We start from the raw sequence: 60,948 nt of genomic DNA on the forward strand, positions 1-60,948 counted from the left end.
TATGTGTTCGATAAAACCGACTTTACCGTCATTGAAATTTACTGCAAATCTACAATATATTGAACAAACACGCTGTGGACCACAAATTCAATATAATGCGAATGTAAACTTTGAATATCTGACCTGAAAATTTCTTCGACTGGAGGCGACTTCAGGCGTGGCTTGTAGGAATATCAATTTCTTGGATTCGTTTCAATTTTTATTTATTTAAGTTGGCTACAAACGTGACATGTTACTTAAAATTAAATAAACTACAAGAATGCAAAAATGAGATTCTAAAGAAACATAATTTTGCATCAAAAAAGAAATGTTTCGTGTAGTGATCTCTTCGTCGATTCAACAAATAAAAAGTGATAAGTCGTGTTTGGATAAAGCCTAGTAGTATCGCTAACGAGCTCCTAATGTCTCGGAAGTGGCGGCTCCATTGTACCCGATCGTTTTGCCTGTCGCGATGATACTGCGATCTCGGATCTAATGACTTCGGATATTCAGAAGGATACTTCATTGTTGACGCACAATTGACTTTGAATTCCGTTTAAGAACTGAAATATCATTTCTTTCAATGTATAAATGATAGGATAAAGAAATACATTAGCAGAGAAAAAGTACAACCCGCACAAATCAGCTACCTTCCGTTAAAATCGGTCCAGCCGTTACGAAGATTAACCAGAACAAACGCGGCTTGCGGACAGACGGACAAAAAAAGTATTGTTAAAAAAAGGTTTTTGCTATTGATAAAGAAAAAACACATCACTTTGCCAAGTTAACGGCGCCAATGGCAAAATCCAGACTAGACTTGAGGTCTAGACGTTTAAATATTATAGCAAGTTCTTAAGATGCCAAGTTATAAATCAAATGAGAGGTCTTAGCCAGCATGCCAAAAATAAGGAATCTCTGTTAGGTCAATATGAACACCGTTAAGATTTATGTGTTACGTCTAAGTCAAAATTTATAATGAGAAATCTAAACCAAAGGTCATTCTCAATGACTCCCTAGTTCGTATCTCAAAGATGAGTCGCTTAATTGTATAACAAACAATTTCTCTTGGCAAAGATGTTCGTCGGCAAAACTTACTCAATTAAGTTTTCCTTTGAACTCTGATTAGACGTTGTTTATTAACCAGATTAAAGACATACTGTGGCAACAGTTAAAGTATTGCTTGTGTTTTTGACTCACGAAAACTGTCATTCAGTTTTACAATACGTCTTAAACGATGTTCTACAACTTCGTATCGTCAATTATGGCAAAATTAGTATACTTTCCGCCAGAAAGGGGGCGCTGCACAAATTTTAATATTGTAGATGACGATACGATAGCGATTGTCACAAACATTCACGATAGGTCCACAGACTATATAAAAATATTTGTGGAACAAGAAGCCACAAGTACATAGTAAAACAATGTAATAATAAAATGTTCCAACTCAATTTAAAACTCTGCGCTTCATTAGTTGTCTAATGCAAATATTTTACAGTGCAGTTAAAATATTCAACTCGAATGCATTGAATGTAGAGTTTGCTTTGCAAGAGATCCAAAGACCGGACTCGGGTAAAATTTAATTTAAAAATAGCAACCTTTCTCTTAAAAAAAAAAAATTCTTTTAAGAGGCAACTATGCAATAAACGCTTAGTGAGCGATTTTATCAGATTTAGTTTACTATTTTTTTTAAACAGTGAGAAATCTGTTCTAACTTTGTGTAATAAAGAGATGGTTCTTGCTAACGACCAAACTCAAAATTCGATCTCAAGTCCTTTATCATTATCTTTGATTTTTAACTCACATTTTTAATCCATTTGATACAAATTTAACAGATCTAAATAATACAATACAAATCGAAAAACATCTTTATTAAAGGGCGACCGCAAAATTTTTCTTTTCCGTTTCATACTACGTAAGTAATCAACACAATTATAAGATCGATCTCAAGATTTAAATATTGATTATGGCCACTGGAGATAAAACTATGTGATATTGAACATACTACATAATGAGGAACTCTAATGAAGAAGATATTGGACAATTTATATAAGGTTAAGTATATAAAAGCAGTCTTCATGACAGCTGTAAAACGAATTAGAAATATGACTGATTATAATGCAAAAAGATTCAACTCGAAAGTAAAGTTTAAAACAAACTTCTTATAATTTCCATCAGACATCGAACCTGAACATAAATTTTCATCCGAGCTTAATAATAATGCAGACATTGAAAGTTTTATAAGAGATAGTACATTAAATAGAGATTTTAAGAAATTCTAATTCCTAATTACCAATTTCACATTAAAGTATTGCGTGGGATTTCATCTCATTTGGAGAATTGAATCTTGTTTAAATAAGGCAAAGAATCTTATTAGGATCATTTCGAATCTGAATATACCCTAAAGCTTGTAGTTCTAATAAAGTAAAAAAAAAACATTATAGCAATAATTATAATTAAAATACAAGTAATGTTTATATAAAAATATCATTATTTTTTCTATCTGTTTTTATAAGAGAAGGAGGCACACGAGTGGCGGGAACACCGAGGTGATCATCGTCGTCCATGGACATCTGCAATACCAGAGGAATCGCAGATGCGTTGCCGGCCTTTGAGATGGTGATACTCTCGCTTTTTGAAGGTCCATAGCTACCAAAATTATATATCCTTGCTTAGCTTTAACGTAAAATAAGACGTGAAATTTTATATAATGTACACATGTGTTAAGAGCTCTTATACATAGTTTCAGTATGTAGACACGTTTAGTGTGTAATAAGTTATGTGCCACTTACTAACTCTACCTAAAGGTAATACGACGCTTGAAGGTGTCTTTGACAAAAAAACCACATTTGAGTTTTCAATATGTTATCAGAGAAGATTTTAAGTTATCAGAGTATGTACTTAAGTACGACTTGAGATAACTTATCTACTTAAATAAACGAAATAACAATGAACAGAAGAATAACAAACTGAAAGAGTAGTGAAATAAATTAAGTTAATATACTTAACAATCGTATTTTATAAGTTTGAAGTACAAGTTTCGTAGATTCATTTTAGTAGCACTCTTCAGAGTTTTCCAAAATCGCAACAGCCACAGTTTGAAAAACTATTTTGTTCGTTAGTAGTTTGTTGATGCTGTGTTGGATGAAGATATTAAAATAGATATGGTATTTAGAAAAAGTCAGATCGTACATGACACATAATAAAATTAAAGTAGATGGAGACTTGTCAGTGATAGAGTCTGCAGAAGCAAGACAACATTGCACTGATGTGTCGAACTAACGCCCAAAACTACTACCACACAGAAGACACGAGTTCATTGTGAAGTTTTTACGCATTTTAAATCCTTCTTTATAAAATAACTAGCTTTTACCCGCGACTCCGTCCACGCGGAATTAAAATAAAAATAGAAAACGGGGTAAAAATTATCCTATGTCCGTTTCCTGGTTCTAAGCTACTTGCCCATCAACTTTCAGTCAAATCGATTCAGCCGTTCTTGAGTTATAAATGGTGTAACTAACACAACTTTCTTTTATATATATATAGACTAGCTTTTACCCGCGACTCTGTCCGCGCGGAAAAAAAAATAGAAAACGGGATAAAAATTATCCTATGTCCGTTTCCTGGTTCTAAGCTACCTGCCCACCAATTTTCAGTCAAATTGATTCAGCCGTTCTTGAGTTATAAATAGTGTAACTAACACGACTTTCTTTTATATATATAGATATGTCTATTTAAGATGATTACAGTTCAACATTTAAAAGATGTAATTGTAGTTTCATAATTAATTAATATTCATAATATGTACAGTACACACATTTGTCTTGCGAGCAGGTGTATGTACAGTACAATAAGCACAGCAGCAGGTGTGCCGGATGTTACTGTCATATTATATTGAATTAAGATCTCGCTAGAAATTCGTCACAAGACAAACTAGTAAATTTATAGCACAACTTTAGTTTTGATAAAGTAACATTAATTCGTCATAAGGGAATGGAGTGTCAATTTATATTTGAATTAAAATAATCTAACAGTAATATGTTGTTGGGTGCACGGATGGGCCGACCAGTTCAATACGACGCCCAAGACAGCCGTGAAGTGGAGGTAATTTTGCTTTTTGTCTGAAAGGAGTTTGTAACGGAAGCCTTATTTTATTTCACGTTCCCTTCCCACCCTTATCTTATAAGGAAATGATGAGGAGGGGAAGTAGATTTGGTGTATGGCGGACACATAGGAAGGGGAAATCCTTCAATACAATAATAAACATTCTAAAGAAGTGTACAAAATATATGCACTTCGGAATAGTTTTCTATTAAAAGTTAACCGCGAAATTTCACCGCCGTTATACTTATCTTAATATGTCATTGTCTCTGTGGTTTCAAAGTAAATGACAGTGATGACGATATGTTTGTGTTAAAGTGTTCAGGCGGTGTACACTGACTCTTACATAACCTTATTAATGTATTTATTCAGCAATGTATAATTCAATATTTGACTATGACAGACATAAATCACGAGGAGTTTTTATGAGGCAGAGAATAAGTGAGTATGTTTATTCTGAAATATGAAGAGCACTCTCGCTTTTTGTGTTAAAATTTCATGTCTAAGAGTCTGCGAACACTTTGGCTGCAAAAAAGTAAACGGGGATTACGTAATGCTAGTGCTACACGAGAGCAGAACAGAGAGGCAGTGCAGTAGGACAGTAGACTATTTAAACGCATACTACTGACATAGTATATTGTTTTGTCTCAGAGAATGCTCACAAACAATAGCAGTACTGCAATGGGCTACTGAATTGCTTCACTGTTCGACTCTCGTGTGAAGCTAACAAACGTTCTCTGAAGACACATTTACTTGATTAATGTAACTTAAGTTACGTTACGTGAAATGTCGTTATTTTTTCTTAAAAATATTTTGCATTATTTCGAACATTGGGAGCGATTTAATTCAAATTTTATTTTTATCTTACAATAACTTTCGCACTCGGAACCTTTTGATGACTTACTAAATCAGTTACTTAGTGTTTACTTCTCATAGTAAATCTACACTAAGGAATTCGCTTAGTAGTCATTAAAGTACTCTGGAGGTTATCAAAGTCTGTAGTTAGTCAACAAGCTACTATGTAAAATTTATGGTATTTGTAATTTTTAAACGAACATTGGTACTGAAATAAAAGTGTTTAAAATATATTCTTAAGTGTGTCTGTGTCCTTAATAAAAAGGTTTTTATATTAAAGTTTTAGGAATAGATCGTTCGTGGGCCGATTGCGAACCCTTTTGAGAACAAATCGGTTTAGTTCTGGTCCCGACACATTTCGTATTGTCTCTTATGTCCAGAGGATAATCTTACGTGAAACGGAATCACTTGTGCGTTGTTTTATTGTTTACCTCAATTTTTTTATTTATGAATCCTTCAGAAGAAAAACAAATTATAATTAACAGGGTAAAGTAGACGATAACCAAAAATAATTTAATTAGTACCTTCTCTATTTTATAAATTTAAATAAGATGTTTTTTGTTGTAATAAGTGAATTAGGTAAACCGAATGTCACATACATACTTTATCTTTTATGATAAAAAAATCTGTAATTTTTTTTAAATTCAAAAATGATATTTCTATACGCCTTTTATTCTATGTCAAAACATCTCCATAACAAGTGGAGTGCCGGATGTTTTTCTCCCTTTAGCTGTGTTTGCTTTATGGAAAAACTTTCGCCGCGTAATTTCTTTTCGCCGTGCCTAAGGCAAACCGGGAACTGCCGGGACTTGTCGAAAAAGGAATTGGCGAATCCAAAAATTTTCCTGTTAATTTGAAACTTTGATTTATTAAATTATTGTTAGAATTTTCCAGGCTCAATATTTCTTTTGCATTCCATAGTAATTATTAAAAAACCAAGACAAAGATTTAGATGTGTGTAAATCAGCTCTGAAACAGTTCAAAAGTTCTGGTTACATAGACATGAACCACGATTCATTGTTGTGTTGTACTATAACTAATTGAGCCGGAAAGCTGTCTCGAGACTCGCAGTTCGCAGATCAAAAAGTCATAACTCTATATAGGTGCAAATTAAGCTGAGCTGCGAGAAAGTTCACCGATCTGCTTTATACCATGTGACCTGATCTGCAGGTTATTAACTTTAGTTTAGTTATGAGTACTATTAATTCACTGTCTCGAATAAAATAAATTAAGATTAGTTTGTTACGTGAGCCGATAGATGGCACTGTAATTAACATTGTGATGTAACAGTTCCCGGTCTGTTTAACTTCGAGGATTAAAAAAAAAACAAACATCAAGATCAACTGCGACTAACTCAATGTGGAATAGACCTAAGAATAAGATTTCGTAACGAGATTAAACTTTTACAAATAGATCAGTCCTTCACAATCCGTACCCTTTTGAAACAAATCCGATTATCTGACGATATTGAACGACTGTGTTTTTATTTTTTAATGCTCGCTCTTCAAACTAGATTTATAACAAAGACTGCATTAAAATAATTTACTTAAAATAATGTATACCAGTCTTAACCGCATTATAAGGAAGAATTCTAAAAAAATCGTTTAATTTTATTTAATAAAATCGGCGTATTTGCGAATTACTAGATTTTTATTTTTTAATCAATCTTATTGAGTAATAAAATAATTACGAGGTTTGTTTACGCCTACGATACCTCAGTAATAGAAATCATTTAGTCTTATAATAGGAAGGCAGTTCGTCTTTACTTAATACTTGAAGGCTTTGAGAGCTTTAGAATCGATTGGACCTTCAAAACCTTTAGAGCTTCCACATGATATATTGCTCTCGCTTTAATTACATCGATATTACAGGGCGTCTTAGTAATTAATAAAATTTTATTAATTTAATTACTGTTACTTTATAAATAAATTTTATTAAAATAAACAAATTACCGTGCACATATCTGAGAAGAAATTCAAGGATATGTGTGAAGTTAACCCGAACGGGGCCAACGTGCTTGACTAATGTAGTCATTCCCGACTTTGACCAAGCTCGTTTACCAATATGAGCTGATGACGACATGTGTTTTCATTAAGAAACTAATAAACATACATACTGATAATAACTGATGCCAGCATTATTTGGTAAATTTTTAATAAATATGTAGAAATAATTGATGTATGTTCCCATGTTACTCTCACATCTAAACTCTTCGGAAAACTGAATACAAAATATATAAAAGTAACGAGTAAGTACTAAAGTTCTACGACTACTAAATATTCTAGTTGCAAAACACTTGTCAAAGCGGCTTAGTTTTATAAAAGTGTAACATAAAATAACCGTTCATTTCTTGGAACAGATGAAACTTTTGTCTGTTTTTACAATTTCATGTTGTTTTATAGAGAGCGTTGGTGGCTCAGGGGTTAAGCACTTGACTTGCAATCTGCAGGTCCTGGGTTCGAATTCCGCCATGTACCAATGTGTTTTCGATTTAAATATGTACATTTATCCGACGTACTTACGGTGAAGGAAAACATCGTGATGCAACCTGCACATATCTGAGAAGAAATTCAAAGATGTGTGAAGTCAACCCGCACTGGGCCAGCGTGGTTGACCTAGTCACCCCTAGCTTGGGGTAGGCTCCGAGTCCCTCAGTGGAGATTTTTTGAATATAGCCTGATTTGAATGTAGGTATGTTTTTTGATTATTAAAAAAAAATCTACTTTTATCGTACTACAAAAAAACTGATTTTATTTTAATTAAAGAGAATGAGAGAGAGACGACAATTATATACAAGTATACATATATGTATATATGTAACACACAATATCTAACAAGAAAATAATACTAAGCAGCTTCATCATCAGCTCACTGTACGTCCCCACCGAGGGGCTCGGAGCCTACCCTAAGTTAGGTGTGACTAAGTACCTTATTTAATAATAAATAACTTATCAACTTATGTACGGAACATTTCACATATAATATTCCGGGAAAAGTAAAACAACTTTTATTTGCTCACACACAATATGTTTGATTCTTATCAATTCTAATGTAAGAGAAACATGATATTGTTTCGTTTGTTCTAACGAATGTTCCCTTAGTATAGTGAAGCCAATAAACTCGTATATCAGTAGTGTAGGCGACATGTTATATCCAAAGACATTGTATTTATGTTTTTCAGTAGCAATTATTTTATAAATTGATTTAAAATGAATGTGATACTCGTAATTTCTAAATAATATCTAAAAAAATAATCTATATATATAAAAGAAAGTCGTGTTAGTTACACTATTTATAACTCAAGAACGGCTGAATCGATTTGACTGAAAATTGGTGGGCAGGTAGCTTAGAACCAGGAAACGGACATAGGATAATTTTTACCCCTTTTTCTATTTTTTATTCCGCGCGGACGGAGTCGCGGGTAAAAGCTAGTTTACAATATTTGAAATGTTTTTTATTAATATTTTATGCCTTAAAACCGATCGTTATAATTTTACACACACTTTGTGTGTGCAAGAAAAAGTTAACGTTCATGCCGAAAAAAAAAAACAATTTGTGCAAACCAACAAATTGATCAAATGCAAAAAAAGTAATCCAATACTAAAGGTACACTCACCGGCATCAATTAAAAATAGTGGGTACTGGATATAGATACGACTGAAATCTGAATATAGCCTGAAAGTATTTTGCAGCCGGGCGGGCTGTGGTACAGTCGGGACAGTGCGACACAAAAGTGTTTTTAAAAGGTTATCAAATTAAAATAACACACAACTTCATGTGATCTAATCTGTTTTCACTATGTTAGCAATCTCTAGAACCTAGAGATTACTACAAAACATAATAATTAAAGATCTAGACAAATCAAACAAATCTCAAGAAATAGTAAACACAAATAAAAACAAAAGGCATAGTTATGTTATGATTAACAGAAGTAAACGTACTTTTTTTAATTTAAATTGTTACACTTTGTAACATACCACTTTTGTTGTCGACTGTACACTAAACGTGAAACCCGCTATTCATGTCGTCCATTGTTCTATTCGAGTCTGTCCTCACTGCATACAACTTTTGAAGTGAGTGCAGATAATACACTATTTTATATGTTTTAATTCGTCTTTTTAACTAATGAATTAAATTGATTCATTCATGTTTCCGAGTTATGTCCGATGGGTTTGGCGCCAGAGACCTATCTTAACCTTCCCAACATTATGGATATTTTATCAGGGGATATATAGAAAGGGGAATAAACTTTTTCTGTTCTTTAAAGTTGAGCACCGCATCTGAAACTTTCTAATTTGTGTTTCTTTATGGGCTGCGGTCACTTCGCTGTTTTAGTTATTTCATGTCGCAGTTAGCTCATTTTGCCATCGTGTAATTAAAACAAAATTTACTTACGATGTTGACAACATAGAGGTCGCATTGTAAATAACCAATTAACCCGTCTGTTTGTTTGTCCATTAGTGTTATGTCTAACGATGCTGTACGACCTTGATCTGGCGCAACTTTATCTGTTGTCTAATTGCTCTTCGATCATTCACTATTATTTATAATATTACAAGTATCAAACAGGTTGGATCTGTGATTACGTAATTAATAATGCATCCTAACACTAGGGCCTTTTTCACAATGTACATAAGTAAAGTGCTGCATAACTAACAAATAAATTAACTAACAAATAATACTTCCTATCAAAATAGTTTGCGCTTCACAGCTTATTTGGAGATTGTAAACAAACGTCCACGACGACTTCATTTGACAAATATGTTCGAAGAAGCTTATTCAGGACGTACTTGGATTTTATGAAATAGGCTCTCAATTAAATATATGCAATTTTCATTGGTTTATCTTACATTTACTAATATTGGATTGATGTGCGTGTTTAAAAGGTATCTGTATAACGGCTCAACGTATATAATGAGGTTTAATTTTATCGCGTTCAAAATTATATTTATAAAATTATGTTTTGGTTATTCAACAATGTTTATATCATTTTAGTTAAACTATAAATATTTAAATTATATCATTTATCTTATTAGTTCGAAAAAAAAATGTTACAAAAAATGTTTATTATTTTTTTTGTATTAAGAGCACTGAAAACCAACGTGCATGTATGCGTAGAAATATGAGTGTAGAAGCGACAGAAGTGTGTCAGGACCGCGTCAAATGTAAGCCCGCTGTCTCTGCCGACCCCTCTAGAACACGGGCGTGAGTTATGTTGTTGTTATTATTTTGTGTGTATCTTTCCGTTATTCATCGTAGTATTTACATTAATTATATATTAGAAGAAAACAACTTGATAGTTATGTACATATATAAAAGAAAGTCGTGTTAGTTACACTATTTATAACTCAAGAACGGCTGAATGGATTTGACTGAAAATTGGTCGGCAGGTAGCTTAGAACCAGGAAACGGACATAGAATAATTTTTACCCCGCTTTCTATTTTTCATTCCGCGCGGACGGAGTCGCGGGTAAAAGCTAGTTCTGAATAAAATAAACATGATTTAATGTTTCAATGAAGTGATATAAAATCATTCAATGATAAGTTAGATGCATGAATTATATAAATGATGTGAACTGATCAAAGTCTACTTTGATACTTAATATTTTCATTTCAACAAAAAGAAAAATAATAGTGGTAGGATAATTTAAGCTTTTTATAGTTAGGTTAAGTAATACACATAATGTAAATTTTCTATTTGAGTCCGAAACTGACATTAAAAAATATGAAAACTATTGAAACATTTATCCTTATGTGTTTAAAGAGAGCTGACATTTGTCACGTACGAGAGTACGACTGAGGTTACAATTGATTGGAAACTGCGCCGACATCGCTTTTTGTAACGACGACACAAAGAATAAAGCTATTATAAACCAAGAGATTGTTTCGTTATGAAATGTTACTGTCTAAATATTACTTATTTAATATTTTCAATTCGTAAGTTTGGATGAATGGATGTATGTTAGAATTTTAATGAAATTTGGTATAGATGTAGAACACAATCTGGAAGAACACATACACTAACTATGATCACGGAAATGAGTACGAACACAGTTGCATATACGTGATTCACATGTTTACTAGATATGTAATTCTACAACAATTCAATATATCAAAGTTTGGCACAGATATAGAACATAGTCTAGAGTAACACGTGTGATATTTTTCCCCCTCTTTTTAGTTCTGCGCAGAAATCGCAGGTAAAAGCTAATACATGTAATAATTGTTGTCTCTTTTTTTCTTCAAAATAATGTGTGTGATGACATGTATATTAGATAGACATTTATATTACATGAATTGCAATAAAAAAAAATTACAGTAAAAAAGTATGTCATACATTATAGGAAAATGTGTAATCCTTGTTTTAACTTAACAATTTGAAGGTGTATTTTTACTTCAAACTACGTAAAGTCACGTATATATCGATTACAATTATCACAGCTAATTAGTCGTATATTTATAACTTAGCGTTGGGTAATTTGCGGCTCTTATCGCCGTCAATAAAGCAACGGAAATGAGGCAGATAGGCGCAAGATATGCGCCCAGACGTGGCCACAGGGTCAGATGTATGACCTAACCCAAATATACTAGACGCCTTCTAGACTTTGTCATAGTATATTTATTTATGATAAACTAGCTTTTACCCGCGACTCCGTCCGCGCGGATTAAAAAAAAAAAAAAGAAAAGAAAACGGGGTAAAAATTATCCTATGTCCTATTCCTGGTTCTAAGCTACCTGCCCACCAATTTTCAGTCAAATCGATTCAGCCGTTCTTGAGTTATAAATGGCGTAACTAACACAACTTTCTTTTATATATATAGATATACGACTTATTACCCAGTCTGTTGTCTTGTTAATGAGCTCGCTTTTCTTAAAGTTGCAAACGACAAGTTATGGCAATTGCTTATATAATGTTAGAGGTAGATTTTATCGATGGAACAAATGGATTAAAATTTTAAAAACCAATCAAGCAGTAAAATCAAGCAGTTTTCATCATGTGTAGTATGAAACCGTAACAAAAAGATCAGTCAGTTCAAGGCCAGCTTAAAGTAGTCGGCGTGCTGCTGACAGTATTTTACTGCTACTACTGACTTAAGCCGACCGTTTATGAACACCCTTAGCGGTAAAATGTGCGTTATCGTGTCGCATGGCGTCCCGCGTCAGGGCGCACTTTGGAGCTTTTATCGCTCGGACAAACCGAATATCGTTTATCTGTGACGCACTACTCGTGTCGCCTTCGATGAGCTTCTGAGGGCCTAGTACAAATATTCGTCGGAATGTTTATGTAACGTCATCAATAAAATTTGTGCAGCGTAAAAGAAACTAACAGATGTTTTACAAATTTTTGATTATGATATTACGAAAGCGCATGTCGCATATATTCGTGCTAGGCCCTCTGGTTTTATAACAATAAGGAAGGGATGTGTTTATTCTTTTTAGTAAAGCTTATTTTCGTAGAGATTTAATTATTAGCTTCTTTAAGAGTAATACTGTATTCATTTTATATTTATATTAGGTGTCTCTATCGTACGTAGTCAAATAAGCCTTATAAAATGGACTGCGAATCTTGGTCATGATTGCCGGAGTGCTAGAAAATGTCTCGAACTTTCTGGCGATTTAAAAGTCAATGTTATTATTTACATTTACTTATCATTTGCAATATTAATTAAACTTTGTATTTAAAATATTTCATAATGATAAAAATAAAATCATGATAACCTATTGATTTGTTTGAAAATAAACATTAAGAAATTTCACGTAAACTTACTTTATTGTTTAAATGTTTTAATTAAATAATTTTTCCTTTATTAATGACTTTAGACTGTTAAATATTTAAACATAATCCATCATACAAATTAATGCAATGCTTTATATTTTTAAACAAATTATATAAATTGCAAGTTAATATATTAAGAATGTTATATCAGACTAGACAAACAAACTTATCTGTCAGACATTGATTGTAAAAATATAGTGGTTACTGCATCGCAGCATGTTATCTAGTGTCAGAGAGATCGGGAGAGGGTGGCATGATTGAGAGGTTATCGCTCCAGGGGTGCACAACATGACTCCGCTTTTAATTATTTCATTATTTATTTATAGTAAAAATTAGAAGATGCGATAATATAAACTTGAAGTAAATGATAACTTTTTAAAATGTCAAAAAAATTATCTCTTAACATATATTAACACTTCTTTGTCATTATTACGCAGTTAATAGTGTGAGGTTCTCTTAAAATTATTTGATTGCCTGAATCAAGGCTCGCGTTACGAGCAAACCGCGTGTTATGTAAATCACAATATGTACAAGAAATTCGCAACAATTTAAAGCCCTTAAGCTGACAATGTATTGATCAGAATGTTGGCGCTACTCGCTTCCTAGACATAGGATGTACATAGTTAATTATTTCCGAACAGAACCAGTTTCACACTAATTTGAATATTCACTCGAATGTACCTTCATTTGAATATCAATAATGTTATTGGTATTTGCTTTGATTACGGTTCAATTATGATAAACATAAATCGGCTTAATTTATCTTATAATTTTACATTCTGAATATAACAAATAAATAGATGAATATTTATTTTTAACTAGCGTCTACCCGAGACTCCGTCCACGCGGAATAAAAAATAGAAAACGGGGTAAAAATTATCCTATGTCCGTTTCCTGGTTCTAAGCTACCTGCCTACCAATTTTCAGTCAAATCGATTCAGTCGTTCTTGAGTTATAAATAGTGTAACTAACACGACTTTCTTTTATATATATAGATATAGATAGATGAAGGTATAATCCGACGTACGATTGGTTATTTTTTTGTATTGCTCGTAACTAGAACTACGTGCAGTATTTTTTTATTAAATCTGTATAAATCTTGAAAACATCGAAAACAAGTTATTAATCATACTATCTTACTAACATTATAAATGCGAATGTTTAGATGGATGGATGGATGTTTGTTACATGGTATCTCCAGATCAGCTGCATGGATCTTGATGGATTTTGGCACATAGTCTGGAAGAACTCATAGGTTACTTATGAAGTTTTTTTTTAAATTCTCGCGGGCGACAGCTGGTGCTAATTTAAATATAAAAGAAAAAGTGTAATTCAAAAGCGACGATGTGGATTTAATAATTTTGAAAAGTTCAAACAAATATGTAAAATAACAATAAAAATTTAAATAATCTGCGACCTCTTATTTATCTCCCCTGAAACTTTATTTTTCTGCGTCCCGGGTGCTATCGAGATGACGGCCGCAGTCACACAGTCACAGATTCAACGGCAGAGTTCTTGTGACATACATTAATATGTTTCATTCATAACAACTTATAGAAATTATCTCTCATCTCACCTGACAGAAATAAAAGTAACAACATGGAAAAAGGTATGTTTGATCATGAATTTATTTAATTATAAATTTATTTATTTAACGTGATTTAGTGATGTTCGTGACTTCATATTTTTGCGCTTAATTCAATAAAAATTTGAATGTTTTTAATTAAAATTAACTGATAAATTTGTCTTGTTTTAAAAATCATCATTCATCATCATCATCAGCTCACTATACGTCCCCACCGAGGGGCTCGGAGCCTACCGTAATTTAGGGGTGACTAGGCCATAGTCAACCACGCTGGCCCAATGCGGATTGGTCGACTTCACACATATCATTGAATTTCTTCTCAGATATGTGCAGGTTGCATCACGATGTTTTCCTTCACCTTAAAAATAACTTAAAAATAAACTTAAATAACTGAAACCAAAATACAACCAAAGCAAAAAACTTTATTCAAATATTAATGGTGTTGTTATATAGAATACTAGCGACCCGCCCCGGCTTCGCACGGGTGCAATGCAAAATATACCTACTACAGAATGTCCTTATACACAACGTTCACAGCGTTCACATAAGAAACCTTTAAATTTATCAGTGTTTCTCTACTATATTATGCATTTATTATACATACAAACCTTCCTTAAAAATCACTCTATCTATTAAAAAAAACCGCGTCAAAATCCGTTGAGTAGTTTTAAAGATCTAAGCATACATACGGACATACAGCGAAAGCGACTTTGTTTTATACTATGTATTGATTTAAAAAGAAATACGTAATAGTTATTTCAAAGTTCAAAGTATTGGGTAAGTACCTATAGTTCCTGTAAACTGACAAATATTGCCATTCCTTTCATCGTCTTTGAGAAAAATGAGATAACGTTATTAAGGTGTTTTGACAGGGGAAACCCATAGTTGGATTCATATTTTAACACCGATCAATTAATATTATGTAACTTTAAAATATCCAATATATTTATTACCAGTGGCTAGTCTCGCCGTGTTTACATAAATGAGAGAAAATTAAAGTGATTGCAGTTTATCGTTAATTAATAACAAATGGCAATGTTTTCACAACGAGCCAGCAATCGATAGGTGATGTTTACACACGAGATAGCCACACGTCACCTTTAAGTCGGGGAAAGGAGAGACAAGGCCAAATAATTGACACTAATTGAAAAACTTAAGAATTAACGTGAATTAAAATAATTAGTAATGGTCATAAAAATGCATAGCTGTAGATACGAAGCTTGAGTATTCTTTTCAACATGTAGAGTTATTTTAAGATATACTTAATGTCAACAAAAATGTAAACAAGCTTGCGCTGCATCTCATGAGACAGATCTTTGCCCATATAATATCTAAAATACAAATCTAAGATGCACAGTCACGAACAGTAATATCAAATGCTCTAAGTAAATTTACAAATGAGTCCTATAGTATAAAACATTTAAACGAATTATAAAAAGTAGAGTTACACAAATCTTTTATTCGTATTTTTACAGCAGAAGATAACACTCTCAGTGAAGTCGACCTAGAAGCAGGTGCATCCACAGAACAATTAGAGAATAGAAATGGCAGCAACAATAACAATACTAATTCAGACGTACCAGACAACGCGAATGGCAACTCTAAAGTACTCAAGAGATTGGAAACAGTACCTGATATCAAGAGAGATACATCTGGCATCACTACACAGTACATCACAGCCGGTATAGGTATGTTCTAGGTATTCAAATATGAAATTGTTGAATAGTGTTAATGACAAGCATTGCCTAAGCACCAGATAAAGTGTGCCATACAAATTCGATGAACAAAGTAAAGTCGTTTTTAGAAGTGTATGTGCGTTTTGACGATTTCATCTGTATTTCAGTAAACCTCGGTGCATTCGCTGCCGGAGTTTGCATAGCTTGGTCATCGTCTGCTTTATTGACTACCACAACAGAGGTGAGAAATGTTTTTTTAACAATCAAAAGTAATCTTTACAAGGACAGATAAACAAAAGAACAATGGCAGCCGCCTATACATCAAAATAGTTGAGGTTAAATGATAGCGTCTAAGTATGAAAAATATCTTAAAACGATAAGAATTAGTTGCAGAGCAAATATCTGAAAGAATTTCGGCCCGAGGAAGCCGCAAAAAATAGATATTTTGATTTTAATTTTTCGTTTTTTTGGTTACGTCAAAATGACAGCTGTAGAAAATTCGCAATGAAGGTTGTTTTTTAAGTAAATATCTAGTACATGATTTTATTTTGTATATTAAATCAGAACTGTATCGTTATAAATCAGGCAGATGGTGGTTACGAGTAGTTATGTGGCTGATTTCGAAAAATATAAGAGTACCACTAGCTGTCACGCGGCATGTTGGTACTCTTTGCTACGAGCGCCACACGAACTCAACCGACACAAGGCGGAGTATTTGTGACGTGCGTGACATTTTAAATGTTGCCATAACTATAAAAGCGAATAGTTACAACATAGTGCGGTTTGCATTCATTTAAAAATGCCTGAAGCCCAAAGAACTATCTTTTTTCACTAATTATACACCTAATATAAATAATAAGTATTTATTTGAAAGTAAGTATTGGAATATCATACGTAATAATAATTTCTAATTCGTACACTTTGCTAAATATAATTCCGAAAATACAGCATCCTTTAAATGGTGGGAACACTTTAATGGGTGATAATCCGATTAGTCAATATACATTCTTTAAATTATTATAATGTTTCTGTGGCTTCAACAAAAATAGAATTATTTACGTAAATTATTAAAAAAATATGTAAATTAATTGTATCTATATGACATTTCTAGACGCTAATTTTTTGCTATTTTTCTGCCATTGTTCTTTAAAAAGAAAAATAATTTTTCTTTCACCATTTTTTATATTTAACTTAATTTGATGTTTTATGTTCCTGGTTTCTTTTTTTAGTTCTTCGTGATGTAAGTACGCTTATTCCGTTTGACTCCTACATCACTTAAAGTAATAATGTCTTGCAATACTTAGAGATAATGTTTTATATGTCTTTTCTTAAAGTTATACTATAGCTTTGAAAGCTTTAGCTTTTAAGCACCCACGCTCAAAATAACAGTGCTACTGTTGTTTGGTATTAGTAGCGTTGATTCCTTAGAAACCCTACTTAAGCTTTGGAAATTGACTTAAATAGTTTATTTTGTATTCTTTTTCAATTGTTAAAGAATACAGCGTGTGGTTATTTCTTAACACCATAAACTAGTGGAAGAACAATATAGTGTTATTTTATAAAAGTTTGAAATACTAAAACGCCTAGAGTTCCTTTGAGGCATGTTGCTTGATAAGTTTATGAATCTTAACTAGGCCTATATGTTGGTGCGAACTTCATTTGATTTAATAAAGCTCCCTAACAATAGATGCGGTTTCCTTTCGTTAATTAAAGACCTTCATTTGCCTTATGAATATCCCGAAGACATTCAAAAGTTATATAACTCAGTGAATTATTTTCAAAGTATAACTTGATATATTTTTCAAAATACAATAGCAAATTAAATAATAATTATGTGTGCAATTATTATTTAAAATTACAAAACTATCACATATCACAATGTACATTAAGGACGGTCCTTAGAAGCCATAAACCATACCTTAGTCCGGCAGTTAAATTGTTTAAATAGTGGAATAAAACATACACATTGCTTACCGTCAGAACTTTTACGTGTTTAATATAATTTAGTACAGATCTGCAAACATAATATCTTGCATTGTGTACGGAGAGTGTTGGTACAAAAGCCTTTGTGTGGTCGAACAAAACAATGCACATGCATACAATCTTGTGAATAGTTTGTAAACGCAGGCATCGAAAACCCAGTTTAGTAATACATTAACTGTTAAAGCTTTATGAACTAAAATTCAATTTGTATTAACTGTGTGCGGCCTAATTATAAATACGCTAATAGTAGGCACAAACAAACATCTACGAACAAGAACGTAACAACGAAAACTTAGAAATTAAATTATATCGTTATATCGGTAATTATATGTTATAGTTCAGTTTTTTTTTTGTTCCAGATGTACCCAGACCAGGAATCCGATGTGATAAGAAATCAAACAGAAACTCATCCAAAGCTTATGGTAAGCAAGTAACAGTTCAAATAGTGTTAAATTAAAAGTACTGAAAATAACTAAAAATATACTAAAGTACACCAAATAGCTATGTCGTAAATAATCTAACGTTATTATATCAAAAACTCGTTATTTTTAAATGCAATCTGATAATAACGCTGTTTTGTTTTATTTCTGTGGTGTGATTATTTTGTTTGTAATTTCCGACATTGATCCGATACTTCATAGATAATAACATATCGTGACAAAGGGACAGATAAAAAAGGTCAGACAGATAATAAGACGGTTAATTTTTAGAGCTCCAAATGTAACGTCTTTATGTCTTTAGAATATTTCATTAAAAACAAATGAATTAAACTAAACAAAAGACACACAAGTTAACCTTTTTTCAAAAGTGAATTAATCGGCACAGTTCAAATATTTAAAAAATATGATGCATGAAGAAGCGAATGAGATGCAAATCGTGGTGCTAAAAAAAAACTGGCGGTTTATTTATATTGACTCCTACCGAACATGTTTTGTATATTTCTTATGTACTCCTACAGATGAGCCCTATAGAAGCATCATGGGTGTCTTCACTACTCTGTCTGGGCGCGGTGTGGGGCGCCGTACCCACCGGACTGATCTCTGAGAACTTTGGCAGGAAGAAGACTCTTTTATACCTCGCATTACCACTTCTTGTCTCATGGATATTGGTAGCATCCAGGTATGCATTGAAATTGTTTATAACTCTCGATAAGAATTCTACTTAATCATATTGATTATTGCAAAGTGATACAATTGCATGCAAGCTGACAGGAATTCTGAGGATTACCAACTTACATTATACCAGATCAATATTTCAAATGAAACAAAACCTATAAGTTTGCATTTGTACTTGTTGCTTATAATTACAATTTGTTTCTGATATCTCCAACAGTCCCAACGTGTACGGTCTGTACGTTGGTCGTTTCGTGGGCGGCGTGGCGGTGGGCGCGTTCAGCGTGGGCATCCCGCCCTACATCGAGGATATAGCAGAGCGCCATCTGTTGCCGACTCTTGCTAACTTCTACCACGTACATTTCTCCTGTGGCGTGCTCTTCGGTTACATCTGTGGTAAATGCTATAACTATGACTATGATGATTTAAAGCTTTTGAATTTTTATTTTTTAAGGAACGTCAACCGAATACACACCGAACCTCTCATCGTGAGTTTCTGACCAAAATTTCAGTTTAAATTATTATCTCTGTTTTGTCAAATATTACGACAGGGATGACAATATATTTTATATATGTATTTGATCTCAGAAACCCGCGGTTAATGCATTAAAATTAGTTAAAGGTGTGTTATTGATCAGTCAGCAAAATGGCGCTATTTCTAAATTGTTATGTGTTTGAGTTTTTATCCATTAAGCCACTTTCCGCTATGTTCAATGTTCATGACATAATATATTCTTTGTAAAAGCTTCTGTAAATTCTAAACACTTGCTTCTGAAATAGCATATTATCTAGGTAAAGAGATTTACTTTAATCTCTAAGAAAGTTCCTACGCATACTTTCTAAGTTTACTTTTAACGTTAAGTTTCTAAGACGACTTCTATTTTCTTACAGTAATTATCTTTTTTTGAATGTTGACTTTCTTTATACTTTTTTAATAACTTTTTATTTTTGTTTTAGGTTTGGTCAACAGTACATCATGGCTTTATTTCTTATCGGCCAGTGTTCCTGTCGCTTTCTTTGTTGCTTTCATCTTTATCCCCGAGTCGCCAGCCTATTTGTTATCACAAGGCAAGAACAGCGAAGCTAAAGCCGCTTTACAATATTTCAGAGGCATTGACAATGACGTGAAAGCAGAAATAAAAGCTCTAAAAGAACACACACTTAACTATGCAAAGAACAGAGTAACATTTAAAGAACTGTTCACTACCAGAACAAATGTTAAAGCTCTGATAGTATCATTCGGACTGATGATCTTCCAGCAATTGAGTGGAATTTACCCAGTGTTGTTTTACGCGGAGAAACTATTCAAGACATTTTCCATATCATTGACACCTCCGGGAGCATCTATTATCCTCGGATTCTGCCTCGTATCTTCTACTTACTTCTCGACGATGTTACTGAAGAAAGTGAGGAGACGTGTTCTACTTCTCTTTTCTTTTCTTATGATGTCTGTTAGTTTGGGTAGTCTCGGATTGTATTACCATTTTAAGGCGTCTAATGGCTCTATCAATAGTACTTGGATACCACTATTCACCTTGTGCACTTTTGTTAGTGTTTATGCGGCGGGAGTTGGTCCCATCCCCTGGCTGATGCTGCGAGAGATATTTCCCCCTCATGTAACTAGACGAGCCACTGCGATCACCGTCGGCTTCCATTGGTTCCTCGCTTTCGGTGTGACAAAACTTTACCAGAATTTGGTCAATATGGTCCACCCTGGATGGGCGTTGTGGCATTTCGCAGTTAGTAGTATAGTCGGTGCTATTTTTGTATACTTCTTTGTGCCAGAAACAAAAGGAAAAACTTTGGAAGATATACAGAATGAATTCGACGGAATACATAAAGGAAAGAAACACAGACATGTTATAGAATTAGAAAGTATATCAGAGGGTTAAAACTACATAATACATAGTTTATATAATGTAAATAGAATAGGCATAGAATCAGTATTTTATACAGGACTAATAAATTTTTTTTGGCTGTTGAATTTGAACTCGAATAGTAAATCAGTTTTAGGATTATTTGAAAAAAAATTGTAAACAGACTGTGGTTTTTAGTTTAGTGTTATTTCGCTTTCACTATTTTTATAATTAATAATTTATTTAAGTTAAATAAATCTAGAGATATACGTTATAAATTTATTTATTTACCAAACTTATTTAAATTACCAAATATTTGTATAAGTATTTAACAGGAAGCATAAAAGTACGGAATATAAAAGAATTAAAATTAGCCAGGTTTCACATAACTTATAGTGATTTCAATTTCTTTATGTACACACAACCTTAGAAGGAAAATTAACCAAATATTTGAAACGTTCTTTCTGATATTTACGTTTAGAAATGCTATTCCAGCATTTTATGAAGGCTTATTCTGAAACAATTTTCTTCAACACTTGACCGAGCTGGAATCTGCAGAGATAATAGAATAGGGTCGGCAGCGATAATATAGTTGCGATAGTTTTACGATGGCGCTGGCGTCGCTGCGGACGTCGGTTGTAAACGAAGCAATAGAGATAAAACCTTTACGAGGCTGCGCAGGGACGTTAATAACCATAGAGGGCTGAGTCGGCGCTCATACTATGTATATAACACATTTTATTTTATCAATCGCAAATTCTTGATGACAGTATATTTAACAAGCCAAACGTTTGTATATTTTGTAGTATTTTTAGTAATATTTTGAATACAAGATGCTGAAAATGTTGCTGTGCTGGAAGTTTTTTTTTTTATTACAAGGTGTCAAAGGAGACAGAACAAAGGAGACAAAGGGACTTTTCGGCGATCTACTATTGCAGATGAGTTTGATTATACGACGGAGGAGGAGACGCAAATAAAGATAATATTTCCCCTTCCTATGCGTCCTCTCCTCCATCAAATCCACTTCCCCTTCCCATCTTTTCCTTATACCAAAAAGGTGGAAAGGGACTGAAAACTACAATTGGGCATCCGGCACCACACTCGAAATTACTTCCATTTCACGCCTGTCTTCTGTGTGGTGGTATTGCACCGGGCGAGGCCCATTCGTGCAACAGATATTGTTGCTGGCGTCTACCACTGTTAATTAGTTAAAGCATACCAAGGCTGAAATTGTGATCCAAATAATTTGACCTTTATCTTACCTACCTTATCCATAGCGGAATGTCGGAGAAAAATATCTATTAAATAAGATTCATTTTAAAATATGATCGCAATTTAAATAAAAAAATATGTTTGTGGAGTAAATGAGAATGTATTTGAGTGCAATGTATTCATCATACTCTGACAGATACCGATCGTAACAGCTATCTCACTGCCCCTCACTTAGCAAATTAACCTCGAATGTGTTCAATGTTTTACGTTAAATAAATATCTTTATTTTTATAAAATTAACCTGACTTAATCGTAGCTAGTTCATAAATTAATATATTTTTGGATTATAAATAACTTTAGGCAAACAACGTCTTTTCGCATGCCTAAGGCGGTCCCAATAAACCTTTTTATTACATTCCTAGTATTTCTACAGCTTTAATTTTAACAAAAAACATTTTTCCATTTCACGTATAAAAGTATCTTCGTGTATAATTTGATCCTAATGGACGGGAAATATAATATTTTTGGGTTCGCAAATAATTTCCTTTCATGACAAGGTAATGTCGAAATGCTTTTCAGCTCGCCCGTTTGCCAATTTCCGGATATTTAACAACATACATGATGTTTCTTAACTTGAGTTTACACTGCTGAAACATGTCTACAATGTTACATCTTTCATTCTTATTTATATATAAATTGAAAAAACGATACGTTTGCTGACTGGTGTTAATACAGTGGAAACTGACGATTAAAAACAGAAATCGATACACCAATTTTTGATAGAATACGTAAACCTTTAAAAATATACTCTTGATAACTAGCGTGATACATATGTTTGTTTCATATTAATAATACTAGCTGTCGCCCGCGACTCCATCCGCGCGCAGTTAAAAAATGGGTATGCAAAATAGATACCCCCCCCCCCCCCCCCCGGTATGAAAAATAGATGTTGGCCGATTCTCAGACCTACTGAATATGCTCACCAAATTTCATGAGAATCGGTCAAGCCGTTTCGGAGGAGTATGGCAACGAAAACTGTGACACGAGAATTTTATATATTAGATATAAGTAACAAAGACTCATTTATTTACTCAGAACTCGCACTCTTGTATATTGCGAGATATTAATTGGCACAATTAATAGGTATACAAGTACAGTCGAGGGAAAAACTTACTTTCCGTGGAGTGAACGCACGAGATAGCAACAAATTGGTCATCATTAATTATTACTGTTACTAACTTTGACAATTTGTATCGTACGAGGTTGTTTTATTAGTAAAGGGTAAGGTACTTAAGTTTGTTTATGTCAAAATACAGAACATTTATCAATTTTATCTTATGAGATAGTAATATATACATCATAGCTGTCGCCCGCGATTCCGTCCGCGCGGAATTAATAAAATATGTAATAAGTAGCCTATGCGTTTTTTTTTATATTACAAGGTGGCAAACGAGCAAGCGGCCATATAATTTCGCCGAAATGGCGAAGCGACCGCTGCCCGTAGACATTCGCAATTGCAGATGCGTTGCCTACCCTCAATCGACGAAGGAGAGACGCACAAAAAGAGAATATTTAACCTTCCTATGAGATGCTCCGCCATTAAATCCTCCTCCCCTTCCCATCATTTCCTTATAACAAAAGGGTGGGAAGGGAAAGAGGACTAAAATTAGGCCAGTGTTCTTCCAGACTATGTTCTACATCTGTGCCAAATATCATCAAGATCCGTTTACCCGTTTCGGAGATACCTTCAAACACCATCCATCCATCCATCTAAATAAACATTCGCATTTATAATATTAATCAGATTAATAAAATTGGAGTGTCTGTATGTTAAATCGAGAAAAAATCATATTCCATACAGGTATTTGCGTTGCTGAGATAACGAAAAATATATATTTTTTATTTTTGTCTGTTCCCAAGTTCGGGTTTGTTCCGGGTAATCTCCCGAACAGCAAGACCGGTAGCAAACACACGCGGGTATATAAATTCTGCGCTAACGAAGTCGCGGCCGGCCGAGAGTTCATAGAATAGAAAAAAAAGGAAACATCTTTTTCCTTCATCAAAACGAATCAACGCCATCTATTAACCCGTAGATGAAAACAACTTCAACATTTTGAACAAATAACACATATACTCGTAGTAGATATAGGATCTGTTCGTGGTATAAATGTGTGTTCTTGAGTGTTTAGATATAATATAAAATATTGTTCGTAAGTATCCCGAAAATAACGCACTTCTTTTATAGCGGTAACTTTCCTTTACTGTATTTTTATGATAATGCTCGCGTTTCTTTGTTTTTTCCCATTATTATGCTTGGGAAGCCGTTGTGGCAACTTCATGAACGTTCAGAAAGCGATACTTGTGTGATATTAGGCATGGTTTACATTATGCCAATACAGTAGGACAGTAGCGCTGGCGTGGCATGAACTGTTTTGACTCACTGACGCCAGTTAGTGTTTACATTATGCCAGTGCTGATTTTGAGCGCTACTGTACTACTGTACTGGCGTAATTTAAATCAGGCATTATGCATAGTTCTCGCTCTTATAGTTTTATAATTAACTGCCTTTTTACAAAAGAATTTTACAAAATCATGTAAACTCATGTAAATGATCGGATTTAAAATCGGCTCAAATTCAAACAATCTCGAGATTCCCTTTTTGAGATTCCACAGGTTTCATTATGAGTCAAATCACGTATTATCTTCGAACATTGACAGCTTTATTTGACTGGCCGCCATATTTATCAGCCGATTGTGATGTCGTCCACGTATATAGATGTAAAATGAGCGGCGCTCTGTAGCTATTTTAAATTTAATTGCCACGACATTCTGAACGAAATCCTTCACACAAAATTTAATATAATTTTCCAAGCTTTTGTTGTCGTTGTGCGCTGGAATTGGAACGTAATTTTGCAAATCATGAGTTAATTCATCGAATTATTAAATTTTGTTTGTATTTTTCAGTTATTGTGCCGACGAAAATTACTTCTTATCTTCTATTTGTATAAATAAAATTTAAGATTAAATTTCGGAACAAAAGACCTCATATGAATACGGATCGTACTGGAGTTCGTAGTGGAGTTTCCGTGTATAGTAAGATAAGTTTTAACATACAACAAGAACAGTTTATCAAGAACAATTAAAGTTAAACCTCCAACAACAACCCTCTGATGTCAGCAGTCTTCAGCAACCTCCTTATACAAGTAACTACCACTCACTTGTTGCCGCTCAACTTTATTGAATAATTATTTCATAAAATTTTGATAAAGAAATAAATCGCTTAAAGTGGACACTGTTAAATTATTTTTTTTGCAAAAAAAAAGATTAAGATTGATCCAAGGTATTAATTTTTAAAAAAAATACAACTAGCGCCATCTAGCGGTATTTTAAAACTTTTGTTAAATAAAATAAAAATTAAATTTAGTCGTTTACCTATTGCCTATTTATAAAAAAGTGAATTTAGTTCTCTACATAAATAAATTATGTTCAGGTAAGAAAACATCGAAAAATAGAATAAACTGGAACCAAAATTGTAATTTTTTATGTTTGTTAAGAAAACATCACTCAGTATTTTGACTCCTGGGAATCGAACTAAACTTTCATTTATAACCTCTATTGTACACTATTGCTATTCATTTCTGCTTTTGTATTCGAATTGCGACTGTCCCCAAACGTTCAGCTAGTAATGTACGCATATACATTCGAATAAAACATTCTGTTCCCACGGGAGCATGATTTACCACAAGTTTTAGAATTAAGTTTAAGAATTAAGCCTTCAAATATAAATTTTGAGGATATTATTTATTTTCATGATTAATATTAATTTAATTAAATGTTTAATTAATATTCTAAATTGGCAACATTAAAACTTTTCTATCTGTAATTTGTAACTGAAATATAATCTTCGAAGCGTACATAGCTTACAAATACGATATGATTGTAGTTGTTAAAGCAATTAATTTGATGAGCGCTTACTTAGCGAGAGTTGACCCGTGAGTGAGAAATTCCGAGAAATGTGAGAGCAACGCGCCGCTCCGCCGCCGCCCGTCGCGTCTAGACACTAGTTCATTTATTATAACTTTTATATTCCACAAATAAACATTCGTTATAAATTTATCATTTTAATACAACTATTTTTTTAGATTTCACTTGAAGAACATGTACTCAACAAATAAAGTTTGTGATGACAAGCAAAAGTATTTTTTTTAAATTACACTTTATCAAATGAAATATTTTATATTTAGTATTTTATAATTATTATATAAATATAAATATATTTTAAAATTGTTATACGAGTATAATCAACTTGTGCTAATAATCGCAAACTTTTTTTGTCGTGCTTACGTCATTTTCTAATCGTGAAAGTCACCATTTTACATTTCAGTACATTATAAACTCGGCAGTTGCATATCGAATAAATTTATTCACAAAGAGGCGCACATGTCCTAACTTTGTGAAACAATATGTGTTCCAGGCTAATTACAAACGGCCAGCATTCAAAACCGGTCGGTGACATCTACCCCACCTAACAATAATCTACGCATATACCTGTGCCATTTTTATCCAAAAAACTAATAACCTTTTGCAAAATATCTAGTCGAAGTCATCATATTAACTCCGAATCAAATAACAAAAGATGATTCTTCAATTCAAATCCAAGCAAAAACAACAACAGTTGCTTTTTCAGGAAAAGAAAGTTAAAAAGAAAAAATAAAAGTCGTATTGAATTGAGTCTTAACCGAGTGCAGCGGGAAGCACTTTGTCGTTGACCGGCCGTTACAGTCGTCCACACAAGTGTTACTGATTTATTTAATATTAAAATGTTTAAAATAATAATTTCTCGTTTTATTAGTTACCAACAACAGCAATGCTTGATACAAAACAAATTTAATGTTCAATCTTCACCCACTTAACACAAATAAATACCCTACACAACTTATAAAATAAACGTACATATCTTAATAGTTATTTACTTAAATATAAAATCAATTTCAGTCATACAAATTTTGCGCCAACCTATTATTAATTATTTTAACGAAGTACATAAAAAATAGAAATAAATAACCATAAAGATTTTAATAAATTATTTTATTTCTCGACTGTACAAAACTTGAATCGCAAAAGGCATTGTGTCCCTACTGACTATGTGACAGTCCCGCATCGCATCACGGCGCCCAACACGCCAAGGAACAAATCGTTATGTGGGTTTCGACTGCAATGTACTCTTGTATCGGCTCGTTGTCTCCTTTTTATTAAAGGGAAACTGAGCGATGACAATATTTGTCAAAACGTGTACCATTGCAATCGAAACTCACTGTAAGGGTGAGAACGCTTTTCATAGCACGCACGAAAATTAATTGCTCACTCAAAGTCATCTATTTTTTAACGGTCAATAACGAAGTATCTTAGTGTAGACTGAGACTAACAAAAACATAGATAGTGTGTACTTTGCAGAAGACAAATTAAACAAATCTAATTTGCGTTTTTTGCCACTGAAAGATAATTTGAACATTTTATAGAATAAGTTTTCAGCTAGCAAAGCAGTTTTAAAAATGTTCATTTAAATGACGTACAAAAAACTGTGCTTCTTTAGGATTATGCTTATTTCAGTTAACTACATTTCTTTGGCAATACAATTTGCTTGCATTTAAAAGAATGTTTCAGTTTAAACTTTCTTTTAATAAATGATTCTAGCAAATGCTGAAATGTCATAGCGTCCATTAAAAACTTCCGTTATCCCTGTCTTGTTAAGAGAATGAGTGCAATGGCTATTTTGTTGTTATACAGGTGTTACAACAGTGGAGACGCAACAGTAAAATTGAAATAAAGATAAACAATGGAAACATTCAAAAGCTTTTTGAAAAGCCCTAGCTACTTATCTTCTACATCACTAGAATCAATAATACATTCAAGTCTTATGTGACCTTAAAAGTGACCTTAAAATAACTTATTCTGCAGAAATAATGTTCCACTTAACTTTTTATTCAATCTGAATTGCGTAGTTTTCTAAGCACTAAATGTTGTTAGGCTCTGGAATCCGATCACGTTCGGGCGAAAGGTCTCCGGCAGGAACACGCGTCACACCCCCCCTCCACCTCCACACCGATACCTGCGTACAGGGGTAGGAGAGGGGCGGGGATAGGATCGATTGGTCGCTTAAAAGCTTCGGAATAAAGAATCAAATTGTTAAGTAGTTATTGTGTCGTGTCTTTAGATTTTTTTAAAGACTTCTTTGTTTTTTTCTAAAGACTATTTGTTGTTATATTATTTAATACCTATTTTTTTAAACGGAGTGTAAAATTTTTTGTGTAAAAAAGTTGAAAATTCATAATATATCAGCAAGGATTAAAAAGAAATAAAATACATTGCATTTTAATTTATCCTTGCTGCCTTTACGAATACTTAATGACACTCGACAATTTGTGAAAAATTGCTACGGCGGTTAGACTACGAAATTATAACGTTCACAATTCAATTGTCGAAAATTTAGTAAAAATAGAGCATCGCCTCTTCTGCTCACGTATCACACGAAACAAAGAGGTGAGTAAAAAATAACGTTTCCCCGTCACCTGTAACGATACTCAACTACAGGCTTTGATCGAACCGAGATCAAATTGTAAAAAACAGAATAACGTTTGTACGACCCATATTCAAGCTATCCATCGTTTTATTTCAACGACCATTTTGCGTAACGTATTTTGCACAAGACTACATTTTTTTAAAGAGCTTTCGCGTTCTAACAAATAAGTACCAAGTACTTCCTAAATAACCTTAAATGTGACATCCTTTAGGTTGATTCTATATCGACTTTACTCTCCTTCTTTTACATGCTTATACGTGTCAGTTACTTCTTATCTTTTCCACTGCATAAGAACAATATTGCAAACTGGAACAGCGAAATTCCGTTCATCACATCATATAACTTATTGACTATTTTTTAAATGAAACATAACATGTTTTTACACAAGTATTTAGACAATGGAAATTATAGCGACACTAGCCACTTATCTGGTTAGTTATTTTAAATATTTGTGACTGTTCAACATAACATTATCATAGGCAAGACACATAAAGTATCGACTTCAGGACGCGGGAGTCCTGAAGACCGGGACAATTCGCGGGCGACCTTTCCCGCACTACGTGAGTCGATTGCGAACGATAAACAACATTTCCTACTTAATAATCTACGCAATACAGATTTTATAAAATGCCTTTACTTAAATTATATACAGGTGAGATTTATTTTTACAAAAGGAGACGGCAATCGAGTATGTACATATGTATTTAGCTAGATGTTATGTTACTTAGGCGCGTATACATTCGAAATAATTTATAAATATTGTATTAACAACCTTTGACATGAAACGGGATAATTTGTACTAATAGTATCCATTTAAATATAGACGACTAATCGTTGGTTTCCGAGACCGAAATCTCTGTATAAAACATACAGTTATCCCTCTCATTATCTTTGACAAACAGAGATGAAAATTTGTTTTATAAACAGATTTTCGTTTCAGAAACCAACGATAATAATCTCTATTTCAATGAGCATATTAAATAAATACATTTTATAATTAATTAAGGAGTTTATCCGTTGTTTAAATAACTTGTGTGGGAAGCGGCGCTCATTAGGGATAATACCTCGTAAACAATCCGCCAACAACGCTCCAGTGAAATTGTTGTCGTTTCTACAACATTGTTAAATCTACCGTGTGAACAACAAAACAACTATCTTGCTTTACATTTATAAATCGGAAAGAATAAGATTTACAAATTAATGGTCCGGGGGCCAGCGACAGATTTTCATGGCCAATCCCAGTGACGTATAATCCACCGTGTTATGGTCAGCTGACTATGTTTTTCTTTCAAAATACAACATATACTATACTCTGATAAATTTTCAAATGAGAGGAAATGACTGAAAAATTTTTTTCTTTCTCCATGTTTGGGAGGCTGCCACTGACCACCCCACCCACCTAGTCGCAGCTGACGGTCGCGAGTATTCATAGTATAAGTCCCTTATGCATTTTACGAAGTTTCGCTCGAGAGGAAATAATTGACAAAAAAATGCACCTGGCTCCCGGACCATACCACGACCACACAGAAGACAGGCGTGAAGTGGAAGCAATTCCGCGTTTCGTCTGATGAGTTGGTCCCGGAGGCCTTATTTTAGTCCTCTTTCCCTACCCACCCTTTTCCTATTAGGAAAGGATGGGAAAGGGAAGTAGATTTGGTGGAAGATGGGGACGCATAGGAAGGAGAAATATCCCCTTTCTGAGCGTCCCCTTCTCCGTTGATTAAAGGTAGGCAACGCATCTGCATTTGCGGATGTCTATGGGCAACGGTCACCTCGCTATTTCGGCGAATCCAAATGGCCGTTTGCTCGTTTGGCACCTTTTGATATAAAAAAAAAATTGCAAAAAATAAATATTTAAAATAAAATATCAACAAAAATAACCTTTACAATCCACAAATTTATCAGGTAATCTTTATAATAAACTGCGCAGACCCTTATAAGGATCTCAAATTTTTAATATTAATATAACTATCTAATAAGAAACACAGTACGCTACTAAGCATGGTTAACCGGTCCACCCAAATGGTCCTACGAAACAGAGATGCAGCGATCGTGGAGGGATTTGTGACGATTGATAAAGCCCCATAACACGCCTGCCTCCATGACCACAGATTGTTGTTAAGCCAATAAATAAAAAATGTATTTATTTAGTGTCTAACAAAAAAAAAACAGTATAGAGCAAATTCAAAAAAATAAAAAAATAAAAAGGAACTCACTACTGTATTTTAGCATAAGGTATATGTAAAACGGAGTTTTAAGATGTCGTATGTTCTAATAAAAAAAACATGTTTAACCTAGTAATAGTACTATTATGATAACTCTAGCTATTAAACAAAATAACTAAATCTTCAGCAGCTGTAGACTATCTTGTCCTTCTCGAATACGAAGCGAGAATGTCTACGGGCACAAAAAACATCTTAATTTACCTCTACCCGAGATGTAATGTGAAAGGTTTGCCACAAACAAATAAATCGTCACGCAGGCGGTGTGTACGTGACCTTATTGCGAAGCCAAATTCACGCGGCCCGGGAGTACATATTTCAAATAACTTTCTAACAACCATATAATCTCCTCTCAGTTTACTTTGAAGAAATTATGTGAAGTAATATCATATATATCCATTCTCGAATATCTGACAAAGCTATCTTTATTATTGTATATAATGAAGATATTTTATCATTCTACATAGTAAATCCTATTGCAAAAAACTCTTTAACTTTATCAAGACCAGACTTTTAAACATAAACACTACTTACCGTGGGTTACCGAAACCAAATTCTCCGTTGAAAAGATTTGCCTCTGTTCTCAAAGATGACAGGGATAACGCTATGTTTTATCCAGATATCTTGATCTTAGAAACCTACGGTTAGTCTTGAAATTAAATCTGTTACTATGAGATGGTAAGACTCCACTTCAGAAACACTATGTGCAAAAACATATTGTATTACCACACACATTCTGACCAAAAAAATAGTAGAACTCACTGTAAGAAAGTACATGGACAAACTCCTCGAGAAATATATAAAAAAACATGAGAGTATTTTGGTTTATATAGCCAGAGATATTTTCGCGTGACGTTCAGTCTATTTGACGTTTACATAAATTGCATTCAGTCAACTTTTTTTTTGTTATTATTCATGAATTATTATCATACAAACAGGTTTCGCGCGTTCGCGATGCAAATCTGAGTCATAACCAGACAGCAAAAGTGCCAATGTGAAACTAGCATATCTTTTGCAGCGCTATGAATAACTAATTAACTTAATAAAATTGAAATTAAATATAAAAGAAGCTTCTTAATTGAATTTATATGATTATTTTGAGCTAATAAGAGCTAAGAACATTTATATTTTTTGGAAATGTTTTATTTATACCGCTTACAAACCTCCATCTGTTGCAAAGCGGTATATCGAAACCTATCAATTGTGTCTTACTACTTTCTTTCTATCTATCTATCTATTCAGCTTCGTAACGCCCACTGCTGGGCATAGGCCTCCCCCAAAGATCGCCACGATGATAGGACCTATGCAACCCGCATCCAGGATACTATTTCATTGAAGTAAAATTAAACTATGTTCTTAAAGTAAACATTGTTCGTAATATAAAAACTACATTAGCTACGAGTATAGCCGTGTTCATTACGACACTGACTATTTTAAGTGTCGGTGTTTGGTGTCGATAACAGTCATCATATACACATTACTACACTTTTACTAATCGAAAAATAAACTCCGATCGAGCCGCGTTATGTTAGGAAGTCAGCTATTAACCTCACGGCAACATGCAATCAATCTAACACGTATGTGTAAACTATATTCATAAGTATTATGTGTATTATATATAAAGGATGAAAAGGAAAATTGCTTTATGGTGTTAGAGACGGATAGAAAAAGGTAAAGGTTTTTTTTTATAAGAGAAAGGGTCAAACGAACGGCGAGAACACCGAGGTGATCAACGACGTTCATGCATCTGCAATACCAGAGGATCTATAAAGACGTTGCCGGCCTTTGTTTCATGGTAAGCTCCCTTCTTAAAGTACACTAAGCCATATTGGTTTAGAAATGGCCTATTATCTGTTCTCTACTTCCTCTTGTCTGTCTCTTGTTTGCGAACTTCATATAATATGTAAAAACTCCTTAGTTACAAGTTGATTCGAATTGTTTTTCAAAAATAACGTGAAAAACAAATCGAAAATTACAAGCTGTCTTTATAGAAAATGCTAACTTTTCCTTACATTAAAAGTTTGAAACGGGTAGGATGGCTGCGTCACGTAGTATAGCGATTCCGGTTTTATGTTCAATTGCGTCAGATTTGCCGAGGGATTTGATATACGACGATCAATTTCAAAGAATCGTTATGATGTTTGGCTTTATTGTAACAAAATCTATAACTAAAACAAACGTAGGTACAATTTATTAATAATCGTTTTAGAAACAAGGTGAGGAAAATATTACGTACATATTTATTTTGTAGTGAATGTATAAAGTTATGTAACGATCTAAAGTAATTGTTTTTCTTTTTTTTACAAAGAACATAAACAAAGCGATGTAAAAAAATTAAGTATTCCTTACACAATGACTTGAATAACAAATGGTCCGTGCTTACTTTTTAATAAACTTAAGAGCTCCTAACTTATTTGCAATCTTGTACAGATTTATAACTTAATGGTATTACATTTTGCACGCAACAAGTCGTTTTCTTTCCTTCTTAAATACAACGTTTGCTGAGCCCAGTATTTAAATAATAAAAGGCTTACTTTTGATCGTAGAAAATTGTTCTAACTACCAAAGACATTTTGATTTCAAAGGTCAATAAATTATGTTCAAAATGCATCAATATTCTTAGACAATAATCTTGTTTTTCATTAAGGGAAGCATTTGAGTCGATGAATAAACTTCGTTATTTTTGCAAAATCAATATGTATAAAACATACTAATTCTTGAGAAAAAATCCTATTTCAAAGTTGTATAAAAACACCTTGATTTATTCCTCATCGATGGCAAGTTAACTTCGCGATCGGAATTCATAACGAAATCAGTTCGAGTGTTGAACTTGTGAGTTCAGATTTACTTTGGCTTTGACAGTTATTGCTCGAATGACAGTTACGTGGGTCCGACGCTCTCAATGAATAAGTACCAAGAAAAAAGTAAAAAGAACAGCTGGCCAGTTGTCAACGCGTTGAATATCCCGTGAGTTTCCATCGCTCATGTACTTGTATTTATAAAACAACAATAAAAACAAATTGTTTCTTTTTTTTACAACTTTTATATAAAATCAGTTCTTAAGTCTAAACCATTCTTTAAGGTAAACTAAAACACTTATTTCAAACATATTAATTATGAAATACATATTTCAACGTTAAATAACGTAGTTTGGTTAACGATGAACATAAATAGTCGTTACCTAAATTTATAAGACAACAATTTTAAACATTTTACAATGTAATAATCCTTCGTAATAATCCCCGCAGCGGCGTAAAATATTTCAACTTAGACTCGTAATACATTTTAATATAATATTCCCAAAAGCTCGTGCTCTCCTTCGACAATTTATCGCACAAAAAATACTGTTCCAAAAATATTTTCTAAATTAAAAAGGTCATGACATTTGCGTAGAGCGTCTACGATCTCGTATACGTGCCTCGTCGGGTGCCTCTACGGGACTGCGAATGCAAGTTATAATATGAAATCCGACAATTCACAATAAACTTTTATTGTATGCAGATTTCAAATGTTATTGCATAATACAAATTGCATTAAGCTATATTGTAATGGTAGATAATAGACAGTGTTAAAACTAGATTTAATTCAATTACAAACTATTACATGAATTTCTTGAATAACTTACTAAAGTTTGGAAAACGATCATCTCCGTATAACTTTAATATTGTGACGTGACGTGTTCGTCACGGATGTGACGTTCGTAGAATTACGAAGCATATGACGTCACACGTGCAACACGGGTAGACTGCTGGGCGTCTGATAGTAGTGCGGAGTATCAGCGAGCGTCGTTGCGCCGATGACGTCACCCGCGGCCACCAGCAGCAGCCGCCGACGCCGGTGGTGACGCAGCAATGACGTCACGGTGGGGAAGCTGCGCTCGCCGCGCCTCGCGAAACCCAGAGCCAGCCGCCCGTCCGCACGCCGCCGCACGCCCACGTTGTGCACCGCGCCGCCGCACGACACACTCAAAGTGTACGCGTGATTAGGCTGCGAAAAGAAATGGAACAAATTAAATTTTCCTCAGACCTTGTATATCTCTACTAAATCTCAAGGCCATCGTAACTTGATAAGGATTTAGTTAAGCCCGCTGATCTCGTGCGGGTTAATTGAGTTTATAAAGTACCATCTTTCGACCACATCGCCACTTAAGATTAGGTGGGATGGTGGTTAAGAGCTGGGTTACTATAACAAAACACATCATTAAAATTCAGGTTGCAAGACATACATTTTGAATACCATTTAATTTATCAATACACGTTCATGATGTATTCGCTCCCTTATTACATTAAATATTACTCAATCTGAAAATTATTTCATCTCAAACTTTCGAAGAAATTATTATAGCTGTGTTCTGTACTTGTCTACTTTTTCACTTCCCTTTAGTTCAATACGATGGAAAGGCTTGGGATTGTAAAAAAAAAGTAAATAAAACAAGCAAAGGGTTGACAAGGGTAATAAAAATAAAATCACTCTAGACCTTCCGATAGGGATCCGGTCGAGCGTAAAATAGGACAACACTTTCAATGATGTAGGAATTTCTTGATTCCGAAGCGAAAGGAATTGGCATCCGCGAGACATATTTGTTTTACGAGTTTGACATCGTTTGTGGACACTTTATGTTAACCGGGTTGCGTGACGCAGTGTGGGTATATCAATAAACCTACAAGTACAGAACCTTTTTCATGTTCACATTCATAGGTTTACTTGTTTGTTTCGAACTCTCATTTGAGTAACGTTTTTTATCAAGAAAAAATTGCGACTGTTTTCAGTTAGTGTCAAATCGGAATTCATAGATTATGCCTACTTCTTTCTGTTACAGGTGTGAGAGCTTTTATTTTTTTTATCGTTAAAATAAATCGTGAACTAACGCTACAAAAGTATCAACATGCAAACTTCATTGACCTGACTGGAAGGTCTGAGCACAAATGTCCCATCAGGCTGTCCACGCAGCAGGTTCTCTGCCTCCGCACGATCCACGTTCATATAGAAGGGCTCGTTTTCGACAGGCACCGGCAGAGGGCGCGCCGCCATGTTGCATGTCTTCTTCGTACTCCATTTGTCTTCGCATTCTTTTGAATCGGTCTCTGAATCTTCGGAATGAGTTCCTTCATTTGTTTCTGGAAGAAACGTTCAAACGAACAAGTTAATATAATCTATGGAAATTGATGACTTGAACGCGCTAGAATCCTAACGAATATGAGAACAGCAGTAAGTCTCACCTGCAACAACGTCAGTGAGACAATGGAAGAGACGATAGAAGATGTCTACTGCGTCTTCAGCGACGCGGGAGCCCAGGTTGTGGACCAGAGGTACGCTCACTTTGATCCACCAACACATCCTTGTCACTTACAACATTATCACTACATCGATTTATTTAAGGGTTAAATAATGTTTTTAATTATTCCAAAAGTTAATTAATATACTGCGGCTTATTTTCAAAATGAGGAGCCGAAAAAATCCATATCCTTTTCAGAAAAAAAATTGTGCAAGTTTCGAAAACTTAAATATTTTAATTACCAAGTTTCACAGACAACTATATCTCTGTTTATATTTATGACTTTAATTGTTAAACTACTTACACTCAGAGTTTTCCCTTAGTGTAGATTTTCTATGAAAATTCTACTAAGTACTTTACATATAAATTAAAAAAAAGTATTTTTTTAAATATAAAAACTGAGTATTATTTTTTTCATGTACCAGAATAACATAAAATCAAGGATATTGGTATCAAGGTTACGTTAAGACAGGATCGTTTAGGAAGTAGATCATACTCGGGTGTCGGCAGTTAGTCACCATCAATTACACTCGTCGGTAGCTAATGAATCATGGCTTGGTGCTGGAGGGGACAGGGCGGTTGCTAGGCAACGGAGTACACACAGCACAATGACAGAGCTTCGATCTTCGTTAACGCCAGATTATGATGGAGTGAGCTAATGTTGAACATAGACTCACTGGTTATGAAGCTTTTTAAAATGTATTAAAGAGTTGTTTCAGATTTTAAAAAAAATACTTGAAAAATTAACTATAGCCTATTTGTGTATGATTATCACGTATTTTTATTAATGCTTAGTACAGTTTAAACACTTTCCTGGCACTTTTATCACTTTTCGTATAACTTGCTACTTAAAACAATATGACGTTACTTTCCTACGGCCGCGCTGCATCTCAACTAAAGATGTCCCACAAACAAAATGTTTTTATTTTGTCTCATTAATAAAAATTCTACGACAGTACACTAGTGATGTTCCCTTTATATCGAAATAAATAGGTTAATTTTTAATTCAAATTCAAATTTCTTTATTTCGGATAACAGAAATTCATATTTTATTACTTAAATCAGGAATCGAAAAGGCATAGATGTAGTAGTTACTAACTTACAAAAGTGAAATGATATTTCAATGCTTACTGATTTAACAAATTTGTGTTTTTTTTGACAAAAGAAAATATTTGATATAGTAACGAAATCTACTCAAAAATAAAGTAAAATCGATTTCGAAAACAAAAACGTAATAAGTACATACTTTATCGAACAGACTATTCACATCACTTCACACATGTCGTCCACATGATGTTTCGAAAAATAAAAACAAAATGTCGCACTTGTAGTATGAGAAAGTAATTATTTTTACTTTTTTCCAAATTCAAGTAATGTAATAGTTACAAAAACGTGTTATATGTAATATCTTGTGATATTATTCCTGTTATCTTTTTGCTATTAAAATACTCTAGGCGTACCGTTTTTATTCCGCCTCGGCGATTTTTGCGTACTCCAGATTGACGGCATGAATTATTAAACGTCAGCGCTCGTTTACCCCCGCTGCCCCCCCCCCTCGCCTCTACCAGCTACATCTTATTAGATTTCGCTAATTTAATTGTGCGAAGTCGAGCTTTTGAGCGGAACGGCCGCCTTTCACACCGTGGCAACAAACGCTACGTAACATTAATACGGTCTAAAAGAAACAGAATGTTCTTTCAAAAATATCTTTAAGTAAAGGCCTAATACATGCCTGAAAATTCATTTCACCAATGGTCATATCCCAGTGAACTTCAAAATGGGCAATAGTTAAAAACATATAACATTTCATATCTGTTTCGGTGTGATAGACAGCCAGTGAGAAATCCGTGTCGGAAATTATGTCGAATAGCATTATTCGTTATTATTATCATTTCCTCAGCTCAAACGCACTTTGGGGTGCGCACTTTCCGCGGTGACATTGGCCTTACGTAGTGATGTGTTACCCCCCCGCACTTACAGGCCCAGTCCCCTCGACACTCACGGCCTTCGGGACCTTTTAGCCACATTACATCTTTAGTTCTTTGACCTCTGTCTCATCGTCTTACGTGATGTCTCAAGAATGTCCCGAGCTAAGATATTATGTAACTTAATTTACTGAAGTACTTGAATAAAATACTGAGTGTTTTACTGACACGTTCAGAGTTGTTAAATAGTCGCTAATGGAGAAGCTTAATGTACATTTAGTTAGAGAAATATACACTGCGGGTGGCAATTACACTTATAAGGTACTCAGTTTGATTACATGTAGAGCAGAGTATATTCCATATGGTATATTACAATAAGCTATTTAGTAATTGTTTTCTAAATTAGTTAGTAACTCGTTATCAATCTGTGGCATTTGATTCTTACACAACAGCGGGTTGAAAAAAAAATTTTTTGAAAAAGACAAAATATAGATCTAGTACTTATAATATAGCTTTTTGGTTGTATGGTTACCTCGTCTAACCCCAAATCTATTTTCGAAGTAGTTCATAATGTAACCGAGCAGGGAGTCTTCGTGGCGACGGCGCACGTCGCAGTACTCCTGATGCAACTGCACCGGCTCCAAGTACTCCTCCACCGGCAGAGTCTACAAGCAGTTGAAGGTGCCATTTACTGCTAGTTAGGTATGACTCTATATCCGTATTTTTCTTTCCAACTTTCCAAATACATTTGGTTTTTTTTTTTTGGAATAGACGTGATGGTTACCAGTTTTATTTTTTAACAAATCAGATTTATAACGAATTTTCTTTCATCCGTAGTTAATGTTTTTAGGAACAAACTGGCCCAGAAATTATGTAATTAAGGAGCGGAGAGGCATCTCAAATTATGTTACCGGCCTACGGAAACTTTGTAAAATCTTTTTTAAGAATTCTGTGACTTGAAAAGATCAAATTAATTTAAAAAGATTTTTTTTCATGCAAAAAATTTAGAATAAGTGATGAAGATAAATTAATTTTAACAGATTAAGTAATGTTTAAGTAAATAAAAAAACACTTACTTGTTTTTCTTCTTTACTCTCAGCTTTGGCATCATCATGCATTACATGTATGGAGTCATACATATTTAAAACACTGTCATTATTTTCATAAATATTTCCGTCTTTCTCTTCCTTAGATATTTTCCTAGTTGGTAATACTTCTTCACTTTTCCTAAAGAAAGGAAATTTAAAAGACTGAAATAGCTCCTGAATTTTCACCATACAAGGTTTAACTTGGACTCCTTGGCCACTAGGAGACGTTTCTTTTGTATCGTTAATTTTATTCATTTCATTATAATTTAAATCTTCATAAAAATGATCTTCAATAATATTGTTGGAAATCGGTTCTGGTGATGGTAAAGATTTATATTTCGTTTTAACTTCTTGCTTTTTACATGACTTTTGGATACAGTAACGGTTCGATTTAACTGAATAGTATCCCCTATCTGTGTTATTTTCTATTTTTGAAAATCTTAATCGAATATCAAAGAAAGGGTATTCGTATGAACTGAGACGAAAGAAACTCTTCTTCCTTGTTGTTCCTGCATCCATCGGCAAATATGACGTCACGGCTTTCTCTGTTCTCTTCTGCTGATTTCTGTAAAGGAAACTCTTAGCAGGTACGATCTTCTTCAATATTTCCTCTACAGTATTTACGTTGACTTCTTCTCTCGTCTTTCTTACCGTGACTGTCTGATATTGACTTTCTGGACATATATTTGTCTCCTTGCTTACTTTTACTATCTCCTTTTTGGATGATGGTAAAATCACGTACTTATCGGGGTTTTCTTTCAAATCTTTAAGAAAAAGTAGCATTTTTTTTGCATCAGCCTTTGGCTTCCATAGCTTTATAATGCCTTCTGTAACATTCTGTAAAAGAAACGATAGCAGAAATTATTGAGAAGAAAAAACTTTCTTTTGAATTTTTTTTAAATCGATTTTAGAACGATGGCGTAATGTGATTGTAAGTAAGTAACGAGAGTAGTCAAGTTATATAGAGTAAGTATACCATACGACTTAAGTTTTATATTCGCGTTTCTCATGCCGTGGTCCTCTCAGAAGACATTGATCCTCTCGGAAGTACTGAACAAGTAATCAATTAGCAAGTTCGTCGGCCGCCGCTTCATTAGCCAGCTTGTTTGATTGTCGTTGTCTTTGAACTCAAGCATTTGTTGCTGATACTTCCGAGTGGTCGAACTATTCCTATCGTTTCAATTATTTATTACTAGCTAACGTCCGACTCTGTTCACGCGGAGTAAAAAAAACTTCATAAATAACAAATGTGTTCTTCCAGACTATGTTCTACATCTGTGCCTTCATGTAGATCCATTAAGTTGTTCCGGTGATACCTTCTAATAAACATCCATACATACAACCATCCATCCATCCATCGTCACATTTATAATGTTAAGGTATCTTTTACTTCAAACACTTAATTAAATTTTTGTCCACAAGCAATAGTTACTTTTGAGAGTTTGGTTTGAGATGTGTCATCATATTTAAATTTTCCAGACAAATCATGGTGTCACATCGTGATTGCCTCAATTGTTTTAATTGATCAAGTTGAAGAACGTTGTAAGACCACATCTTTAATTTAAAATTTGATAAAAAAACTACTTTTATACCTAAATTTGATATAATACAAAGTAATGAGAGCTTTTATCGTAAATATATCAGTCTCTGAGGTACCATCTCTTAAGAAAGCTTACCATTAAATTTTTGCCATCCAACTGCTTTTCTTTCACAAATTCACAAAACTCTTCCATCTCCCATCGCTGGAGCACCGAAAACACTTCTTCATGACTCCATTCTTCTAATTTATTTACTGGTTCCATATTTCACATAAATAAATATATAGAATGTTTAACTTGAAATTATTTTTATTCGCAACTCCGAGATAATTATCAAAGTAACCAAATTACACAAACACAGTATTATTTTACAAATATTTAAATTATAATTTATTTATGTAACCTTCATTTAATTTATTGCACTATAACACAAAAAAGTAAAAGAACATTCAAAGTCGTTAACAGGAATCCCTTCTAAGACTTCACCGCACCGTAAGACAACACAAAACGCGTGCAATATTCACTATAATCAAATGTCCCATTGAGAGGATGGAGCATACTAATTACACTCCACATAAAGCGACCTCTCCAGCTTCAACCGGCGTCACAGTGTGAGTGGCCAACTCGAGCCTTCATTTGCTTGATTGGACGTCTGTGTTTGATCTGTACATATCAGATACAGAGTATTTCGAATGTTTTATCAAATGTGCTAATTTGCTATACAAACATTACGTATTATTTTACTGTGTGTATCCAACTAGAATTCTAATTAGCTACTAGTAAATAGTATCATAGAAATTTTAGTATGCAGTACGTCAGATAATGATTACAACGGATGCTTTTACATATAACTTTTATAAGGTCGCGACCTCCAATTTGACTCGTCCCTGCGCATAATAAGGTTATAGCTCTCTCCCCATTTGACCTCATATTATCGAGTTATTCCTAAACACGTTACTGCCGTGAGGTCGTCGGTAATGTGCGCATTTATCGCAAAGTTGTTTATTATCTTATACAATAAGTAGCATGCAGTTTTGTAATAGAACAGCCTTGGAAAAGCAAGGGAAAGTTAGAATTAAAAAGAAGGAATCATTAAGAAGCCAAAAATGCATAGCAGAAGGAGAGTTGAAGTTAAAGACTATAAAAGAAGTAATCTGTAAGCCAATGTTATGAGAAGCCAAGTTACTAACGGTTTTGGTAGACCTATCCTAGTACCTATAGACCTAGTAGACTAGCACCCTGCGTGAAATTTCTACGGTGTCCTCATTTTTCTACCACGACTTTGAGGCGGATTTAACAAGGTTATTTGTGCGGCAAACCTGTGGTTCTGTTCAAGGCCCTGGGCGGTCGCCCAACTACACCCTATCCTAACGCCGGCACTGAAGTAAAGGTTCTTTCACGACCCAAATTTTAGGCTGCAATTATTGTTACTTGTTTAGGTCGTAATTGTAGTATATACCCAAATGTAACTATTCCTGACATTTAATCTCAAAGTATCTTAATTCCGAATATACATATAAAGTCGTGTTCACGGTACGTGGCGTTAGTCAAAGTGCAACAAGGGTCAAATGTGCGGATGATATCATTCATTTAGATGTCTCACATGTTTCGCACTCCTTCCCACAACAGCTGGTACTTACTGGTCTAAAATAATTATTATTCCTTTGCACCTTACTGTATACAAAGCTGTCGCATTAACTCATAGTAGTCATATTATGATAACCTAATATTTTTTTCGAAAGCATGACGTCATTATCGCCTTTTGAAGGAATCTAAACCAAAGGTGTTTTGTTGTTTTTTATACTGATTATAATATCATGAAGATACTATCTGATACTAATTTGATATATGTTTTGTCTTGTGACGAACACAACGAATGAACACAAATTATTTACATATGTATTTATTTAAACATAGAAAAAAAAATATTTACATTATTACTTACTAATGTTCTGAAAACAATATCAAAATCCGGTTCATTTTACGTTATCAGCGCTTATCAATAGAAGATAAAATGGCACGCAAAATATTTTAATACTGTATCAAATATCTTTCTGTTTTTTTTAATACGTTAATGTTGATCACTGTGAGTTCATCAAAGGTTCAACTAATCCTGCAGAGGACATCGTACATCTTATGCACGACCTCTGCGCCGCCGAAGCCGATGTAGCACGCGTTGTGGCTGGGATGCACCTTGCCCGGTGTGATAGACAGCTGGTGTCGAGCCCGGCCGATGTACAGTGTCTCTCCAGATATCGTCTTCCCGCCAGGAATTGCGCCAGGAGGTACATTCCCGTTTGACGCCGGCACCCATCGCAAGTTCTCCGGCCTCGCGCAGAGTACTTCGATGTTCTGCACCGGAATCTCCTTCCCATTGTACATGACTGATGCCGCGTTGTGTCTGACTGACAGCTTGCCGGGGATCAGGTCTCCGTTGTGCCAGGACCGGATCACCCAAAGCGGGCTTCCATCCCATCCCTCGTGGCCGCCTAGCACGGCCTTGCCTGTCAGATGTCCCGCCGTCGTCGCGGTTGTGGGAATCCAATCAAAGTCTCCAGAACTCTCAGCTACTTGCACCGGCTCGGAGCTGGTCGCGGCTGTCTCTCCATGGTATATGTAGTTGGTTATATAAGTAGGTTGGCTGGGAGGCTCCTGTGGGATAGGAATTGGTACCATCATGGTCCCCGGCACGAAGTAAGGATAGGGGGCGGGCTGGCCACTCTGACTGTGATCCGGCGCCGGGGGGTACTGATGTGAATGCTGAGGGGGTTGATAGGTAGACGGAGGAGCCGGGTAACTATAGGGAGGTGGAATAGGCCAAGGCGGGGGAGGGGCGCCGTAATATGGCGGTGGCGGTGGGCCGGGTGGAGGGTAACTCATTTTTACACAACTTTTAAATAGAACAAAATGAACACCTGTCACACCACTTAAGCAGTTTTAGAAAGTACTAGTGAGTGTTATCTTGCACCAATTTATTTATAGAGCTCTAGATCGAGTATCTTATCTCGGTCAATGATAAACCTGTCCACGTTCGACACTTCTATTTGACTCATACAGTATTAGTCATTAGTTAGTCGTCGTATATCACAAAAACAAAATAATAAACGTATAGACTGGTACATAAATAACTGGGAGCTGAGAATTCTTGAATAAAAATAACGTACTTCTTTAGTATTAACGTAAATTAATGATAAATATGTATGTATAAAGAAAAACAATATCTTTCTTTAGAAATATTTTATTTTCATTTACAATAACCCCTTAGAAAATAATTCAAATAACTTAAATGTATATAAATAAAGTTAGTCATGTTAGACGTTTTAAAAATTTATATGAACATGTTTCATATGATCATGAAATATTGGCTTCAGTAATGTTGTTATTTATTTTATTTACACGAGTATCAATTAATTATACGATACAATACAAATAATCAACATTAAGTACGTTTGGAATGTTTTAAAATATAAAACATCATCATCAACCTGCCCTTATCCCTATGGAGGGTCGTCACATTATGTACTACTCCTCCATACATCTCTATCATCCGTCATATCTGAATGTATCCCCTTTAGTTTTTAAAATATAAAACAATTTCAATAAATCGGTTCTAACTTATAACCATTATTTTCCTAACGACAACTCATTTAAGCACCTATTGCGAATTATTACGACCGTCATTATAATTCTCGTAAATTTTTGTAAAAGTCTATATTTCAGTAAAATACGCAAATGAAACTTTACTTAATCATTTGATAAAGTATAGTTTTAATTAATTCCATTTAAGACTAAGGTTTGTGTTCGTAAAAGTTACAAAGTTATTTTGTACAAAAAGGTGGGTTTGTGCTTAAATGTAGCACAACTTGTTCTCTATTATTGTCTACGTCCAACAAACATTTTCATTCTTCTATCATTCTTATGTTTTGTACGTTATTTAGTGTCTGTATGGGTTGTAAAAATTAAACTTGCTAGTTGTAGTCACATTAGTAGCAATTTAAATAGTAATCCAGATATATTACACAAGTCGAAAAAACAAGGATGTAGGAATGAGTGGATGAAAAAGTGTCAGGCGACAACGACTATGTCAGTTAAGGTTGAAACCAATAATCAAGTGAACTCAACACCATGTAAAGAGAGAACGACAACAAAATCATATCTCAACGACATCAATTCAGGTGGCGATGACACAATGTCAGGAAAAGAAGACAGCAAGTTAGGTGAGTACGTTAGAATGTCAGGTGAGTACGACAGCGCGGAAGACGCAGCGGTTGCCGTCCATGAGGGCGGGCCACACGAATGACTTGATGAGGTCTGAGCGCTGCGAGCTGATGCTCAGCCGCACGTGACGCTCCAAGTTCATTACCACTGCAATCGAACAAATATCTAATTACTTTATTTGTGTCTTCGTCTTTGTGATGGAACAATGTAAAAAGAAGTTCTAACGCCTAGTTTGTGAAGTTAGCTCAGCGTGTTTATAGTCAAGGACATTTATTCAGTATAATGTCATTGGACCCTCAAAATGTAAATAATTTGTGAAAGCAAAGTTAAAGTTGAAGAAAATTAAAATACAGCTAAACTTGTTTCAAACTATTGCCTTTTTGGTGACAGTTTGCTGTATGGTGTTTGATCTTATGTGGGAAGTGAATTAAATTCTTTACCTGTGTTTACATACACAAATGTTCACAGAGACGTTTATACTTCCAGTTTGTGTGTGTATTTACCTGGTGTGAAGTCAGTGTCGATGCGCAGCGGCGGTGCGTGCAGACAGAGCGGCCAGGCGGCGCGGCAGCACGCGGCCGCCAGCGCGTGCAGCGCGCCGCACGACTGCAGGCACGGGTACTCTCGTAGCGTGCTCACCACCTACAGATATGACAACATAACACAGAGCTGATATCAGATACCATACAACTTGTTGTACTATATGTAAGAAGCCGGTAGCTTCATTTACCCCTAATATCACGAACTTTATTACTTTAATGATAAGTAGAAAATAAAATTTATGTTTCTAATGGTATATTTTTAATGTTAATGATAGCAGTTACCTGGTTAATGACAGTCCTCTCTGCTTCCCCGAGCGGGAAGGTGTGCGCAGTGCTGCGCATCAGCCGGGTGGCGGCGGCGACAAAGCTCGCGACCGCCGGGGAGCTGGCCCCGTCCGCGCCCAGCAGCGCCTTGGCCTCCGAGAGACGCTTGTCACGAAGACTGATCACTGCGCGGAATGATAGCTGCGGAGATGTCACGTTATACTGGTCAGTGTGAATACAGATTTACACGACTAGCATACAAAGATAAAAAGAAGCACCTGTCAATATAAATTCGCAAATTATCTTTAGCTCCTTTTGCATGTAACATTTAAAAGGTATAATTAGCATAATATATTTTCAATGTAAAGAAACTTACGACAACGACAGAGAAGACGATCTTGTACTTGAGATGGGGCGTAGCCTGCAGCGGTTCAAGCGCAGCCAACGCGGGCAGCACTTCTTCCGCTGCCATCGCCCACACCGCCGCGTACTGCGACACCAGCGCACTCCTGACAAACACACGACTGATTGATAAGCAACATTTTCTGACGTTACACAAGAACAACAAGAGCACATCTCACGTACGTAAACGAGAAAGATAATAAAAAGAGATAAAAGACGACCATTTGATGTGGCCTTGACATACCTCCTTCAATTCTTCCACATTCATAAATCTACGCATACAAACACGTCGGTTTCGGATTCTTTTAATACAGCCCTTCTGTAGTTTTTAATTAATCTGTATGGATTTATATTAAAATAATACTTGATAGATATTGTATCTATTTTTTTACTCGAATCACCCACCTATCAGGCTGCTGCTGCGAGTCATCACTGTCAGAATGGTATCCGTCGCTGGCGGAGTCCGCGTGCGAGCGCGGGGCGGCTTGCTCCGGGCTCTCCTCCGACATCAGGCCTAACACGGCCGCGCAGCCACGAGAGTAACTCATCAGTACTCCAGCAACCGGCCTGGAAAATTAATACGGAACTTACGTTAGGTAACACTTATCAAAGTCTTCTACTTAACTTATAATAGTAGGTCTAGTAACATATCTATCAATCACTGGATTATACTAACCGACCGCCTAATGAATTACCACAATCTAATTTCCTTCAAAACTTTTTCTATTTCTGATTCTGCCTAAAAGAAAATTAGCACATCTACGAATTAACTGTTACTGCTCGTTAGAACGATACTCTTCGATTCAAATGTTAAAATATATTGTAGATGGCAGATAACAGAGGTGGAGCCAGCAACAAATCTGTTGCTCGAATTGGCCTGCTCTTGCCGCGTAACGGAAGACTAATTTTGGTACTCTTTCCCCTCCCACCATATTGTTGTAAGGAAGGGATGAGAAGAGGAAGTGGATTTGGCAGATGAGAAGACGCATAGGAAGGGGAAATATTCTCTTTCTGTGCGTTCCCTCCTCGGTTGGGTATGGGCAGCGGTTGCTTCTCTGTTTTCGTAAATTTAGATGATCACTTGCTCGTTTGCAACTATAAAATAACCTTGAGTATATATAAAAAAAGATTCTATTAACATTACTTGCAAAATAACAAAGTCTAAGTTGTGGATGGAATGAATTCAAAATGTATTTATATTGCATATGTACACTTAACTTCGTATACATTAACTTTACCATCATTAACTAAGTACATACAGTGGAGTGCGCTGCGCAGTTCGCGCGCACCCACGCTTTTACAGACACAAATTTCAAGCACGTAATATTTACAAAGTAAAAGCGCACAAAAACAAAATGATTGCATCACATTCACAATGACTTTCCTCTCAGAGACAATCGGAGACAACTCTGGGAACGATTATATCACCACGACGCGCGCATGGGAGCCGGCTTGTTATGTCAAATTAACAACAATAACATACCATTGTTACGCGTCATAGATGTACTAAAAGGTTGGAATATTTTTGTGACGTTTATAAAGTCATCTAGTTTAAAATTTGACTTAATTTACTACTTTAAATGTCATATGTTCATATAGTCTAAGCTGTAGTAAAATAGTACTGGGTGGCTAAAGTATTGTTGAAAGATGGTTTTTTCGACCGAACCACATCTGTAGATTAAAATTCTGCTAACTAATCCATACTTCTGCATTTGGCAACAAAAAGTATATAAATTCTATAGGGATTTACGTTGGTTTCTTTACGTTGTAAACTACGTTACGCACAAGTGAAAATAAAACAAGAAAACGCAACAATTTCTCAACGAAAGCTTAAACAATACGCTGTAAGCAACTCATAAACAGATTTTATTGCCTTCAGCACAGTTGTGTTAGGTGAGTGCATACAATGTTAACCAACTTATACGAATGTACTCGACCAAAATTCTATAACCAAATAACGGACACAAGACAGGCGTGAGCCAAAGGTTTCTTAGGCAAATTTCAATCTTCTTCCTTTTTAACAATTTCTTACAAAAGAAAATGTAAAAACTATCTTCATTGGCTATACAGAACATTATGATTGTATATTGGAGAAATTAAAAGTCATTTTCAACTTTGAACATCAAACAAATTTGAATAACTCACGTAACATCTTGAATGTTTTACGAATCCGTAAAAGAAAGTGACCCTCACGGTTAGAGGTAAACTCGAAAGTGCGGAAAGCTCTTACTTAATTCAAAGAATGGCTTCGAACAAGATTTGAAGCTATCTAATTTTCCACGCCTATGAATACGTGTTTTTACGTTTACATTATAAAACAACTTGCGCCACCGGAGATTTCGTTCGCGCGAAATTAAAAGAAAACTTAGTAAGTAACCTATGTGTTCTTCCCAACTTTGTTTCTGTGCCAAATTTTATCAAGATCGGTTGAACCCTACTGGAGATACCTTTTAACAAACATCCATTTATCTAAACTTTCGTATCTTATCTATATATATAAAAGAAAGTAGTGTTAGTTACACTATTTATAACTTAAGAACGGCTGAATCGATTTCACTGAAAATTGGTGGGCAGGTAGCTTAGAACCAGGAAACGGACATAGGATAATTTTTACCCCGTTTTCTATTTTTTATTCCGCGCGGACGGAGTCGCGGGTAAAAGCTAGTTTATAATATTAGTAAGAAGTAAGATTCTATCATCTAATGTAATTAGTTTTTAAACTAACTTTACGGACTAGTCTACGTCTAAAATCAACCGAAAATTGCAAGCATAGTAATTCATCGTAAGTTTAAAAAATTAATTGTTATTAAAATATGCATAATCAAAAATACTATAAAAGTAAAACAAGTTACCAGATATTACATAACAAGATAATATGTTGATATTACATTTGACATACATCAACATTTACAACGTTACGAAAACATTGTTAAATTGACTAATGTAACACTTGACTTCTATCGCGTGACCATCACTGACCGGCGCGGCGCTCCGTCTGCGTCTGCATCTCTACACGTAATTACACGATAACACAACAATCAACATAACATAATGTAATACCCACATAACATAATGTTCACATTCAACATAATACGTCATCTTCAACTAAACGACAGGTACAAGAATGCCGAGGAATATTTCTCCATAACATTATAATTGTTTGGTATTTAATTTTTAGTCTAATAAAATTGTGTACCTATACCAGTTAAACAACAATGCAATGACATGCGTTACCGTTGTTTTTCTAACCAAAGTGGAAAGCCTCAGTTAACAATTTCCCTATACTAAAACTGTCATAAACTATTACATAAACAATATCAATATTAAAGTTTTAATACAAATTATTTGTTAACTATTAAGATTATAAATTTTTCATGCATATCAAAGTTTAAACGTTGCCTTATTATTTTATCATTTGATGTTCGTGTTACCGTGACGATATCACATCGCGTGTACGGAACTAAAATAGCAGAAATCAAAACAGTTATATTGTGTGCGAGCGCAAACATCTGACTCTCACGCAACATGTGCCTTTACAAAGATTACATCACGACGATGAATGTTTGAACTCGGTGATGGTAAATAGATAGAACGATTATATTAATCTAGTCTAATCTAAATAAACAACACTCTTACTGACGCATTATGAATAGATTGTTTTAAACTTGTCAAATCAGCGGTACAAACATCTGACTTACTATCTGGCCCGGTGAGCATAAGTGCCTATTAGAATTAACAGGAAGGTCAATTTAAAAACTGTCACTACATATTGTCTGGCAGATCTCAGCGATAATAGCATCTCTCACGCCGGACCAGATTAGTTTTTCGTACTATAAGGACCTGCAATTCATGACACTCAACGAGTTTAAGTATTTACGTGACCTACCTCGTGTCACTGAGATCCAGCGTGGGGTCTGTCCGTTTGATCTGTCCGACACATGCAAGCACGGCCTTGTCACTCTCGACGCGCGCGGCCAGCTGTGATACCAGTGTGGGCAGCTGTCGCAGCGCAGGCTTGTCCACCGCAGTCAGCAGCGACTTGTTGTCGATAAGCCGCCGCTCCACATCCGCGTGTGACAGAGACAGCAGACGCTGATGCGACGATGAGGCAGGGTCGCTGTGTAGGGTAACTGGTGACTGTAAAATAAACATTAAAAGTGGTAAAGTCCACGGAAAAATTAGTGCAATACCAAGACCACACAGAAGATAGGCGTCAAGTTTAAGTATTTCTGCGTTTCGTCTGATGAAAGAGAAATTCTACTCCAAGAGTAATAAAGTAGGATGGATGAGGGAGGAGGATTTAACAGAGAAGAGAATTAGTAAGAAAAAGAAATATCCTTTTTCAGTTTATCTTCTTCTCTGTCCAATAAAGGTAGACAACTTATAGGGAACATAATCCTGCTATTACAGATATAGTTGTGTAATGGTCACTTAACATCTCAGAACAACTCTACTTGCTCTTTGTTATCCTCTTGTTAGAAAATGTTGTAATATAATGTGTAGTTGCAATGTAGCTATCATACAAGCAACATCTGTCGCGACCTCAAACATTAAATTAATTATACGAGGAAGCCATCTCTAACTCTCAACTTGTTTGAGTAAGTATTGAATCTTATTATGTTACATCTTACGGATCTTGTAACACTTTCTTACGACAAATAAAAACACCTACAATCAGTATGATCTGTGAGAGACGCGACGATGTAACAAATCAAACATTTGTACGTAGTAACACGTAACCTACGTGACTAGTTACATAAACTATACCTAGTTATTATCATCCAATTAACCTGATTTTTGTTTTGTATTATGATATAAGCTGAATAAGCTATGAAAAAACGATGACATAAATAAAATAAACAATGACGTCACCATAGTAATTTGGCAAAAAACAGCCATAAAGCTAAGTAATTGATTCACAATCGTATTTCTATGAGATTACCTTTATGAAAATGATCGTTTTTTCGCTAGACAATTTTTGTTAATTCTTAGCATTACTCTAAGACCCAGTCCCCGTTTCTAATTAGAAAAAGATAGCAAGGTGGGTTTGACGAGGGGATGTCTCTTATGTATATCAAAATACTTCTGCAAGATTATAATTTTTTACAGGTAACTATGAGCAGTGGGCTTATTGACCGCTCATGACCGCTTACTCGTATGCTACTAGTAATTGTATGTGTAGCGAAGTAGTACCAGTTCCTCCAGCTTGTGCAGGGCCTGCTTGTAGACGTCGACATGCCGCTGCAGCTCGTTCTTCATTGCGATATGCAGCGAGATGAGTGCACCCGAGGAGTCCGCCGTCAGGCCGTGCGTACCCAGTCCTGCGAACAATGTAATGCACATAATCTTGCTTTCACTGCCACTCAGAATCACTAGGTTATTGTCACTAAGGGTTGACCCTTAGTGTAGATTTCTTATACTATGTGTTTGTGATTATTACTTATGAAGTCGTAGTAATAAGGAAAGAATTTATAAATTAAATATGTTCTTTTCTTGTCAACCGCACAAAAAAAACATATAAAATTAAGAAACAAAAGTGCTCACAAAATATTAGTTTCGATTTAATTTTACGTAATAATAAAGAAAAATAACAAAAGGAAAACTAATATTTAAATAATGTTAATGAAGATGACCCATAAGTAATTTCAAAGTTAGAGGCGCGTTATCGTATCCGGTGCAAAAGGAAGCAGGCTTCGAGGCTTCCTCGTCAATGGCAAAGTTACCACAGGCTCTATCGCAACACGGATCTATAATAAAAGCCTTCACCACCGGAAACACTTCCTTCTGATATAAACAAAACTAAATTCAAAAATTACGATTAATGAATCGGTGGTTAAATTAAATTCCCTTGAAAAATAATTTAAGTCATTATAACAAGATAAACAAACAAATCAGTATTAAAAACGTGTGCAATTGTTGGTAATCATATCCATTCTATGGATAATAATATCCATTAACACATCCATGTCCCATTTGAATACGAGTAATCGAGTCATTATTTAAGCGTTTTGATTTTGTAGAAATAACATAAGTAGCTGATAAGTTTTTTTCTAATACATACAAAGTAGATATAAAATTTAATCTAAGACCCTCGTTCTCAACTAATATTTATCCGAAATAAACACTTATCTAAGTACTGTTATTAATCCATTAAATAAAATTACATAAAAATATTTCGCCGTAACTCGAGGATCGTGACCGAAGAAGCGAATCGAAAAGATATGAACATGTTTCTCACAGTTAAGCGAAAAGAGAAAGCTTTAGACACGGCCTACTATTAATTTATGATACAAAAACAATAACATTAAGATGATAGTTAAAGATATTAATTACTGAAACGATTTTATTCATAAAATTGGCAGTTAACTGGCACTAAGTGTCGATTTCTCATACTAAGTCGTCTCATATAGATCGTCTACAATTCCATTTCTTTAATATATGAATTAAATATGGTTTTACAATAATGTTCATTAATTCCGTAGGACCAGAAAATGTTTAAAGGACATTATTTTCATATAATTTAAAATAAACAAACCTTGTACAGCGGCATCTAGTTGTCGTCGTCTAGCATCAACAGTGTCTCTCGCGTCCGGCGTATACTGTGCCAGGGCATTAGCTAGCTTGGCGGTGCGCGCGCGCAGGCCGGAGCTCTGGTCTACTCCCAGTAGACCGACTAGCCGCCACGCCACCGCCTCGCACTGCAGTTCCGGACGGGGCTGGACTTCTAAGGAGATTAACCTAAGATACAGAGAGAAACATTGATCATTCAGGATAAGCAGAATAATAGCACACACGATCTTTCACCATTTACGTCTTTCAGTAATTTTCTAAATTGACTCGAGTCAATAGATGGCAGTATTCTGTCTAGAAAGGTTAAAAATTATTTGAGAAAGACTTACTAAATAAGAAAGTTAAGTTAAACACATGAATCATTTGCACAAACTTTAAGTTATTGATAGCATTCACTTAACTTTGGTCCTTTCACTTTTTTATTCTTAGAATCCTCTAATTTCTACAATACACATATAGACCAGACAGACATGTAAACAAACTCATCTCTTAAGTTTCATTTTGACATAAGCCGGAATCGTACGTACACTTCCGTCTTCCCATACGTTTGTCTCGCTGTGAAACGACTCCTGAGCGTTGTTTGTAAGATTCCTTCTTATGTCTAAATATACCTTTAGACTTGGGTCAAACAATAAAATCTATTTAAGTGTACAAACTACAATTGACAGTATCATATCTATTATTCAATAATGTTATATGTGTCATTAAAATTACTTATCAGATCAATTAAGAATATTTAATCAAAATGTAAGTTTAAATTAAACTTTATGATTCATACAAATATTAACTGAGAACACCCGGTTCAATAAATAGATGTTTAGTTTACTTTCAATTCAAAAGTAATGTAATGTTTTTATAGAAAATTAAAACACATACAAATTCTTGAATCTAATATGTGTGATTTAAATTTATTCCATTTGAACCTTTGGATCTTTTGTATAACATATAAAATGCATACAATATTTATATGATATAAACCTATTAATATAAATGCTTTAATAAATATAACACAAATGTGGAATGAAAAAATCTTTTACATTTCTTCTTAAACCTCTAAAGTAAACAATGACTTAATGTGATGGGAATTCTTGTTTATATGATTTTATAAGATTGTTTTACATTAAATTAGCTTTTACCCGCGACTCCGTCCGCGCGGAATAAAAAATAGAAAACGGGGTAAAAATTATCCTATGTCCTTTTCCTGGTTCTAAGCTACTTGCCCACCAATTTTCAGTCAAATCGATTCAGCCGTTCTTGAGTTATAAATAGTGTAACTAATACGACTTTCTTTTATATATATAGATAGATAAATACTTAGCTACGTTAAAAGTACGATAAGTCTGAACCGTTTAAGAAAATACACACCAATAAATTAAAAAAGGGCGCAAGATACTGAGAGTGGGAGTGTATAATTAACAAAAATCGATAACATGGTTACAAAAAATCCGAGACGGCCGGTCTAGCCGGTGTGCCCCCTCGCGACCCCCCGCCCCCCGCCCCCCGCCCCCCGCCACTTTCACTTCCGAAAGTCGAAACAACATATTTCACTTGTGGTCACCAGTAATAACATATCCAAGATCACATTTGCTTTTTTCTGATTAAAACATGCACCAATAGCCTTAATGGTCGTGGGCTCGATCCGCCTCATTTGACTATGAAAGAACCCATGTAGTAAAATATATTTGCAACTGCGAGTTTTATTGCTCAACAACAATATTCAAATTTATAATTATCTCCTAACATTATCGCAACTTATCTATTACATAATGAACTTGTACCGTCTGTTCGTTTGTACGTAGGTCAAAGAACGCGAATCAATCACACCACCTCTTTAAACTGGACAAGCTATCGCTCGCAGCTTTGCTTGCCGCGCCAAGTAATTTCACTTCCTTTACGAAATTTGTTTCGGCGACACGAAAAACTATAATCTTCCGGTAAATATATAAAATATTGTCTACAAACGCTAAAGACCAGTAATAAAATTACGACATAAAGGAAATTACGTGTGTACTGTGTGAATAAAATATAAAGGCATGGGAAAAGCAAGACTACAATCTATAACAGACGATTAACCCTAACAGGTACAATCCTATTACCTACCTATTAAACTTCATAGGCTTTATGAATTTTCGATTGTATCTGATGAAAAAATCCCAAGCCCAAGCCTATTTATCTAAATATTTGTATGACTAACGAGAGTTGTAACCTCATGTTGCCATTTTTAAAACCATAACACTAATAAACATTCCCTGACAACCGAACACTATCAATAAACAAAAAAGCGTGTGACAGACGCTGAGCACTAGATCTCATCTGATCATTTATCACATTTGGTCTTGAAAGTTCTCGTAGACTCTAAACGTCGACTTTCAATCCGCAACGTGTTCTCATACTTAAGTCATTAATCGTTCACCTGACGCTGACGCAAATGTACTCTGATAACTTGATGTTTTAAAAACAAAACTTGCGATAGAAAATAAATAAAGGGGATTTGACTTCTTGACTTATATCTCTAGCTAAATATAGAACACTGACAAACAAAATTATTTATCAAGAAAAAACAAAAAGAAATTCTTAAAGCAAAGATACAATGTGGCAAATCGGTATTTTTTATTATTAATTATGTATCCTAATTGACTTTGTAATTGTGGTCACAATCTCAATTATCGACTTTCATAAAATACATGCGGCTCCGTGAGATAAAATGCATGATCAACATAGCAGGTGCACATTTTATTGCAATGTTTTAACTCAAATCGTTAATATTCTTGTTAAGATTTATTATAATTATTTATATCTCTCATATCAACATAAAAAGATCTTTATGTATTTGCCAACCGAACTTGAATGATGACCGTTTGTCGAATATTTGGCAAATTGCATGTCGAATTCATTCACAAATTAACTTTTCCACACTTTATAAGTATACATAATTACAAGCGCGAACGGCCATCAGCCCATGACACTTCTACGGGTATTTCAATAGCAACTAATAGCTACTCACCTATTTAACAAAGTTTCAATGAGATGAGCGGAATGCGGCAAAGCCTCCACGAGCAGGTCTACAGGTAAGTCGGCAGCTACGCTCTGCAGGACACCGGGACCGAGCCTGGACACGATGGTCGCCGCCTCGCGGAACTGCCGGCCTTCCGCCAGCAGCAGCACCCGCCGCAACGCCAGCCGGGGAGAGGTATATGTATTCTTCTCCCTCTCTCTCTCGCGACGAATTCGCTCTCGACTTTCGTTCATTTTGATCGACTTCTTATAGTACTAGCCCATGATACTTCACTCAACTGTATATATTACCTGTAAACAACCATAATGTTTTCAATTACGTTTCATTGCAATTAATATACGTAATAATTTCACGATTCTTCTCACACGAATAATATATAACAGAAGTTGCCATATTTTCTTCAATTTTAAAAATGCTTCGAACGAATTTCTTCTACATATTTAGGATCGTCATTGGATTTAAATATAGTCATTGTACCTATATAGGTCAACTGTGTAAGTTATCTTTACTAATATTATAAAGAGAAAGTTTTGCTTGCATTCAATAGGCTCCGTAAATACTGAACATATTCCAAAAATTATTTCACTGTTAGAAAACATACATACATTATTTCAAGGCAACAAAGGCTGTATTTTTTAATTCCACACGGACGAAGTTGCAGGCAACTGCTAGTTTTTGATAAATGTACATGAAGTAGCAATGTTACATAACAAGTCACCGAAAAACATGTTTAAATGTCACTTATGTAATACCTGTAATGTACAATGAGGCGCAAATTAAAGTGAAGTGATTAGTGAGACGTTATTTAACATGCGCACACGCAGTTTCCGGTGAAAGGTCGGATATCTCGGTAAAAAACAACTTATCAAGACCTGATCGAAAGCGAGGAATTAATTTGAAAGCAATTATACCGAAATACAGGTACAGAAATATTGTCTCAGTAATGTTTATTTTGGAACATTATCAACTACAACGTCGAAAATCTAAGAGAAAAATCTAGAAATGTATAAAATCTAGATAGACTAAGGTATTAAAGATCCAGTCTAATGCAACCACATATCTATTTAGCACAATAACTTGCAATCCTTGCGACATCTACTGCGCAGATGCGCGACCAACCGCATGTCATGTTGTGCGGTTTATGAACAATTTGTTGCAAGTAAATCATTTGAACATCACATTCATGTCAAAGACCTTCTTTCTTTCATGTCAAACACCATACCATACTTAGGTATGGAGATTTTAAAAAACTTAAACAATCACGAAAACCAAGTCTCATATTTATCACCAACGAATCTTGAATACCTACCTAAGGGTTCTAGACAAATTAAGGCATTCAAGATTTTTTTTTTCATAAGGTGGCAAACGAACGAGCGGTAACCCTGAACTCGCTGAATTAGGGTAGCGACCGCTGCCCGTAAACATCCGCAATTTCAGATGCGTTACATTTAATCAACGGAAGAGGGGACTCACAGATTATATATAGATATTTCCCCTTCCTATTCTTTCCCTTCTCCGTCAAATCCATCACCATCTTATTTAATTAATATATTGAATAGCTATTGCGGTTATGGAATTCTTTTCAAAGAGTTAAAAGCAAACTTTGTTATCTTTATTTATTTCCAAAATGTGACAAAAGTTACTATAACAAACTAATACTCTTCACTATAACAAAGTATTGTAAAATATTAGATTTTGGTGAAATAAAAATATTATTTAAATTTGTAGACTTTATATTTTGAAATACTATATATGAATTAACAAAAGAACATTTTTGTCAGAATATTTGATTACAAAAAAAGAAAATACCAGACTAACCAAGGAGTATTTTCAACAAGTCCACTAGTATGTAACTGTACGAATACGAAATGCTTTGTCACAAAAATAAAACGATCGAATTAAAATCCTACTAATATTATAAATACGAATGTTTGGATGGATGGATGTTTGTTTGAAGGTATCTCAGGAAAAGATTAACGGATCTTGATGAAATTTGGCACAGGTGTAACACATTGGCTACTTATTAAGTTATTTTCCGCGCGAATGGAGTGGCCAGTTAGTATAAAATAAGCCTAAAATAATTAGTTGTCTTTCGAGAAGTAAGTTGCATATATGTATTAAAATAATTGCCTCAACCGTTACCAATCGAATTGAAACGGTACAACTATTGTCACTACGAGTGAGACTGTCCGACAATAGGGGACGATTACCTCTCGCAACTTAATGACCGTCCGGTACTGAGAGCGGGTGGTGCATGCCATAAGCGGAAGCGATCATGGGTCTCATAATTGATTTCAAATTATTTTATATTATTAATTGCGGAACATAATCTCCAAATAAAAATGATTAATAGATCAAGCATATTGTGTTACTGAGAAAAAGAAATATTGATTTTTTATATTTTTAAAAATATTATCTGGCGTACTTAGAACATGCTATAAAATCTCATTAAAAATCTGTTCCTTTTGTTTAAAAACTGATTAGCAAGATTTATCTCTCTTTCTAACGAAACAAAAATCAACCTTTGTATTTATACAAAGGTTGATTTTTGTTTGCTATAGAAAAAAGTTTCTCTGATATAAAAAATAACATTGTGCAAGTGAGAGTGAATCGTTTATATCTTGCTCCATACAAATCTCGAATTATTCAATGCCATAACTGTTTCCATTATTATCTCGGATGATTTGCAACAATGGACACGCCGCTAAACCATAACGTAGCAAATATCATTTTTATTCAACATGTTTCCAAAGGTAATTATTTTATACTGTTACAGTATGCTAACTAATTTAATGTCTAAATATGAAGCGAAAAAACTTTCATAGAGGTTTACACATTAAGCCTATATTATCCCTATTTTGGGGAACTTCCGAAAGATATTCCGAAAGAGAAGAAAAAACTTTCGTAGCTTAAATATTTTTTATCACAATTTCACCACGGCCTTTGTTAAAAAACTGTCAAATCATCGTAACTATAAGTTGATCTTGTACAAGTAGATATTGTGTTAAAATGGTTTATATTTATATTATTCGACGCGATCTTTGCATGTTTAATATATTGCAGTTTAATTTGCATATTAAATTAAGAGAAATTTGCCAATCTTACTGAGCGTTTATTAACATACTAATATTCGCTAACGACAAACCAATTTTGATTTATTTCACATAAAAAATATTTAATTCGATATTTTTCTAGAATAAATCATGTTGACTTTGAAAAATCACGAATTTGGTGTTTATTTTGAACTTGATCTTGTAGAGATATGCCTATTGTAGTTATAAGACTGACAAGTTGGCTAAGTTACTTTAACTTTAAATAATTTATATATAATAATATTAATATTTAATTTTAAAATCTGTACAAAAAAATCTTTCTCTAGTTTTTTACCAGAATATACTAAGAATGATTGCAATATAAATCACGAATTTAAAATTCAGAGGCTTCGTCAATTAACTGTTAAGACTTCAACAAGTCAATAAAAAAAGTCAAGTAAATAAGTCACATTTAAAACGCCTTTGATACACATATTTATGTATATCTCCATTTGGAGAACATTTTCGATGACATTTGACGATGACACTTTAAACAACTTGTTAACCGTATTACTTGCAATAAATAGTGTAACTATTCAGATCAACATTCCGATATGACAAAAAAAATCCTTTGTTTCAATAGCTGAGTAAGTGCAGTGAGCATCTAATTCACACAACAGCGAGTTCACAGTTAATGCGTCTGTTTGTTTGTTGCGAGCCGTTACTCTCCCATGTTATACATACATGCAGCTAACGGACTGCCACCAATAAATTAATTATTGACACGTCATCGCCATTTGCAAGATCACATTACGTTGTTAAAACCAAAAAGTAAGCAAGAACTATATTTTCTACAGCAAAAATCTATTAATACATGGTTAAAACCTTAACAGTATTTTGTATTATTCCTTATCTATACAAGTCTTTAAAACAATCCCCTTACACGAGCAATTACGCAATATCTACCTTTTAAAATCATGAACAAACCTTATAAAAACGTTATCTATTTATCATTAAAAAATATATTAACATAGGACTCAATTGAGAACCTTGCGGAACTCCAATGGATCTACCATCTAGAGATATCATCAATTATATTACTTTGAAATTCATTAATCAGCTTTACGCACTTTACTATTATAATGATAGAGTCAGTTTGTCAGGTAATTAAACAAATTGTATTTACTATTTCTGGTCAGAATAAGGAGATTGTTTCTTCGCGAAAACATGCAGTCGATCATCGAAACTAGAAAATATGTCCGACGTTCCACTTGCCCACCTGTTTTGCAAGCCGTGAGAATTTCACCCGCTCCTCGGAGACGGCGACGCTCTCTACGCAAGATTTAAAACCCACCGCGAGCTATAACTACTTTTTGCGAAGCCGTAGCGAGGAATTATGTTTATGGTGTTTTACATCGATTACTACTTTCACAGTGGACATTTTTATACTGCCACTGGGTGAATACTTCAAGGAAACTTATCAAAAATAATATATTCCCTGTCTAACTAAGCTTAAGGCTTAAGCTAGGATATGGTTTTTGATAATATTCAAATGCTGAATCAAAACCATGACCACGTGATCGGTATTCGTAGCTTTAACCACTAGGCTATTGACTATTATTATATTATATAAAACACAACACTCAAGGGGAACAGTTTAATTTATTTAATTACATATTGGTATTACATCAATATGTTTAGGTAAGCTGAATTGATAAGTTATTGAACTGGTGGCAAGTGCTTCTACAGCCTATTTGTTAAACAGTTATAGAAATAAAAAACACTACAATTTCCGTTGACCGAAAATAAAAAGGTCCAACATGAAATGAACCAAACGAGACTTTGAGGAAATTTCTCATATTCTATGATGCAGAAAATGGGTCAACGGTTTTACAAAGATTGTTGATTTTTTTTTTTTTAATTTCAACGATGACTGATATTTTATTTGTTATATTTTGATAATTTAATTTTTTTTTTTTATTTTGACCCACAACGTTTTAAAATCATTTATAATCACAAATAGAACGTTTTAAATCCATTCGATGCTTTTACTGAGAAAGTACGATATCTTGTAAATATTTATACGACATAACTTGAAAAATTTAAAACGGAACGTTTTTTAAAATTGATATGTTTTTAATCA

General features: G+C 34.4%; 4 protein-coding genes across 4 annotated transcripts; 1 reads left to right on the top strand and 3 right to left on the bottom strand.

The window, feature by feature from the left end:
• The first annotated feature begins 14,173 nt into the window (after positions 1-14,173).
• Positions 14,174-21,083, top strand: LOC106713988 (facilitated trehalose transporter Tret1). The gene is made up of 7 exons (XM_014506899.2): positions 14,174-14,318; positions 15,770-15,982; positions 16,138-16,211; positions 18,313-18,375; positions 18,912-19,072; positions 19,286-19,461; positions 20,023-21,083. The coding sequence occupies exons 1-7, from the start codon at positions 14,309-14,311 to the stop codon at positions 20,955-20,957; spliced, it is 1,632 nt and encodes a 543-aa protein (XP_014362385.2). The 5' UTR covers positions 14,174-14,308; the 3' UTR covers positions 20,958-21,083.
• Positions 21,084-34,611: 13,528 nt separating this feature from the next.
• LOC106714000 lies at positions 34,612-41,124 on the bottom strand. The gene is made up of 5 exons (XM_045684023.1): positions 40,900-41,124; positions 39,206-40,060; positions 38,668-38,800; positions 35,838-36,052; positions 34,612-34,922 (listed from the first exon to the last, which is right to left on the bottom strand). The coding sequence occupies exons 1-5, from the start codon at positions 41,023-41,025 to the stop codon at positions 34,659-34,661; spliced, it is 1,593 nt and encodes a 530-aa protein (XP_045539979.1). The 5' UTR covers positions 41,026-41,124; the 3' UTR covers positions 34,612-34,658.
• A 1,580-nt stretch (positions 41,125-42,704) lies between these two features.
• LOC106714001 (protein tonB2) lies at positions 42,705-43,726 on the bottom strand. Its single transcript, XM_014506912.2, has one exon. The coding sequence runs from the start codon at positions 43,639-43,641 to the stop codon at positions 42,865-42,867; it is 777 nt and encodes a 258-aa protein (XP_014362398.2). The 5' UTR covers positions 43,642-43,726; the 3' UTR covers positions 42,705-42,864.
• A 583-nt stretch (positions 43,727-44,309) lies between these two features.
• LOC106713983 lies at positions 44,310-60,294 on the bottom strand. The gene is made up of 12 exons (XM_045683998.1): positions 60,283-60,294; positions 60,229-60,230; positions 56,392-56,399; positions 55,762-56,053; positions 52,723-52,925; positions 51,381-51,508; positions 50,074-50,324; positions 46,593-46,754; positions 46,162-46,294; positions 45,804-45,986; positions 45,483-45,621; positions 44,310-45,126 (listed from the first exon to the last, which is right to left on the bottom strand). Exons 4-12 carry the CDS (start codon positions 56,004-56,006, stop codon positions 44,996-44,998), a joined length of 1,575 nt encoding a protein of 524 aa, XP_045539954.1. The 5' UTR covers positions 56,007-56,053; positions 56,392-56,399; positions 60,229-60,230; positions 60,283-60,294; the 3' UTR covers positions 44,310-44,995.
• Between the last annotated feature and the right edge of the window lie 654 nt (positions 60,295-60,948).

Source organism: Papilio machaon, chromosome 24 (assembly GCF_912999745.1).
Source record: "Papilio machaon chromosome 24, ilPapMach1.1, whole genome shotgun sequence".
In the NCBI taxonomy this organism is placed as follows: Eukaryota; Metazoa; Arthropoda; class Insecta; order Lepidoptera; family Papilionidae; genus Papilio; species Papilio machaon.

Excerpts from the sequence above, each read along its gene's own strand:
- LOC106713988 (XM_014506899.2), top strand. Across the intron at positions 15,983-16,137 it reads GTACATCACAGCCGGTATAG|TAAACCTCGGTGCATTCGCT; the intron begins GTATGTTCTAGG and ends TCTGTATTTCAG. Across the intron at positions 19,073-19,285 it reads TGGATATTGGTAGCATCCAG|TCCCAACGTGTACGGTCTGT; the intron begins GTATGCATTGAA and ends TATCTCCAACAG.
- LOC106714001 (XM_014506912.2), bottom strand. The coding sequence starts at position 43,641 with ATGAGTTACCCTCCACCCGGCCCACCGCCACCGCCATATTACGGCGCC.
- LOC106713983 (XM_045683998.1), bottom strand. The coding sequence starts at position 56,006 with ATGAACGAAAGTCGAGAGCGAATTCGTCGCGAGAGAGAGAGGGAGAAG. Across the intron at positions 52,926-55,761 it reads ATTGAAACTTTGTTAAATAG|GTTAATCTCCTTAGAAGTCC; the intron begins GTGAGTAGCTAT and ends TCTGTATCTTAG. Across the intron at positions 45,622-45,803 it reads AGAGGACTGTCATTAACCAG|GTGGTGAGCACGCTACGAGA; the intron begins GTAACTGCTATC and ends TCATATCTGTAG.
- LOC106714000 (XM_045684023.1), bottom strand. The coding sequence starts at position 41,025 with ATGGAACCAGTAAATAAATTAGAAGAATGGAGTCATGAAGAAGTGTTT. Across the intron at positions 40,061-40,899 it reads TGGATGGCAAAAATTTAATG|AATGTTACAGAAGGCATTAT; the intron begins GTAAGCTTTCTT and ends TTTCTTTTACAG. Across the intron at positions 38,801-39,205 it reads AAGAAGAAAAACAAGTAAGT|ACTCTGCCGGTGGAGGAGTA; the intron begins GTTTTTTTATTT and ends AACTGCTTGTAG.